The sequence below is a fragment of the Manihot esculenta genome, chromosome 7 (assembly GCF_001659605.2).
Source record: "Manihot esculenta cultivar AM560-2 chromosome 7, M.esculenta_v8, whole genome shotgun sequence".
NCBI lineage: Eukaryota > Viridiplantae > Streptophyta > Magnoliopsida > Malpighiales > Euphorbiaceae > Manihot > Manihot esculenta.
This window is the reverse complement of record NC_035167.2, coordinates 734236-795183: the sequence shown is the minus strand read 5'-3', so window position 1 is coordinate 795183 and position 60948 is coordinate 734236. Positions and strand designations below refer to the sequence as shown.

Sequence of the window (60948 nt, the reverse complement as noted above, 5' to 3'; positions counted from 1 at the left end):
GTGTACATGATATTTTACAGCTATTGTTTACATCAAAATGAAGAAACCCAATGCTGCCGTCCGGGATGCCAATGCTCCTCTTGAGGTTGTTGCTTTCATTATCTTATTTGCACAGCTGCTTGCATGAAATCAAATACAGGAGGAGGAGGAGGAGGAGGAGGAGGAGGAGGAGGAGGAGGAGGAGGAGGAGGAGGAGGAGGAGGAGGAGGAGATCGGGAAGAAGAAGATCGGGAAGAAGAAGGAGAAGAAGAAGAAGAAGAAGAAGGAGATCGGAAAAGAGAAGAAGAAGAAGAGAAGAAGAAGAAGGAGGAGATCGGGAAGGAGAGGAAGAAGAAGAAGAGGAGGAAGGGTATTTTAGTCTTTTTAATTAAAACTAATGGTGATTTAACTGAAAATCTAACGGGAAGGACTAATGGCATAATTTTTAAAAATTACAGTGACTAAATTGAAGATTTTTTAAAACAGAGGGACGAAAGGTTGTATTTCACTAAATTAGACTAAATTGAAGATTTTTTAAAATAGAGGGATGAAAGGTTGCATTTCACTAAATCAAAGGGACTAAATTGCAGTTTACCCTAAAATATTCGTGGAAAGCAATATCTACACTTAATACGCGTAACCAATTAAAAGTTGGCACATTATCTAAAAGATAGAATTACTATAATATTTTTATTAGTTTGTCTATTTTTCAAAATCACAATCTTATAAAATCAAGATGTTTACTCATTTATTAAAATAATTAGTCAACTTATTTTATTTTTAATTAGAGAAATTAAATAGTTTGAATGTTTAAAATTATAAAGACTAAATAATATTATATAATTAATATTTTTAAAAAATAAATAATATAAATATTCAAGATGATTATATAAATTTTTTTAATAGAATAATTAAAGAGTTTAATTTTATAAAATATAAAGATATATTAATTTAGTAATTTTGGATTATCTATCTAAAATAAAAGTAATCCTATATAAAATCAGAAAACCCACTATTTTTTTAGTTGTACTCATTAAAATATATTAATTTTTATTAATTTTATGTATATAAAATTAGCAATATGCACTAATCCTTCTCTAGAGTCTTCAATACCAAAACCTGTTGCTTTTGTTGAATATAAGACTATTTTTGCATCTAAAATGAATATTGTATAAGGAATATCTAGATACCATATACTGCTGTTTTTGTTGATTATTTTCAATGGTCTCCCACAATTAATATTATTTTCTATTAGAAAGTTTACATTCAACTAACCCACTTCATCAATATTAATATTCATATGTATATATGAAAAAAATAAACAATTTATAAATATATATATTCCTTTCTTTTTATAATTTTTATTTTTTAATTAATTTAAAAGTATTATCCATTTTTTTTAAACTATAATATTATATAAATTCACTATTATAATTCTGTTTAGTTTCATTTTATTTTTAAGAAATATTTTAAAATATCTCTTAATATTTAATAAAATTTAATATATTTAAAATAAATATAATTAAAAAATTAATAAAAATATTATATTTTTTAATATGTATAAAAAATAAAATAGACAAAAATTATAGAACGTAGAGAAGCTTTTACTTTAATTTCCCATGCCCTAACATCTTCTCTTATTGCTCTCTCCATTGTTAATAATAATAATAATAACTAATTGCCTTAATAATTTATGGAGGTTAAGGTTGCAAAAGAATGACTTAGTGGGCATAAACCAATTTCTCTTTTGTTAACAATGCACTAAGGTTTAGTAAAATCAAGTATATTTTTATTTATTTGCATTTTATTTATTTATTTATTTATAGTTTAATTATTTTTTTACAATAAATAACAAATAGCGGTTAAAATTGTAATTTTATTAAATATAAAATAAATTTTTGATTAAAATATATCATTACATATAATAAAAAAATAATTTTTTTAAACAGTTTTAAACTGTCTGCTAAATTGTTATTTTAATACTAATTTAGATATGTTCAGCAACATAATATCTCATTACAATAAGGATTAAAATCACTAAGTGTGACCTGACTTCAAGATTAGTGAATGCTGTTAATTAAGTAATGACAATTAATAATATTTTTCTATTAATTAAGCTATGCATCAATAGGTAATAATTATAAACAAAATTCAACTATGAGTGGAATATTAGGGTTTTGGCACCTGTCAATATCTAGGTTTAGCTTGTTGATATTAATATTAGAATATAAAATTAGTAATTTTTTTAACATTTTATGTGATAAGTGCATCAAGTGTGTAAATGGGTGTTTAAAAATTATAATCCCAAAATTAAATAAATTTTATTTATTCTCACTAATCCTTGGACTTGGAAGATGGCCTAAACTAAAATAATTGATAAGAACTTTCTATTCAAAAAGATTATCTTATAAGAGGTACTGCTTTTCATCACTGTAATCACTTTGCAGAATTGACACCCACAATATTATTCATAAAGGCTAAAGCTTTGAAGTTTACCCATTACTAATAATCCATTAATAATTGATGTTTTAACATTCAAAAAATAAAATTTACAGAGATTATATAAGTTTGGATATTCCTCTTTTTTATCCCTTTTCTTTTTATTTGTTAGTTCCGTCTAACCATTTTTTTTTTCTGCTACAGTATCACATATTTCTGTTACTCAGATTCGTATGTATGAATGTGTTAGAGTCTTTCTCCGCAGGACTGAGAATCACGTTACCGGACTGGACTTTCTTATACATACCCATTCGCGTGGCCCATCCAGCCTGCTTCACATTACTGGATTGGGTGGTGTAGCATGAGGCTAGTTCATTGAATAGAGTCTAATGGATTTTGAGCCTGTATTCTTTTTTAAGGCCTGACTTGTTCAAATGCATAAAATCTGGTGATGATCAATAATAAAAATATATTATTAATTAAATCTTGCAAATTTTCAAGCTTTTAATTGGTATAATTATTTAAGCATTAAATTAATTTTATATCTAAACTACAACCTACATCATCATACTGAAATAACATGATAATTATCTAAACGACACATCTCTGCAGACGTTGCACATAAATTCTTTGAAATTTTCTTACAGTTTATACACAATCCTCTCTGTTTATAAACACTCTCTTTGTAATAAAATAACAAAGAAGCTAGAAGGGCTAATTTAAGACACAGTGCAGGTGCTGTTATAAGCTTGGGTCCGATGTTTCTTATCATAAGAGCTGTCCAGGAACAACAGGCATTCTGCTTGGTGATGATATTTTGGGTTTATAAGATTCGGAATCACACGAAAATGAGAGCTCAATCTGACTCTGATCAGAATTGGCAACCCATTTCCAGAGTCTAACAAGTCCTGCATGTTTCTTCCTGCTCCATACATGGGTTTGTTTTTTGTTCCCACGTACAATTTGAACAATGTTGACCCATGGCTTTCAGCATATAGTTTTGATCCCTGCTAGGTTGATATCCCATTTCATATAAAAAAGAGTTTTAACACTAATTTTACAGTAAAGACTAAAAAAATGAGGAAAAAAAAAACGATAACGGTAAATATAAGAGTTGAGGAATATGAAAGAAAGATGAGAAAAGCTTACCCTTGACATAGCGAAAGGAAGGCGACCGAAGAACATTTCCATTAATGGAGGTTGGAGGTGAAGGCCAAAGAGCTTAGACTTGTTTTCAATGAGAAGATTCATTGAACAATTACAGGAAAGGATCTTAGTTGTAACACCTGTGCCATCTACTCCTTCCCCTAGTCCGAATTGCTGGATTCCTCCCATCTGTTTTACAATTTTCTCACTTTAAACTTAAATCTAAACTTTAAATTTAAAATAAAAATCAGTTTTTTTAATATACTGTCCATGAGAATTGTGGGCTTTTTGGGCATTAAACGACAACTCCATCTATTGTAAAACCACTGAAAATGTTGCACTATTTTCAGACCAGTTCGGGCCCATTAGTAGCTTGAAGGCTGACGTGAGCCTAAGACTTTAGCTGGATGACACTCGCATATAGTCCGTTTGGATTTGAACCAGAATTAGGGGCATAAACGAAACTAAATTTTGAAAAATTCAAACTTAATTTATTAAAAATTTTTTAAATTCGAACCGAATTTGAGTTCTCAATTTAAATTTGAGTCAAATATTCAGAAATTCAAATTTAAGTGTTTAAGTAACGACAACTCCATGAAAATTGTGGGCTTTTTAGGCATTAAACGACAACTCCATCTATTGTAAAACCACTGAAAATGTTGCACTATTTTCAGACCAGTTCGGGCCCATTAGTAGCTTGAAGGCTGCCGCGAGCCTAAGACTTTAGCTGGATGACACTCACATATGGACAAGAGTCTGTCTAGGTTTGCATCAGAATTAGAGGCGTAAATAAACCGAGTTGAATTTTAAAAAGTTTAAATTTAATTCGTTAAAATATTTTCGAATTCGAGTTGAATTCGAGTTTTACTCATTTCAAAATCAGTCGAGTATTCAGAAGTTCAAATTTGGCTCGTTTAGTAAATGAATTTAGACGAATCGAACTTTTATCGAGTTTGGTCTCGAATAGTTAAAATATTTTCGAGCTCGAGCCGAATTCGAGTTTTATTCATTTCAAATTCAGTCGAATATTCAGTAACTCAAACTTGGCTCATTTAGTAAACGAATTTAGACGAATCGAACTTTTATCGAGTTTGGTCTCGAATAGTTCACGGGTAATCCAATTTATTTACATGTATAATGAGTTTTAGTTTAAAATTACTAATTTTAAAATTAAAATAATTTTAGTTAAAGTAATATATCTACAAATTAGATGGTAAACTTATAAAGATGAGTTTTTAAATTTTAATAATCCAAATATATGCAAATTTAAGAGTGTAACTAAACTATATAAAGTTAACTTTTAAGAAATTTAGGTTTGGTTCATGAAAATATATATAAGGTTTGAGTTTATTTCTTTTATGATAATAATCTAGCTTATTTAACGAGATTATTTATGAGAGCGAGCTCACAGACTTAACGAACCGAATATTATGGAGTTCAAATTTGACTCGTTTACCAAACGAGCTACAAAATTAAGCTCCAATTTGACTAATTTAAAAATCGAGTAATTAACCAACGATTTAGTTTATTTACATTCCGACCATAACTAGAGCTCCAGAATGGTAGACTTTCTTTTATCTTGCTTTTTTAAGCATTTAACTAAAACCCTTAAAGAATACATCACACAACGGGAAAGGTGATGGGGCTCCAACCCAAATTTTTTTTCAACATTAATTTAATAAAATGCTTTTAAAAGAGCAAGCACTGGTTCAAGTTGATATCTATGAAGAGATAAAAGAGCAAGAGATCATGTACCTTGATAGACAATTTCGGTGACGGCGGCTTAGTAGCTATGTAGAAAACAAGCAAGGCAACTCCCAAACTCGCCAATAATCTCCAACATATTTGCAAAGAAACCCAAGCACAAGAAGAACTTCTTCTAAAAGAACAATATCTCCACCACCACCCGCCTTTTCTCCCATAATAATAATCTTCATCGTCATCTTCTTCTTCCTCCTCCACCCCATAACCACCTTTTCCATGCCCATCAACAATGATCAAACGGCTGACACCATTTTCATCTCCATTAATCTTCTTCTCATTCAAGAAAGAGTTGTTCGAACCATGAGATGAGGAGTAGCGTGAGAGAGTGAATCTTGAAACCTCAGGGTTTTTATTGAGTAGAACATTGGTGTCTGATCTTGATGGAGAGTGAAACGTGGATTCAAGATTGTGAGTTTTGAGCTCTGCACTGTTTGCAAGAGAAATAGTTGATGGGCTTTGCACGTAGTAAGCACATGGGTAAGAATGAAACAAGGTTTCTTGATCTTCACTGTCCATTTTTCTGTGGGTAGCCATTGATTTTGTTCTCTGAGAGAGAGAGAGGGATGGTGTTTCTGACAGAGATTTGCAAGGTTTTTAAACTGGAAACAGAGCAGAGATTGCTTTGCTTTGGCGTTGATGAAAAGGTTAGACAAAAAAAATGATGATGGGTTTGGATTTGGGATCATAGTAAATTAGGGAAAAGCAATGCAGCTTTTGGAAATGTGATGAATGTTTATAATCATAATGCTTGAAAGAAAATAATATCTTTTTTCTATGTTTTAGCATTTTGAGCCACTAAAATTTCTCCTCATTTCGATATTCTTTTGGAAGAAACTTGAACATAATAATATAATATAGAGATCTTATCAATTTGATAAAGCTTTTGGGAAAAGAAAATATGAAGCGAGAATTACGGGAGGGCCTATAATTTCATAGGCTCCTTTGTAGAATTTGCTTTGCACCGAATTGTCTGTGTTTGATATCGGAATGATGGCGAAGTAAGCACGCTTTCCCATTTCTTTTCTCTCCTTTGATTTTGTTTCCATATTTTTTTTGGGACAAGATCATTTCAATGCCAAAAGGCATTTTTAAATAAGATTATTGTTTTAGCACCCACTTGTTCGTATTTTGAAATTGAATCTAGATAAATATTTTTCAGAACAGACAATTGTTTTTTTTTTAAAAATAAACTAACATAAAGACAATTTTTATATAAATTCAATCCACTATAAATCTAAAATAGAAATAAATAGATCCTATTTAATTTTTATTGAAGAAATCTATTTAATTGTATGTTAAATACATGGCAGACTGAGATTAGATGAAGGATTTTAATGATTTATCACATCTCTTCCAAAAGGTTCAAAATTGCCATGGATTCCATTATTATACTTGGGGTCAACATGGCTGCCTAGTCATGGTTTTTGATGAGGAAAGAGAACAAGATGACTACTTGGTTGATAGAGGAAATTGAACACATGATTTTACTAGGGTTTAATTAATGCTTTATTGAGCAACATATAGGTAAATTATATGTTTATACTAATTGATCAAGAAAATTGATGTGCAAGATGAGAAAAATTCTTGGGAAAAAGAGAGAAAGGGGTTTAATTTAATTAAATTATATATCCCTTTCTTTTGAAGAGATGATAGATTGAATCACAAGTGTAGATCCATATGAAAATGGTAGTCATGATTGCAGGTGATGGTGAAAACATTGATAACAAATACAATGGGAGCAGCTTTATTTGCTTTTATAGAAAGACATTATGAATACCACATTCTCACTATTACCATCATTACAAAATATACATAATATCAACTTTCTTGCCCTACCCAAAGCTAGATCTCACTGCTGTAAAACACTCTGATAATGGTCATATACATGTAGTTAGGGTATGGGGTCCTATAAAGTTCTGAGCGAACGAGCCATGTTTGTCCAATGGACCGAGTTAGATCTCACTGCACTCGTTCATTAGGGTAGACCGAGCGAGCCATGCTTTGGTGCAATAGCAATAACTCTCTAACTTGAGTGGTCTAAGTCACTTGAGTGGTCCTATTGATCACAAGATCGAATCTTATCCCCTCTCTTTAGTGAGTTGCCCTTTGGAGTTTTAAAAATACTTGCAAAGTATGCCCAAAAAATATCAAGATGAACCATCAAACAATCTCTTGAAGCAAGAAAATTTGTAATCAGAGGGCTACGTACAAATCCAACCGTTACTAGATTCTTGGACTTTTATTTTTTTTAAGTAGATTTTTGAAAGAGTGCAATTAAAATATTTCAGAACTAGCAGCAGGGTAGACTGGGCCAACCTTCTGCCAACAACGCACTTTGGACTGAATCACTCATTAAAGCTACAGGAAATATATGTCACACTTAATTGGTTACTTATTTAACGAAGAACCACAACTCAGCAGACACCAAGACGCTTTGGCCGAGTGGTTAAGGCGTGTGCCTGCTAAGTACATGGGGTTTCCCCGCGAGAGTTCGAATCTCTCAGGCGTCGTTGCTTTTATTTTTTTTCCTTAAATCATTACTTCAATTTGAATTTATTTTATTTTTATTTATTTATTTTCTTATTTTCATTTTACTCTATAAAAACATAAAAAAATTAAATAATTGAATTATAATTAAAATAAAAAATCTCGAGAGTTTTTATATATCAATTCGTATCAAAACTAAATTGGTGTCTTCTTTTTCAATAGCGTGAATTTAATTTTTCCATTAGCATTATATTTTCAATAATTTTAGAAATTTCTCAGTTCTAGTTAGAATTTTATGTGATATTTGATTTCAGATTACAATAAAAGTTATGAATCAAAGAGAATAATTGATTTAAATTTATATAAAAAAAATTTTTCTTTTAATAAAGGGTAATTTAGTTTTTAATTTTTAATTCAATTACCAGTAATTGAATAATAAATGTAATTAATTTTTTATTAACTAATATATAAATTATGATTTATTAATCTCTTACTTATAATAAAAATATAAAGATTTATCAAATTGACTCTAAAGAGAGAAACTCTCCCATATACTCTTATTTATTGTCTCTTTAGAAAATTTTCTTTCTTTCTCCAATATTGAGAGTGAGTTTTTCTCATTACCTCCATGAGGATGTGCACAAATAAAGTAGTTATTTTATTTGGTTGATTTTATACTCAGAGCAATAATAATTTATAGAGTGTGAATTCATAGGAGATAATCTATAAAATAATTATAATAAATGATATCTATATAGTTTATTTCGATTTTTAATGTCTTAAAGTTATATGTATTTATTTTTTTTATTAAAGTAATTATAATAAATAATATCTACATCGATTATTTTGATTTTTAATGTTTTAAAATTATATATATATATATTTTTTTTCTTTATTAAAATAATTATGATAAATGATATCTGTATCGTTTATTTCGATTCCTAATATCTTAAAGTTTATATATATATATATATATATATATATATATATATATATATATAGATGAAAGAGAGCAATGTTTTATTATGAGTAACCATCAACTTCAGCTGTTTTTTTGTGCTTTCTTTACATTTCCTGAGTTGCTACTTGCACACAATTTAGTTGGCGGAATGGCAGTGCTACGAGGAAGATGTTTAGTATCACGTGCATAATTTTTGGGGATGCCGTGACACCATACTGGGGAAGATGTTGCCGTAAAGATTGGGTGGAGAGTTGCTCGAAGGGTCGTTGTGTGCGGGATTGTCATACCTGCACACCCTGGTCGGGGGCTGGAGCCGCTCCCTTGATGAGCCCAAGACAGGGCGAAACCAGTCAGCGTGGTAAAACTCCTCGATAGGCTGAACTTGGCAGGCTATAATCTCGTTAGGGCCTGTCCAAGTGCCGCACAGGCGCAGTGCTCAAGTGCGCCCTGTAACATTAGGCTTATAGCCTTTTTGGATGGACTAAGCAGCCTATGAATTTTACTTTCAAGCTTGAGCTTTTTTATGTGTGTGCTTATAATAAGCCAAGGTCTTTATTGCAATCAATTATATATTTTAACAAAATATTTATTTTTATATAATTTCATTTATAATTATTCTTAAACTAAAATAGTATTGTATTAAAAGTAATTACATATAGAAAATTGTGATTAGCTGTATCAATTCGACGCTTTGGCCGAGTGGTTAAGGCGTGTGCCTGCTAAGTACATGGGGTTTCCCCGCGAGAGTTCGAATCTCTCAGGCGTCGTTGCTTTTATTTTTTTTCCTTAAATCATTACTTCAATTTGAATTTATTTTATTTTTATTTATTTATTTTCTTATTTTCATTTTACTCTATAAAAACATAAAAAAATTAAATAATTGAATTATAATTAAAATAAAAAATCTCGAGAGTTTTTATATATCAATTCGTATCAAAACTAAATTGGTGTCTTCTTTTTCAATAGCGTGAATTTAATTTTTCCATTAGCATTATATTTTCAATAATTTTAGAAATTTCTCAGTTCTAGTTAGAATTTTATGTGATATTTGATTTCAGATTACAATAAAAGTTATGAATCAAAGAGAATAATTGATTTAAATTTATATAAAAAAAATTTTTCTTTTAATAAAGGGTAATTTAGTTTTTAATTTTTAATTCAATTACCAGTAATTGAATAATAAATGTAATTAATTTTTTATTAACTAATATATAAATTATGATTTATTAATCTCTTACTTATAATAAAAATATAAAGATTTATCAAATTGACTCTAAAGAGAGAAACTCTCCCATATACTCTTATTTATTGTCTCTTTAGAAAATTTTCTTTCTTTCTCCAATATTGAGAGTGAGTTTTTCTCATTACCTCCATGAGGATGTGCACAAATAAAGTAGTTATTTTATTTGGTTGATTTTATACTCAGAGCAATAATAATTTATAGAGTGTGAATTCATAGGAGATAATCTATAAAATAATTATAATAAATGATATCTATATAGTTTATTTCGATTTTTAATGTCTTAAAGTTATATGTATTTATTTTTTTTATTAAAGTAATTATAATAAATAATATCTACATCGATTATTTTGATTTTTAATGTTTTAAAATTATATATATATATATTTTTTTTCTTTATTAAAATAATTATGATAAATGATATCTGTATCGTTTATTTCGATTCCTAATATCTTAAAGTTTATATATATATATATATATATATATATATATATATATAGATGAAAGAGAGCAATGTTTTATTATGAGTAACCATCAACTTCAGCTGTTTTTTTGTGCTTTCTTTACATTTCCTGAGTTGCTACTTGCACACAATTTAGTTGGCGGAATGGCAGTGCTACGAGGAAGATGTTTAGTATCACGTGCATAATTTTTGGGGATGCCGTGACACCATACTGGGGAAGATGTTGCCGTAAAGATTGGGTGGAGAGTTGCTCGAAGGGTCGTTGTGTGCGGGATTGTCATACCTGCACACCCTGGTCGGGGGCTGGAGCCGCTCCCTTGATGAGCCCAAGACAGGGCGAAACCAGTCAGCGTGGTAAAACTCCTCGATAGGCTGAACTTGGCAGGCTATAATCTCGTTAGGGCCTGTCCAAGTGCCGCACAGGCGCAGTGCTCAAGTGCGCCCTGTAACATTAGGCTTATAGCCTTTTTGGATGGACTAAGCAGCCTATGAATTTTACTTTCAAGCTTGAGCTTTTTTATGTGTGTGCTTATAATAAGCCAAGGTCTTTATTGCAATCAATTATATATTTTAACAAAATATTTATTTTTATATAATTTCATTTATAATTATTCTTAAACTAAAATAGTATTGTATTAAAAGTAATTACATATAGAAAATTGTGATTAGCTGTATCAATTCGACGCTTTGGCCGAGTGGTTAAGGCGTGTGCCTGCTAAGTACATGGGGTTTCCCCGCGAGAGTTCGAATCTCTCAGGCGTCGATTGACAGTTTAATTTTTTTTTTCCTATTGTTGTTTAAACTCTTTTATTTTTGTTTAGTTTTTTTTATTATTATTATTATTTAATTACGACTTTTTATTGATAAATAATTAATAATTTTATTGTTATTATTAAATAGTTGATAATTTATTTTAACTAGTAATAATTTAATTATAAATTTTATCACTTTTTTTGTAATCTTATCACAATCGTAGTATATATTTGTAATAATTTTTCTATTCTAAAATACCAAAAAAAAAATTAATTTGATTCAATAATCGTTGCATGGTATATAGCAGAGCTATAAGCAATACATTTCAATATTCTTCTAATTTTCCATGAACTATACTATTTCTTCTCTTACAATTCATCATACTTTCTTCTTCAAACTCTCTATAAAAAATTTTCTTTCCTGGAAAACTCAATTTATTTCTATCTTCAATTATCAGAATATTCATATAGTTTTAAATTTATTTTATTTAAATTCAATATTTTATCTTATGAGGATTATTGTCAAAGTCATATATAAAAAGTTAAATAATGGTAAACAATTAAGGAGCATAACCCATAATTGAAATGCTTAATAAGATGCTAACTTGTAGTCTAATCAATTGACCATGACATTGATTGGTAAACTTAACTTATCAAACCTCATTATAGCTAAATCTCTTTTATTTTGACTTGCTTCTTCTATTATTAAATCTTAGAAAAAATAAAAAAAAAAAACCTCACCGACTTCTTGTAATGTAGTGTTAATTGGATCATTTCAAATTAATCATTACTTTTTAAAAAAAATTATCAGAGGAAAACTCCAAGAGAAGAAAAAAAAATAGAGCAAGAAATTTTATGTAGAGAGAGAGAAATTGCATGAAATTTCTTATTAACGAATTATGTTTACAAAGTATGAATTTTATATTGTCATCTTCCAACTAAGAACAACATGAACATCCTCATTATTTCCTTGTTTGTACATGAAATTTAACTAATCTTGTTTATTTCCTTGTCCACTTTCTCTTCTATACTATTCACATTTCTCTTCATAGGAACGATGATTATTGCACCAATCAGTTCCAAGAAAAAGTCTTGCCTCCATCTCACAAAGAAACTTAAAGAATCTCTCTACCACCCTACTTGTTTATAATCTCCACTTACAAATATTTATTGCAGACTCCAACAACAACAGATACAAATAGTATATGTATGTAGAACTGAAAAAGATAAACTTATATGGCTTGAAGAAAAAGAAAGGTTTCAGAGATCAAGAAGAAGAATGCAGTAGTGCTTGCAACTGAGTTGAAAAAAATAATGTATGCCCAAATAAAATTTCCTAGGACATTCTTGAGAAAGAGAGAGAGAGAGTTCAGAGGGTGGCCAGTTTATTCAACTTGGAAATCAAGGAAAGGAAAGGAAGAAATGTTTTCCATCAAACCCTCCAAATCCCATTCTCCCATTCTTAAGTTTTCTCCTTGCCAATGATTCTCAAACCCAAACATGTCCTCCACTTTTAGGCTTTGAAGTTGATGATGATCAGTGTTATTGAAGCAAGAATTATTATTGATCAAGTGGTTGTTGATGTTATTGTTGTGGTTGATATTGCTTTTCATGCTAATAATGCTGTGATTAGTTACAACATTATTAGTATTAGTATTGTTGTTATTATTATTTTCCTCTTCAAGACTTCTACTACTCTCCAGTGGAGGAAGACAAAGGTCTCTTTCTAACCCAACTTTGTTATGATGACTCTCTAAAATCCCATAATCACCATAAAATCCATCTCCTCCCATACCAACCTGAGTTAAGCATGTCGGCATGTCGAATAGGCCAGCTGCCGCCGTCCCCTCGAACCGGTTATTGTTAAGGATAGAGAAAGGATCAAATTGGTTGCCGTTGGCGTTGCCGGCGACCATGGCTTGGATGGATGCTGATGAAGAAGAAGATGAGTCGATACACATTGTCATAAGATCATGATCATGATGCATGGACATACCATTTCCTACGACATGATCTCTAGGCTCTGAAGAATCACTTTCATTTGGTGAAGTTGTGGAAGGATTGTTATTATTGTTATTACCAATAATCTTGAGTCTTTTCTTCAAGGCTGAGTTCCAAAAATTCTTTATTTCGTTGTCTGTCCTTCCAGGAAGACGAGCCGCAATTTGAGACCACCTGAAATATTATTCGAAATAAAATATGATTAGTATTATTATAATATATAATTTATAACAAAACACATAATAAACAGCCACTTGTATGAACTTCAAATGCATGGATTTGCATGGATATGCTTAGGGTTTAAGACCTAAACTTTTTCTCTCTTTTTTTCTCGAAGCAAAGACAATTCAAAAGAACTACAAGATACAAGGCGAGGACAACCACCTCTCAATTAGATTCTTGAAGAATATTTTAAGACCTAAACTTTTTCCTTTTCTATTGAACAAAAATTTAGTGCAGCATGATTATTTAGATTTGATTGTAGAATGTTAGAGAATAGCAGTGTGGAAAATGTTATCTAGCCATATTAATTAAATTAGGATAAGAAATTTCATTTTCTTTTCTGAAATTTGTGAAATGGAAAATTAATATTATAGCAAGTATGTGGAAGTTTCCTAAGTAAATTAAGAAAAAAGAAATCACAAATGGCTATTTTCCAAGGTTGACTGAGAAGTTTAACTTTTGCCTTAGCAAGAGATGTGGAAGATTTGGCTGGAAAGATGCATTTTTTTCTGAATTAAAATTATATTATATTTAAGCATATAGACAAATGAGAGGTTAAGTTCCAAGAAGTTGTCCCTCTTTGATCTTCCTGTATTCTTGACTTTCAAATTATTCTTAGTCTTCCTTATAAAAAAATAATAATAGAAAAAGATAAAAAGAGGAAGAAGAAGAAGAACAAGAGCGTATGAATCAATAGTTGTTCAATGTAAGAAATCTAGGAAACAAAATCCAAGGAATTAATAATATTGTAAGGATTTGTCTGAGACTATGTGTGTGGATTGAAAATGGAATGGATCAATCAATGCCCCCATAATATGCAACAAAACTAAGAGAGAAGGCTCAAGGACTCTCGGGGAAGAAAAGTTTTTTTTTTTTTTTTTTTTTTTCAAAAAAAGCCAATACCCATTTCAAGAATTTTCATTCTTGTCGACATTCTACATATCCATTCTTTCTTCTTCATCTTAATATCATTTTCTTGGGACAATAAGCCATACTTATCATTCCCTCTCCCTTTCTCTCTCTCAATTCAGGACTAGCATCTTCATCATAATAAAATAATAAAGCAACTATAAGTTTTGGAGTCTCATATTGTATTACATATCTAGGGTTTTTCATGTGAAAAATATTAAGAGGATTTGAGAAATGACCTGTTGCCAAGAATGGAGTGCAAATGGATGATAAGTTCTTCTTCTTGAGGAGAAAAAGCACCCCTTTTGAGGTCAGGTCTCAAATAATTAATCCAACGAAGACGACAACTTTTTCCACATCTCTGCAAGCCAGCATTTCTAGCAATATCACTCCAGCAACCTTGTCCATTAGTTAACATATACTTGATGAGCTTCTCATCTTCCTCAGGGGACCATAGCCCTTTTCTAAGCTTAGCCTTGTTATTGTTCACTCTCTCTTTCCCCATTAGATCAGGCTTTCTCATGGCTATTAGAATTGCTGGCTAGTTTTGGATTGGATCTAGTGGAGCCTTCGTTCTTTTTTTTTTTTAAGTTGCTTGATGGAGATAAGAGAAAGCTATATAGCTAAATGATATGTTTGAGAGAGAGAGAAGGAGGAGGAGGAGGAGGAGGCTTCATGTGGTGGTAAGAGTGATGATGATGGTGATGGTTGTGGGGTTTGCTTAGAATATGAAAATGGAGAGAGAGAGAATATTTGTGTTTGTTGTTGGTTCATGGGTAGAGTGGAAAACGGATTGGAGGGGGACCTCCTCCTGTGAGAGATTGAGAGAGAGAGAGAGAGAGAGGAGATGGTTGATCTTCTTGTCTTTGACTCTATCTTGTCTTTTTCGATGCATTTTTCTTCACTCATAAGGTAATCATCATGTGTATATCAGACACAAACAATTTTGCTTCCACTTCACATAAATGATAATTCCTCTCTCTCTCTCTCTCCTTTTTCTCTCTCTCTCTTCATAGCTTATACTATCTCCATTGAAAATATTGTTACTGTGAAACTGATATGGCTTGAGAAGGAGAGAAAGTGCAATAAGTACATTTAGTACTCTTTCTTCTCTTTCTGTATGGCAAAAAAGTTGCATATATTAGTTACATGCTTGTCTGTTACTACATTTGTTAATTAAAGACAAGTACCTTGATGCTTGAATAATATTCAAGCATGTCTCTTGAGCTAACAGCCTAGCTAGCATGCTTTACAACCAAATTATAGCTTCTCTTTTTTCCTCCTAAGAAATAAGGCCAAGGAATAGCAGAATCTGAAATTTTTTGCAACACCCTTTAATTCTTTTTACCAAAATAGGGCATGGGTAAAAAAAAATTGTAAAGATTAGTAGATAATGGTAACATCATGTCATGAAGATTTAGGACCTCTGCTTGTCTTCTAAGGCTATGTAAAACGTTGTTCATCATAAAATATTAAATAAATCAATTTCCTATAATATCTGTCAGTTTCTCTGAAAGTTGTCCTGAAAATTTTCTGTCTTATACATGCAGATACAGAGAATGTTTCTCGTTTCTTCTTTTTTATTTTGCTTTCTGGTTTTAAAAAATCCCACATTATTATATCTAAATATCTTATACTGCTTGCTTCCCAAAAAAAAAATTTTCAAAGTAATACTAATTATTAGGATTTATTTAATCAATTGATAAACCTGCAAGTAATTAAAGGTAATAGGTCCTGAATTCAATACCCTAATTTAGAAAAGTGTTTGAAAGGATCAATAGCTACTAAATCCCATCAATCCAAAGCAATGTTCTAGACATATAAATCAGCATTTCTTTTATTATAAAAAATTACTATTTAATCCTTGTAGTATATTAAAATTTATTAGTGATTCTCTTAATTTTAAAAAATACATTAAAACATTCTTAAAATTTTAAAATATATATTAATTAACCTCTCCAATAATTTTAACCATTAAATATCACATATAAGTCTAAAATGCTTTCAATACGAAAGGACTAAATAGTTGATATTTTTATAAAATTGAGAGACAAACTAACTAGTTTTTCCTTATCATGGAGACGAAATAATAAAATACATTACGGTTAAAACTAACAGAATGATTAATTAATTCTTTTAAAACTGCATGAACGTTTAATATATCTTTCAAAACCAATGGACTAATTAATAAGTTTTTTCATATTATAGGGACTATATAGTAAATATTCCTTTATTACCAGTAATTAAAGTTCTTGGCGGCAGGTTCAGAATTCTGGTAATGAAGTAATTAACAAGCTCAGAAATAGATAATTACAGCAATTAATTAACAAGAAAAATCAAGAATTATAGCTAGAAATCTATCTTTCATTTTCTTTATGTGCTGTCATAGTTATCTTTTCATTCCAATTCCTTTTCCCTACCTAACCTTCCACCTCCATTCCTTGTAACATTCCCAGGAAAAAAAAAAATAATGTATCATAGAAAATACTGTCAGAAAATTCCAAGTCATTTTCCAATCCAAATGAGCATTATAAGGTAGTCTGGTCAATTTTTGAAAAATATATATACAAGGGAATTAATTAATTAATTAATTAATGTACAGTTGTTCAAAGCTGATGTTGTTTTCTTGATTAAGACAGAAGCAGATTTCCAGGGAAAAAGTGAGATGAGAGTGGAAAACTCTCAAGTTACTCAAATGCTTCATCAAAAGCTTTAATTTTCTTACACATATCTCTCTCTCTCTCTCTCTCTCCTGTATCTCACAGACACAGCTGTCCTGAAAAAAATCTGTCTTATGAGGCTGTCCAAAGCAACGTAGGTTTGATCAACTTTGTTAAGAAGACAAGAAAGACCACGTAGCCCTAAAATAGTTGTTAAAAACTTTGTACCCAGAAATGCACATCCTTGTCTGCTCTTGAATATTGCTGAGAAAGAGAGAGAGAGAGAGGGCCAAGTGATAATAAATATTTTGTAGAGTATCTTTTATTATCAAATTATGACTTGAAAAGCAAAAAAGAAGTCATGAGAACCATGCAAGAGGATAAGCATGTCAATTCCTTTTCTTTTTCTTTTCTTTTCTTTTCTTTTCTTTTGCCCTTTTTGCTTCATATGTGGAACATTTTCTTCATCTTTAAAGAAGAGAAATAAGCAAAGCCAAAAGTGGTAAATACAAGCTAGGAAAGTTTCTTCCTTTTTTGTGGCATCCATCTATTCCCCAGTTAATTCAGCTTGGAGCAACTGAGATTTTTGGAGTTGGGCGAGGAGAATTTTTGTTAAAAAAATGTTATTTATTAATATTATATTATATATATATACACACGTACACACTTTGCTTGTATTTATCTTCATCTTTATGATGATCTTTAGTGGTGGGGAATTCCTAATCGAATTTAAGAAAAATAAAACTTTAAGGCATTGAATGAAAATTAAAAGTGAGATCAACTGGCAGTTGCATGTTATAAGACAGACACTTTATTATGTTAGGTTAGAAAAGAGAAATTATTTACAGAGCTTCTTCAATTATACACAAAGAAGGTATCATGTATTCATTATAATACAAGTCACTAAGAAAAATAAAATATGAAACCTATTGGATTAAAAAAAATGCTAAAATTAAAACTCTATCTATGAGTAGATATTCTCATAGATATATACAATATTGAGAGATTTGCTATTTAGTTTTTAGATATTGTTATTATATTATCAAGTCAATCCTGTATTTTTAGAAACTTATTAAAATGTTCTTATATTTTTTCTCTATTAACGAAATAACTTTTATCTATTCCTACTGTTAAAAATATAAAAAAATATTAAATTACTCCTTTTTTGAGAGATTATTTCGTTGATGAAAAGAGACGATAAGATCGTTTTAATAGATCTGAAAAAAATAAAATTATTTTAATAGATCTCAAAAAAGATGATAATATTTTAATAAATTTCTAAAAATATAGAAATTGACTTGTTAATAATAACAATACTCAAAAACTAAATAAGGAGTTTTAGTTGAAGATAAAATTAAATTTTAAAAATTTCCTTTTTCATCCGGAAAAGATTATTTCGTTGACGGAGAAAAAACATAAAACATTTAAATAAGTTTCTAAAATTGTAAAGACTAACTTATTAATAATGGCACAGAAAATAAATAGTAAATCTACCTATAATATTTGAACAAATTATGACCCCAAAATATTGAAGCAATAAAATGAAATCAAGAAAGTAAAGTCTGATCCTCGGTTGCCCTGAGCAAATTTTTTATTTGCGAAGAGATGCTTTCAGCTCTCCTATCATATGAGAATGGAGTGCAGAAGAAAACAGAACCCAGCATGAACTTCAGTAATTTTCCTTTCCAGAGCATTGATGGAAGTTGGTGGTTGTATCCCTATGAAGTGCAACATCTTTTAGAGGGTGCTAGTGTTAATAGGCTCTCGCAAGAACCTTTCCGTTTGCTTTGCCCTTGTCTTAATGGACACATTGAATGCCTTCAGCCCAAACTCTACCACAATGCCCCCAAGAATACTTGGATCAATCTGCAGTAAAATCAGAGAGAATTAGTTTTACTTCCCTTGTAAAATAAATAACAAGGTAATTGAATAACTAATAAGGTTGATAATTCGTACTTTCTGTTCTATGCTTAACTATCTTCCTTTATCGAAGTATTCCTGCAAGGGCTGCATGTGAAATTGCATTTGTTAACTGACAAAACAAAGCAGCAGGAAGTAGGCAACTACAACTTTTACTCAAAATTGCAAGGATCAGTCGCATATATTGGGTGAGAAAAAGATAATATGGGTTTGAACATAATTCAAGGTACAGCCAAGCATCTAACTAAAATCAAAATAGGGCTTTTCTTTGAAGCCTCCACGAAGTCAAGAATTTCAGACTCAATCTTGTCTAGTGCATTAGCCTTTTTGGCTGCAAGGTACAAAGCAGAGGCATAATTTCCAGACCCCCCAAACAAAGCAAGTGGCACCTAAATGTGAGAGAACCATCAAAGCAAGATTAAAACAAATGAAAATTGATTTCATTGTTTAGTGCCCCTCTGTATCTCAAGACACATTGCAAGTTTGAAACTTCATTTTATAGTTTTAAATTCATATGGCTTTTAAAAATATCATTTACTAACAATTTGATGGTTGCATTCCAGATATTTTTTCCAGTCAGGTTATCAACATAAAATTAATAATCTAGTGTCTTATAGCACCATAAAGTAAGACAAATATCAAAAAAAAAAAAAAAAAAAAAAAGAGAACAAATTGTTAACTGTTAACCAAAAGTTTCACAAACATGAAATGTCTCATATGACAACCTATAAATCAGAATACAAGTTATAGCTTGGATATTATCATGTAAAATGAATGATAAGCATCTTTTCTTTAGTCTTCCTAAGAATAAAGTTTGTTTGTCTTTGAAGAACAAACAGAAGTCACCTGAAAATGCAACATGAGATAGGCATGCTGTAAGAAGAAGCATCATTGCATGTCCAACAGAGGAAACAGAAGTTTTATGGCTCTATCTCCCAGAAAATTTTAATCCACTTAATACATATCATGGAGTTTCAAGATAAAATTGAGTTTCGATTCATCTAAAAAAAACGACATATTTGGTTCATCAATGCCTAATGAATGGTCATAAGCATAATTGCATGTGCACACAGAGACTTAAGCATACCAGAAAAATAAGATTACTTCACCTTGACCTTCTCCTCCTTTTGCCCCGATGCAGTAGCATAATTTTTTGAAGATTGTGAACAAACAAAACAGCCAACGGTTGGCTACTACTCTGCAACCAAGAAGAGAAAAGGTAGAAACAACTTGCTCTCGATCATTAACTATGCTTCTTACAGATCGTGCGGAAAATGCAAGAACTAAGACAAGATTCAAATTAATTATAGTTAAAGGATATTAAAGAACAGAGAGCAGCCACCATAGTAAGACCTGATAAAACAGTACAATGCTTTCACTTTCCAATTTCATGATTTCAAGAGTTATTGGGTTTTGCATGGCTACCTCAAATGTGAAAGCAGGGCAAAGAACAGAGCCCTGAACGGCCGATCGGGGAGAAGAGAGGAAATCGGATATCGTAATTCTGTTGAGAAGAGGGAGACTCGATCTGAGTCGCCCAGCCATGCCATGAGCTTTACAGTTCTTTTTTTCTATGTTTAAGCGAACTTCGACACAATGCGACTTTGCAAGCTGGTTGAAAGCGGAGAGTAGGCAGAGAAATTTTGAAGGTTATGGAGTCTCCTTTAGGAGATAAAGTCACTGCCCGCTGCGCTCTTTTTGCGTGATGTTGAGGTGCGAATGTGACGCGCGTAACTCAGGAGCTGATTTCTCACTTGCTAAGAAATTTAAATCTTGGTAAAATTAAGACAATCCATTGTTGATAGAAGGTAACTGAATCAACCGAATTTTAATATATTTTATATTATTAGTTGATAAAAATATATTGGTAATGATTTTTATTTATAAAAATAATAAAAATCACTCAATAAGAATCATTCCCCAACGCTTCAGCAATAAATGGAAGCTGGTCTCCACGTATGGAACTTCATCCAATTTCTGTCTTCAATGGAGAGATCATCTTCCTAATGAGGCGCATCGACAAAGATGCAAGTTTAGCTTCTGTTTGGCATTGAAATATATGGTAAAGCTTTGATATAGAGCGAAGGCGGAAAGAGTGATAAGGAATTAATTCCTCATTTACCTGCTTAGGTGAGTTAAAGATCATACTTGTTATAGAATTTTAGGCCTCTGGCTTGCAGAAGTTGGATAGAAACATACCTGTTTTGGTCCTGGTTTAAAGAGGAGATGATCAAAACTGCCCCCTATAAGGAGTGTTAGTCCGATTAATGAGCCTGAACTGTTTGACCTATCTAGTCCCAAATTTGACTGAGTTGATCTCAGTCTGTTCACAGTCCGAGTTGGACAGTGGCAGGCCTAGATACAAATACTATTTGCACAAACAATTTACAAGCATAAAGACTAATCATCATCACTACCTAAAGTTTTGCTACATGACCAGAAATTTGAAGGTATGAAAATGCGCAATACAAATTGGATAAAAATTACAAAAGGAATAAGCGGATAATGGTTTTCTGCATATTCTGCCCCATCCCTGCCGGGAAGCATAAGCATAAGCATACTGAAGAATGTAGTAGAATTATGAATCAATTTCTCTATTAATAACCTCAAAAATTCAAATGCACCAGGGTTGTTTTTGTTGTCAAACAAAATGCCAATTATCGACCTCATATTCAAAACAGGGTTAGAAGAAAGGATATGATCTCTGTTTCTTTTAACAAAGGCTGGCCAAACAGCATTCAAAGACTTCAGTTCTCATCAGTTCCTTGATTTGTTAATAAGTCTCTCCTTACACTGCAGTCGTGTTTCTTTCTCCTGTAATTTTTTTTTTCCAGAAAAAAGTGGTGGTGCATCATGCATGCCACTCTTTTCAACAGTCACAACTTCAAACATGAAATGAAAATCAACAGCTTCACATTATGTCTTATGATATTAATGTAATACATCACCTTTGTTTCATTGACCAAGAAAAACATACTCGTATTGGAATGCAGATTCCAGATGCATCGTTCCAGACAGCAATCCAGATGAAATACATATATGTAGATGCAGCGCATTTCACAGGTTAGACACAAAACTTATTTTCACACATCGAAAGTAAAACATCAATGAATAGTACCAAAGCATGAACAAAATCATAGAAAACTCTATAAAAAGTTGACGATTTAACAAGAGATTCTGAATTAAAAGCGCACATGCTACAGCAAAGCGAGAAAGCCTTCTTTTCAATCTATGGAAGTAGAAATTGAGAAAAATCCGAACCATTTTTTGCAAATGGCCTTGACAGAAAGATGAAAAGAAATGAATCACCTGCAGAATGATTGTCCCAAAAGACCAAGTCTCACTCTATCATAAATCTCAGAAAAAAGAAAAGTATTCAATTAGCAAAAAGCTAAATAAGTCTCCACTGCCTAGATTCCTTCCCCTCAATCAAACACGTAATCCCAAATTAGACACGTCTCCCGTCACCATGCAACAAATTTGTTTCCTTCCCTATTCTCTCTCCCTGCATTCCATTTTGTTTCTCCCCTTATGAATGTGCTTAGCTATGGACTGCAGTCCACTAACTGAACCTTGTAAATATAGAACACTTACTGTCAACAACAAAGAAGACTCTTTCTTCTTATTGTTCTTGAATGTTTATTATACTATTTATAACTCAAAAGCAAATTATAGACAAGTAATAAGATTTGTGTCAACGCCTAGACTGGTATAACACAAAGAAAGAATAGTTTTAACATGCAATTGAAATTTCACAAGAATAATTTAAAGAAAACTAATAGGTAACAATCTAATTAAACATGGTTCACACTCTATTTAGCTACTAATCATACAATAACATTGCCAAATAAAAGGAAACAAGAGGAGAGAACGAGAGAAAGCAAAGTCCTTGAGCATAACCCATAAAGCAGTCGGACAAAGAAATGTAAAAAAATAATCTGAATATATAATTTGACCTCTGACTTTTACACAAAAAACAGTTGGCACTCTTAACTTTTTTATTGTTAACTTTTGAAACTTAACCTTTATAAAATGTTTAACTATTTAAACTCTGCACGGATATGAGTTATATGTGCTCTAAATTTTTAGGAGATAAATACTTACACTTTATAAAATTCAAGAATTTAATAGTTATACTTTGTAAAGTTCAAGGGTTTAATAGGTACACTTCTATGAAGATTAGGCATTATTAATAGTTAATAACAAAAGGTCAAGATATCAACTAATTTCTTGTGTAAAATTCAATGGCAAAATTGTGTACTTGGCCAAAAACAATAATAATATTAATAGAGGTACATCAACCATTGAGACATATGTTACACTACTTGATGTTATCTGCCATTTGATTTGCAGATTAAAGAGGAAATAATCCCTGAAATACACATCTAAAGAATTACTTTTAACCTCTTCTTGACATGGCATAACAAGAATTAAAAGGAACTACCTTTTTTAGTTGCTAATCAAGAATATTCTCAACAAAAATTGTTGACCTCTTTAATTAGCCAGTAATTATGCCATTCTGCTGCTATGAATTATGAAATGAAAATAAGAACCTCCAATATAATCCATAAATAAGTTTAATAACCAAAATGATGTGAAAAAAGATGGAATAGGCAAGTCAATCACCAAGATACAAGTTTAGATACCTTAAAGCATGTAATATTTGATTCCAAAAGTAATAAGGAACTAACCAATCAACAAAATATTAGGAATGAGAAGATGCACTCAATTATATTATATAATGAAAGTAACTTTTAATGCTCTGGTTTCTCTTCAATACTTGAACAAAGAATTTAATCCAAGCCCTTCAACTTCTCCCAACACAAACAAAGAGTTGGACAGTAATAAGGACCAGTAAATTAAAAAAATGCATCATTTTCTTTGCAAGCACTTATATATGCTTGAACCATTTAATAGAACGTATGGGTAAGAAGTTCAAAAAAATTGAGACAAATAGGTAAAAGTTCACTTATTGTGCTTCAATTTCAAAATTAAGAGGCTTAAAATGAATATATTAGACAAAATTCATTTTGGTAGTTATGTTAATAAATGGCATGCCACCCCATAACTTCTAACAAAACTTTGATAGCATATTTCAAGAAGTGATTTTAATTTCCCCATTAGGTAAAATTCCTTTTTTTGGCTCCTTCAAATATTCTGTGTTGTGCTTATTAGATTACATTAATTGATCTCATCATATATTACAGGGAAATTTTGGATCTGGAAACAAGTTGGTCAAGTTTTGTTTTTTGTCAATTACCTTTCCAGAAATAATAGCAAATCAATTGCACAGACACGAGAAGCAGTGCTGCAATTTCGAGCTGCACTAAGCAAAAACATGTTGGAAATTGGCAAAAAAAAAATTGTTAATTTCAACTCCTGAAACCAATGTGGATGATTGAAACTGAAGTATCTTCACCTTCATCAAGTTAAGGACCAAATTACTGATAGATAGAAGAAGTAGCAAAAAATTCAATGTATGCTTTAGAAGATAAAATAATGAAGTCATCCCCTACCTGCATATATGCAATCCGCACGCCCCCCACATAAATTGATACGTATCATCCTTATACTTGAACCGCTTCATAGACTTTTCAATGCAAAGGTATATCCATTGAAGTAAGAAGCTCCAAGCTGAGACTTGAATGATTATGTCTCACATGAAAAGGGACAAAAGAAAATTGTCAATAAATGAAAACAATCCAAAGACCCAAACAATCTATCATAAGAAGAAGCGACTCAGGTTCAAATGCATCAAATACTGATTATAATTTGTGTTGGATTGCCCAATTAACCAAAATTCAATCAAAATCAACGAAGCCCCAAATCATAATTCTACATGCTCCAAATCCTTTATGGATCATTGGCATATTGTATACACATACAAACACAGAGGGCACATCCAATACAACTCTTCACCTACAAGTTATCAATGATTAATTGCCTTAGTGATACTGACGAATTATTAGCAAGTGTAGTGAGGGCAAAAGTCAGAAATAGCAGATGAATTATCATTGACACCAAGGAAGCAGTGATTACAGGTTTCAGCAATGAACTTGATAGAGCAAGGCAGAGAGAGATTGGAGAGTGAGTTTCACTTGAGGAGGTTACCGGAATCGAAGAATGGTTCCCTCCTCAGGTGAGCGTTGGAGTCGTCGGGCCGAACTCTGGATACGACGAATGTGGGCTCAAACAGTAGCACTTCCTGCTTTTGAATTTGGACTTAGATTCTGTTATGTTCTTTTTGTTTTGAAATTATTAAAAATAAATTTTAATTAATAGAGAACACTCCACTTATAATATAATCTTAATCGGTGATAAATGTATTTGAATAAATTTAAATGGATTAGTCTCATCATAAATATATTTAAATAAATTTAATTTAATTAATATTAATAAAAAAAATGATTGTTTTGAATTATTAAGATTACCCTACCCAATTCAATTCCACAATAATTCACCAAATAGCCACAATTATTGCATATATTTTTGAATTAATTACTAATATCTAATATTCTCTTTAACTTTATCCGCAATAATAACATTACAATTAAAAAAATTACAATTTACACCTTATGATATAGAAACTCATTACTTAACTCAATAATTTTGAAAATATATTAAAATATTTTTTTATATTTTTAAAAAATAACTAATTTAGTTTCTCAACAGTTTTGATTTCTTTTGGGTTCTGATGTTTTTGTGCAAGTGTACACAATGGCTTGCTGCAGGTCAATTTTCTGACAATTTAAATGATACGTTGATAGTGTTATCTCAAATCTACTTTTATTTTGATAGAATGATTATTGATAATGTCCTTGTCGCTTTTAAAATTATCCATTATATGCATCGAAAATAAGGTGTATAATGGTGAAGTTGCGTTAAAAATTGACATTCGTAAGATTTATGACTGGATAAACTGGACTTTTATAAAATACTATATTGCATATAGATTTCTCACAATAATAGGTGGATTTAATTATGCATTGTTTATCATTGTCTCGTATAATGTTTTGATTAATGGAATGAAAGCGGGACCAATTATTTCATAACGTGACTTGCAATAAGGTGTTCATTGTCCCGTATTTATTCATCTTGTGTACTGAAGGTCTTTCAACTTTACTTTTATGGGTTAAGGCCGTTAGTGATATTTATGGTTGTCGGGTGCATAGGAATGGTTCTAACAAATCACACTTATTTTTTGCTGATAATTCCTTCTTATTTTTTAAGGCTTCAAAACGTGAATGTAATTCGATTAATAATATTTTATCTGTTTATGAGCATGTTTCAAATCAAACAATTAATTTTTAAAAGTCGGATATTTATTTTAGTGTTAATGTTCCACCTTGTTTACAGGATTATACAATGGCAAAATTTTCCGTACCTACTCCTCTGGATCATAGTAAGTACTTTAGCCTTCTCTCTTTGATTGGTCGTAGTAAGAGACAAGTTTTTTTTTTCTTTTTTTAAAGAATAGAATTGTAACGACCCGAAAATCGGACCGCTACCGGCGCTAGGATCCGGATCGGCTTAAGGCCGCCGGGACCCGTAGCAAGCCTGACATCTAACCTGTAAACCTGTATAATCCCATACATGATCAACAACATACATAAAAATTTAAACTTTTCTTTCCATAAACATCAACCATACTCAACCTGTGCATGCACTGTATAAAACATAAATCATAAACATTGATCCCTCTGTGGGATCTCATCAGTGCCCCCAAATGGGTGACAAAACATATGTTGAGTTGGTTTGCATAAATGACATAAAATAACCAAGATCATGTATTAAAAGGGATAACAACATTCTATGGTCAAGCACACCTCTAATAATCCATAAACATCATTACATAACTATATTATACTATTACATTACATCATACTACGATTTGTCATGTCCACATTCTATCTATTACACAATAAGCTTTACTCTAACCGACCTCCTCTTCTATCCTGTACCTGCAAGCCTGGGGGTAAAAGGGAGAGGGGTGAGCTAAAAGCCCAGTGAGTTGAACTATAAAACATAATAACACTATGCTCCAATGAAATGCATCATAACACAGACAATTCACATAAGGGTTGGGTGAACTTGTCACCAATTAGTCCAAGCTAACTCTGTGCCAGGCCGTAGCATGGGGTCCTGGTCTTCCTGTCATACATACATTACTTACCATTATCCCAGGGCCTCCTCTGGGCTCCTGGTCTTCGAGTCCCATTACCGTGCCAGGCCGTAGAATGGGGTCCTGCTCTTTCCTTACTCTGTGCCAGGCCGTAGAATGGGGTCCTAGTCTTCCTGTCATGGACTAATTGGGTCATCCAACATTCACCCACATCAACAACAATCGATGCAATGCGGCATATTCGTGAACGCTAATGCAATCATCCTATTGCATAATCATGATGCATGAAAACATGATAAAACATTTAATTTAAAAGATTAAGTTTAGTTCCACTCACCTCTGGCAGACTCTGACAACACCGAAGCAGCTGAACTCACTGCTGGGGTCCTCGGTTCCTCGGGTCTGAACCTACACAGGTGGACTCAAATGAGGGACCAAACATACCTGAACATAACTATAAACTACTCTCCAAAAACCCCCTAAAACATCATGAAACAACCATAGAAAAACATGCAAAGGAGGCCTGGACAGGGCACTTTCGGCAGCAGGTTCGGCGGCCGAAAGTCCCTCCAGAGCCGAAAGTCAGGCAGGTTCGGCGGCACCTTCGGCGGCCGAAACTCCCAGACAGAGACGAAACTCATGCATGTTCGGCGGCACCTTCGGCGGCCGAAACTGCCAGACAGAGACGAAAGTCTCCTTTCTGGGGCAAGCTTCGGCAGCCGAAAGGCTGCCTCCCCAGCCATGTTCGGCGGCCGAAAGTCCTTCGGCTGCCGAACCTGGTTTCTGCCAAAGGGCAGAAACTTGGCTCCCTTTGCACATTTCGCCTCCAAACCTTTTCAACATGCATCAAACCTATTCTACAACACACAAACACAAACATACATGTTCCTAGGGGCTTCAAACCATCATAAACCCCATCTACAACACATCAAGCATCCACATTGTTCATGAACATACATTTATACCCATAGATCTACTTAAAACTTACTTTAAACATGCAATGAGCTTAAGATCGGCTCTTACCTCTTGAAGATCGAGAGAGAGACGACCTAAACTCGAAATTGGGAGAGCTTGAGTTCTTGAACCTCCAAGCTCCAAAACTTTGCTCAAATGCTCAAATCTTCAAAATAAAGTTAAAACAAATGAAAATCTTGAAAGATCTAGAGGAAAGACGCCAAAGATGGGTGAGGGGCGGCAGAGACTCACCTTGGCTGAAAATGGGGAAAAAGCTCGCCCGTTTTCGGCTAAGGGACCCTTTTATAGTGGCTGGCCAGACCACGTTCGGGGGCCGAATGTGCCTCCGCATGCATGCCATGTTCGGCGGCCGAACTTGGGGTTCGGCGGCCGAACCTGGACTTCCCTCACTTATGCTTTCGGGGGCCTAAAGCACACCCGCAACGCATGCATGTTCGGCGGCCGAACCTGAGTTTTCCTCCAATGCTATTTTCATGCAAAAACTCATTTTCTTTCATGCTTAAAACATAAAACACATTAAAACATTCCATAAAAACATGGTTTTACCCTACTAGAGGCTTCCGACATCCGAGATTCCACCGGACGGTAGGAATTCCGATACCGAAGTCTAGCCGGGTATTACAAGAATGTGGCAACATTTACATAATTAGAGAGGTTATTTTTTAAGTAAAGTTGGTAAAGAAGTCTTTTTGAAGTTTATAGCCTAATCTATTCCATAATACTGCATGAGTGTGTTTATGATCCCTAAAAGCATTTGTGATGAGTTGTATAAATAATGAATTCTTTTTGGTGGGGTATGAAACCTAATGGCACTAAACAAATACACTAGCTATCCTGGGATTATATGTGAAGCTCTAAGGATTCTAGAGGTATGGGTTTTCAAATTTTGCATGCTTTTAATTTAGGTTTATCAATTAAGCAATGTTGGTAGTTGTATGTGGACCGTCAATTTTTACTTTTTCGTATGTTCAAAGCCAAATATTATCCACATGAAAATTTTTTGCATGCTCGAATTGGTCATAATGCTAGTTATGTTTGAAAAAATTTGTTAGCTGCACAACCATTATTACGGGCTGAGTTATGTTAGAATATTAGGGATAGTTGGAATGTTTATGTTTGGAAGGATCCATGATTGCCCTATGATAATGGTTTCACGATTTTTTCTCTTATTTCCAATTGTCTTGACTTAACAGTTAATGATTTAATTGATCAGCAAGAGAGGTGCTAAAATTATTATGTATTGTGTAGCCTTTTCTTACCTTCAGATGTATAGAAAATTCAGTGTATCTTAGTTAGCATATTTAATATAGAGAATGCTTTGTTATATCATTTCAACCGAAATGGAATCTACTCAGTCAAATCAGGCTATAAGGTGACAATATCGATGCAAACCACCAACGTGCTCTTGAGTTATTCTGCTGATTGGTGTGGTTTATGGAGGCTTAATGTACCTCCTAAATTTAAAATTTTTTTGTAGTGTGCGATTCATAACTTACTGCCTACTTGAGAGCTTTTACGATACTGAGGAATATTTTTTAATAGTAGTTGTTGGTTGTATTAGGAGCATGAAGACTTATTGTATGTGCTAGTTATCTCTGCTTTTACATGATCGTGTTGGTCTGTTATGGGTTTTTCAATTGATACATTACCTATTTTTAACCTTCGAAAATTTTATTTTAGTTGTATCGTTGCATAGCCTACAAATGTTGCGGCTAGGAGATGCACTCTTTTATGAAATATTTGAAATGCACAGAACTTGCTTCTTTGGGAGGAGGTCTCTTCGACTCCCCAGCGTATACTTTATTCATCGCATATGTTTTTAAATGATTGGTTGTCAGCAAAGCCTAGTCATTTTTCTAGTCATATGACCAAAGGTCAAACATCCCATAATTGTCAATGGATTCTATGGCCATTTGATTCATTAAAGTGTAATATTGATACATTATTGAATGCAGATGATAAATTGAGTACATTTGGTGTGATAATTCGAGATGGTGATAGCCTTTTGGTGCTAGGATTCTCATGTACTCTCCAAGATATATGCTAACCTTTTATTGCTGAGATATTAGCTTTACGTGAAGTTTTATTGTGTTTACTTTGCATGCTTTTAGAATGTGCCCATAAATTGATTGTCAAGTGGTTGCAAATATTGTGAATTCCTCCAATTCTTATTTTAAATGTTGTGAAGTTCTATAATAGCGGATTATAAAACCTTTTTATAGTTTTAATTTTTGTATCCGTTAAATAAATAGGTAAACTAGTATATTAACTCATAGTTTGATTTAGTGGCATAGTTTTAAGCGAGTCTTACTACTTGAACGATCTTGCCCTAAGTTTATAATGAAATTTTATTTGCTAAGTTATTATTCTTTTTAAAAAAAAATTAACAAAATAATTTATAAATAAAATTTTAAAATATTTTAACATATTTTTAAAATTAAAAAATCAATTAATAAATTTTACATACTAAAAAAATAAATATTAAATCTCTCGATAAGAAGTTAAAAAAAAAATTGATTTTTATCCATTATTAGGTGGTGTTAAATTCTTATCAAAATGAGAAGAGTAAACCAATTGTTGCTTTCTTCATTTTCCTCTTATTAGAATGTAAAGTTTCATCATTGGTTTACAACTAATTGCCAGCTAAATGCTATAATCACATCAAAATCTTTTTTTAAAAAATGATGTTGCAATTGACAAGCTCTTTTTCTTCATGATTTATTTAATCATTTTTTCATTTTTCTAAATTATATATATTTACACACACAATAATTGCAATTTTTTTTTATCTTATAATCAGCATTTACATAAAAAATCAGTAAATATTTTTTTTAAAAAAAATTATATGTCCAATAAAAAAATAGAACTAATAATATGGTGAGGTAATCCAGTACTGAAGAGCGTGGCTTACACTTGCGGTCCGTAGATTTTGTAGACATCGACCATAGAGGTTCACACTTATTTACTGCATTCATAATGCGACACGTGGCATCAGTTGTTGCCTCAAATTTTATAAGCGGCTGGAATAGTAAAGTATTTGTATAAATTTTATTATTTTAGTAAAATAAGTAAATCTTTTTTAAAAATAAAACTGTTTGTTGTATTAATAAAATTTTATCAAATAAAATTAGATATTATCTCAAATAGAGATATAATTATATTTAATAAATTTTTTAATTAAAATATAAATAATTAGAGTAGTATTATAATAAATTTATTTATCAAAAATATCAATTTTAAAATCTAATAAAAATTTATAATCATTCAAAATTAAATCTTTACATAAAATAATTTGATAAAAATATTAGTCTAAGTATCTATCAAATTCCTGCATAAGATAATTTGGTAAAGATACTCTTCTTTCTTTCTTATCTTCGAGTATAAATCATTAAAATTTTCCAAACAAAACTACGGATCAGAGCTTCTACGAAATAAAATTTGAATAAGATTTCAAGACTGACGTCGTCGTTGCGATTTCAGAAATCCATAATAACTAGTAAACCTCCATTAAATATTATTTTTCGAAATAATTGAATTGATAAAATTTAAAAAAAAGCAAACCACAGAAATAAATACATAACTCTTCTACATTAACGAAATGTCTCCTTTTAATTCTTATCTATTGACTGTAAAGTAACTATTAAAATGTAAAAAATTATAAAAAAAATTTATATGAGAATTAAGAATTTTTATTTTTATAAAAAAATAAAATATATTAAATTGTATGTGAGAAATATTTTTAATATGAGAAATCATAAATGATAATCGAAATATTTCTAAAATTTTTAATAGAAATAATATTTATTTTTGATCAATACTCGATTGATATAAATTATCTTCTATACAAAGGGGAAAAAATTTATTGAGTGTAATATATTATATATGGAGATAAAAAAAACATTATGAATTTATTAAATATATTTATTTTGAGTTCAATATAGTAGGAATCGTGATGAAACCCAACACTCTCTCTTTCCCGTCAACATTGAACCCCTACTACTCCTAGAAAATGCTAGGAAACAACAAAGAAATTCACTGGTCTATAAGTCAACAACGACTCAAACAGATTATTTGATTATTCTAAATTATCATTTTCACATAATATTAAAAAAAATATTCGGTCAATGAATGTGAACAGATAAAAAAATAAATTTTTATAATATAATATTTACATTAAAATTTTTTATAATATTTAAAAATTATTTTTATTTGATAACAGTGTAATACTATAAAATATTATTTTAATATAAATTTTAAAAATTGATAAAAATTATATGTTTTTTTACTATCCCTTAAAAAAGATTATGAAGGGAGAAATTAACTTCAATTATGCCGATCGGGATGTGCTGGCTGATATTATGATGTAGAAATGTAATTTTAACTACGACTCCTTTTCACCTATTCATTCTGAGAAATTGAAGAGAAAGTAGAGTATTATTTTTTATTGTTATAGAAAAAATGATATCTACGATAAAATTAAGAATTAATGGTAAAAAAATAAGCATTTTAAATTTTATTTTAATTATATTTTATACTTTTTTTATTAATTATATTTTATTGTGTTATTAAAAAATTAGTGACACTTATCATATAAAAATCATATCATTATATCACATCAATAAAATTTAAAATTAATTATAAAAAAATTATACTTTATTTTTTTTTAATTTCATTCTATATTTTTATTTTTTCAATTAAATGCTATTATTTTAATATTTAATTAAATATATTTATATAATGAAAAACTTGTAAAATTATAAAATTATTTTTTTCAATATTAAATATATTTAAAAATTATTATTTATATTATTATTTAATTTTTATTAATAATTTTATAATAATAATTTATCTTAATTTTATTTTAACTAAAATTATTATTAATCATTTTTTTAATATATTTATTATTTAACTTTACTTTTAAAACTATCATTAAGATAATAATTTTATTAAATACATTAGTCATTAAATATTAAAAATAATTTAAAATAATATTTAATATAATTTAATTTGAAAATATTAAAAATAATAAAATATTTTTTAAATTATTTTAAAAATAATTTTTAAAAATTAAATTTTAATTGATAAAAAATATAAAATATAATTATAATAAAATTAAAATTACAAATTTTTTTAACTATTAACTCTAAAATTAAAAAAAAAAAAGATAAAATTTCAGAGCACCAGTCCTCGAGAAGTCTACGGCTCCTCACCAACTACCAGTTGTATACAAACACATGCTTTTATTTTCTTTTTTAATTTCTCTATCTCACCATCATCTCTGCATTAGATAATATTTATTAATAGTCATAAAATCTATATTTTAGCCTTATTCCTCCAAACTCTAGAATTCTTCTCCCCCCCCCCCCCCCTCTCTCTCTCTCTTCTTCCTCTGTATTCCCAAATCTCCCCTTTCACTTTTCCAAGACTTTATCATAAACCCTTTAAATATCATCTTCATCTCTCCCATTCTCCGTCTGTAATCTCTGAAATCTCTTCTTGATTTTCAAGAACTGGTGTTTTTGGATTCTGGGTTTTGTTTAAAAGATGTTGCAGCTGTTTTTTACAGTAGCTTTCTCTGCAGTGCCCTTGACTCTGTACATTCCACCGGTGAGGAGCTTGAATCTGTTTGTGGAAACCATGGAAGATCTGTTCAGAGAATCTAGAGAATACACCAATAGAGTGTATCCACGTGCAAGGCAGTTTTGGTCTAGGTTTTTGGATCTCTTGCTTTGCAATTTGAGGTTAGATTAATACAGAGGATTCAATTTCTTCACTGTACATTCTCTCTTTTCTTCTTCTTCTTCTTCTATTTGGGTTAATTTTGATGGTTGATTTCTGGGAAATCTGTCTGAGGAGCTGTTTGGTTTTGTTGGCTGTGTAATTTTCTTGTTGGTGCGGGATTTATTTTCTGTAGGAAATCTGTGAGCTTTGTTTGGTGTGGGAGATTTTATTGTTTCAATAAAGAAATCCATGTGAAAATTGGGAGATTGCAGGAATCTTAGGTGATGAATGAACATGCTACAGAATTTTATAAGGATAAATTACCATGAACTCCTTGTTTTTTTCTTTAAGAAGAAAATGATTTTTAGATTTTTATTGTAAAATAACTCAATAAAACTGGGGAAAACGTTTTTTATTTCATAAAATTAAATTCTTTACTTTTTTCTTTCAAATGAAATATTAATTATAAATATTTTGAATATTTAAAATTACAAAATTAAATAGTGTAATTTTATTAAAATATGACATATTTTAGTTGTGAAATTTTAAATGAATTTTAATTTTTGATTTTTTGAGCTGAAATATTGGCCACAAAAGTAGTGCAATTTGGAAGCACATAATGGTATTATTGTCAGAAATTGCATCATTCTATCCACACTTTTGCAGAACCCATATCCAAAAGTTTCCGACTTTAGTAAAACTTCGAGCTAAAACGGCACACAATTTAAGGTTTTTTTTTTTTTCCCCTCTATCTCTCTACAAGTGTAAATTATAAACTGGAACATAATTCTCCCTTGAGAGAAAGTGAGACATGCCTATTTATATAACATAAATTTGGAACATAATTAAAAGAATAAATTACATTATAATATGAGGATTAAGGTATTTTATATCCTTTTGTTAGTAAAAAATTAAAATAAAACTATTTAGATTTCGTTACAAATTTTATAATATTTAGCTAAAATAAAATTTAAAAAATAAAAATATAGAAATTGAAATTTTTTATTAAATTTTTAATAATTAAAAAATGTCTTAAATATTAAAAAATTTATTTATAATAATAAAAATTTTAATACGAAAAAATATAAAAATATTTAAAAAATAATTAAAATATAAAATTTATTTTTTAAAATAATAGAATTTTCGCTTTTTATCACACTTTACAAGTAGTATATCTCGAAATTTTCTTTTTAAAAAAGTTATTGCGAACCTCCAAATCTGTCATAAAATTCAAAATTAATCGCTCCTCATCATTCACTTTTACTTATAAAGAATTCGATCTCGAGTTATTATCAGCAGGGTACTATTAAAATAAATCCGTCACATTAAACGTCTTAAAAATTTTTATATAATTCAGGAGATCAAGAACATAAATATTGTCATTAATTTTCTGACTAATCCGGAACAGACCAATTTTTTTTAGGTCAAGTTTTTTCTGTCCTCCACCACATTCCTTGCGCAAATACATCATAATTTGATCACCGATATTGAAGGACTTGAAATGCCTATATTTATCGGCTGCATCTTTATTCTTGTTATTTGCTTCCGTAAGGTATTGCTGTACTTGTTTGAAAATGTCTACATGTTAATTTGTCAAGTTGTTTACTGCAATACTGTTATGAAAACCTATAGTAAGGGCAATAAGGTCAACTGTATGTACTGAAATTTTTATGTACACAACAGCAAAATGTGACATCTTTGTAGAACTGCAAACAAAACTGTTGTAAGCAAATTCTGCTTAGGCAATAGCAAGATCCCAAACAGTTTTCTTATCACTGCAGATATAACGCAGAAGATTGCCAAGAATATGGTTCACTACTTCAGTTTGGCCATCAGTTTGAGGATGAACAACACTATTGTATTGAAGTTCAGTCCCAAAACGCTTCCATAAGATTACCCAAAAGTGAGCTAGAAGCTTCACATATCTGTTAGAAGTAATGGTCTTAGGAACGTCATGTAAACGAACAACTTTCTGAAAAAAACAGTTTTGCAATATGAGAAATATCATTAGTTTTCTTGCAAAGAATGAAATGCGCCATTTTGGAGAACATGTCAATCACAATAAAAATAGAATGAAATCCACGTTGAGTATGTAGAAGACCAAGAATAAAATACATTGTCAAATCTTCTCAAGGGTATTCTGGAATAGGTAATAGAGTATATAAACCCATATTCTGAGCATGACCCTTCTGATTTTGACCAATTGGGCACCTCTGTACTATTTGACCAATATCCTTTTTCAATTGTGCTTCTCTAAATCAGCAATGGTCTTCTCTAAATCTACCCCTGTACTATTTCATTCTTTGCAATAGTCTTACAAAGAATGAAATGCGCCATTTTGGAGAACATGTCAATGACAATAAAAATAGAATGAAATCTACGTTGAGTATGTGGAAGACCAAGAATAAAATCCATAGTCAAATCCTCCTAAGGGTATTCTGGAATAGGTAATAGAGTATATAAACTCATATTTTGAGCATGATCCTTCTGATTTTGACAAGCTGGGCACCTCTGTACTATTTGACCAATATCCTTTTTCAATTGTGTTTCTCTAAATCAACAATAGTCTTATCACGCTTCAAGTGATCACTCAAACCTCTGAAATCAATTTTTTCCATAGAGAAGAACAAGAAATGCATAATCTGTTCTCTTTAAAAAGAAATTCACCATGTATCAAAAATCCATCAATAGGCTGATGAGCTTGGACCTTCTTCCATATATTAGCAAAATCATCATTTGCAACATACAAATCCTTCAGAAATTCAAAATCCACAACATCCTCCCTAACTATAATCAATAAAGCAGCCTTCCTACTCAAAGCGTCTGCTATCTTATTATATGGTCAGCCTTATGTTTTATGACATAATGAAAAACTCCAAAATAAATTGTCCGTCGAGCATACATCTTATTCATATGTTTTTTAGTCTTAAAGTGAATCAAAGATTGATATTCCGTGTGAATAACAAATTTTAGCTTTATCAGATATTGTTCTCAAGTTTTAAAGGCCAGAACACTGCATATAATTCCTGCTCATAAGTAGACAACTTCTTCTTAACATCATTCAATTTCTCACTAAAGAAGGCAATAGGCCTATTAGACTGCAATAACACACCGTCAATCCCAACTACACAAGCATCACATTCAACTTCAAACAGTTTATCAAAATCAGGTAGAGCAAGAATAGGGATAGAAGTAAGCTTATCGTTAATCTCCTCAAAGATTTTGTTGGCAGAGTCAGTCAAAGTAAATTTCTGCATTCTTTCTTTCTTCAAACAATCTGTGATAGGGCAATGATACTGCTGAAATTTTTGATAAATCGCCGATAAAAAGTAACAAGTCCATGAAAGCTGCGGACTTCTGAAATTTTTCGGGAATGGGCTAGTTCCGTATTGCTTCTACCTTCTTCTCATCAACATATATCTCTTCTGAACTAATAACAAATCTAAAAAACAGAACGTATTTCGTCATATAGATGCATTTTTTTTAAATTAATAGCCAGCTCTTTTTCTTGCAAGGCTATCATGATTTGACGAAGGTGCTATAAATGTTCTTCTTCGCTGGGACTAAAAATCAAGATGTCATCAAAATAAACAACTACAAATTTGTGTAAAAAATAACTTTGTGCATTCGTTAAACCAAACGGCATAACCAACCACACATACAAGCCTTCCTTAGTTTTTTTGTTGTCTTAAATTCGTCTCCCTCCTTAATTCAAACTTGGTAATAGCCACTTTTAAGGTCGATCTTAGAGAAGACTTTAGACCCTGATAACTGATCCAGTATGTCATTTAGGCAAGGAATAGGAAATCGATATTGAACTGTAATCCTAGTGATGGCTCTGCTATCCATACACATTGTCCATATTCCATCTTTCTTTAGAACCAATAAGGCAGGGACTTCGCAAAGGCCAATGCTCTTCCGAATATGCCCCTTCTTCAATAACTCTTCAATCTGTTCTTGAAGGATTTTGCTTTTCTTTGGGGTCATCTTGTAATGAGACAGATTTGTTAATTTGGATTTGAAATGAGATCAATTTGATATTGAATATCTCCCAAAGGTGGAAGTTTTGAAGGCTTCTCCATTACCCCAAGAAACTCCTCCAACAGCTCTTAAACGGGTGGTGGTAAAGATGGTGCATCCTCCACTTCTCGTTTTGTTCTCACCAATAAAGCCAGTGTGCCTCTAAACTTCTCAACTATGTCTGATAGCCTTTGCGCTCCCACAGAAAAAACAGCAACAGTTTTTTCTTCCACTCTAGAAAGTTTTGTAGAACTAGAGGGCAAAATAGTAATCTTCTTACTATTCCATATAAACATGTATGAATTCTCCTTCCCCTTATGCAAAGCATCAACATCAAACCGCCAAGGATGATCTAACAAAATTTGACAGCAATCCATATCCACAAACATCACAATTAACAGATTCAGTGTAAGATTTATCGATTGAAATAGGCACGTTGCATATTATATTGACTTCAATTGTCGGACTTTCCTTAATCCGCCCAACTTATGATGGTGAAGGGTGAGGCTATGTAGGCAATTGCAGTTTCTCCACAAATTGCTTCACTATTAGATTCTCACTACTGCAACTATCTATAATTAGCCGATAAATCGCTTCTCCCACTCAACACTTTGCTTGGAAAATCTTACTTCTTTGCGTCTCATCCTCCTGTTTTGTCGAGCATAAAATTTTCTTCACCATATAGGTGACCTCTCCATCTTCAGAACCAGCAATAGACTCACCATCTTCATCCACTTCCTCCTCAAAATAAACCACCTCCTCAACCACATTAACCTATCGACGATCCTTATTAACTCCTCTACATTCTAGACAATTATTCGATTGATGTCCAGGTTGCGTGCAGCAATAACATATGTCTCCGATTGATTTCTAATTAAGGATTGATTTTGCCTCTTTTGTCTACTGTATTGATGACTGCCTTTCCCTTACTGTCTCTCATTTCTTCCACAATATTCTGATTGCTAGAATTTACAGCCTTAGAAGGTTGTTCGCTGTAATTACCTCTATACTGCTGAGTTCCTGCGAGCCAAAAACTCTGTAATTAAAATTTTGATTAAACTGATGTCGATGCTACTATTCAACATATTCTTCTGCTCTTTTCGCCATCTCAATGACATCTACCAAAGTAAAAAATTGCAGCTACTCTCATTATATAGCAAATTTCGTGATTTAGTCCCCTCTGATAATGAGCAACCTGCTGGACTTCGTTCTCACAATTATCACACCTCGCCTGCAACTTTAAAAACTCTTCTATATATTCATCTACTCTTCGACTCCCTTGAATACAATTATGGTACTGGTTATATAAAAATTGGGCGTGATCACTAGGCAAGAATCATTTTTTAATCTTCTGCTTCATCAATAGCCATTTTGTATAGGTTCCAGCCTCCTGCGATAGCATTCATTTTAAACAGAATTTCATCATGCTACTGCACCACCCTTTAATTTATAGGCCACAGTTGGAACCTTTAGATCCTCTTCTACATTCATAACTTCAAAAAACTAATCAACCTTCGCTAATCAATCAAGGACAGCTTCTACATCTAACGAACCATAAAAGTTTTGAAGGTCTATCCTTATCTTGTAACCTTCATGATGATCCTGTTGGGGATTTGCAACCACAAGATTTAGAACTGGCTGTGGGCGTTCAACTACGGCGAGTTGATTGTTATCCCGTTGTAGGGCTAGTCTCCCTCAATTATGCCAATGATACCTCAATTGCAACGAGTTGCACCTCTTAGTTGTCAACCATAGATGAACTTTGCTTTGATACCAACTAAAATAGTATTGTTTAAGTTCTGTCAGAAATTTTAACCAATAATGTTTAGTTAAGATAAAATTCAGAAAACGAAAGACTAAAAACCAAATTTTTTTATTGAATTATCAAAAATTGAAAAGTGTCTCAAATATACAAAAAAAAATGTTATTTATAATAATAAAAACCCTAATGTTTATAATAACAAAAATTCTAATGTAAAAATTTATAAAATAAATTTAAAAAATAATTAAAATATAAAATAAACCCTTAACTTGACTCTCATTACATTTGTAAAAATTATGTGTATCAAATTTTTTTTTCTAAAACGTTATTGAAATAAATTATATTCCATTCAAATTTACCATAAAATTAAGGTTTAATTGCTTCGCATCAGGACAAATGAAAGCAATTGATGAGGATAGATATCTTTGCATCTCGGTTTGTATTTTTTTTTTTAAATTATTATTTTTTATTTTTTAATAATATTATATGCATGGTTGTGTCAAATTTATCTTATTGATTCCCTCATATGTTTATCTAAACAAAATCATATGCATCTGTATCTGGGTTGTAACATTTGGCATTTAGCTACTGTTGCTTCCTATCCAAATTGTTCAACATCCTCAACTCCCACATATTAAGAAAAACACAAGGCATTAAGACAAAAATAAGATCTTACCACCTAAGATTTCATACAATATTATTAAAAAGCACACCGATTAAGGTTTTCAATTTGGATCTATTTTTCTCCAAGGATTGATCGCTAATGACATATTGTTTTGTCATTTCATCGGAAGGAATTGTCGTTTCGACATGTGAATTTTGTCATGAAAAAACAAGAAAGAAAGATTACTTGCTTAAGCTTAACCGGTAAATGAATACTTAGTAAGGTAAATCAATACCTAACCAATGAATTTATACCAATATTTTATTATTTTTAACTAAATCGAATGATAATATTAATTATCTTTAATAAATATTACATTATATTATTTTATTTTATTAATATTATAAAATTAAATTTAAAAATTAGTATAATGAATTTTTATAATTTTCTATAAAAATAAAGAATGAGTTTTATTGCACTAAAATTACACACTTTTATTAATCCTTAATTTAAATCGTTAACATTGATTTTTATATGATTTATCATTTTAATAATTTATATTTTTTTATTTTAAAATTAAATATATTATGACCGCTGGGCTTCTCCATCCCATCATGAGGCCGAACCGATAGTAGCAGTCCACAACCAGGAGGCTTCTAAGCCCTCGAATAAGTAGGGCCCAACCCGTTCATCCTCCATACTGGACTTCTATTTAAGTCACTTGATCATACCGGCCCAGCCCAGTTCAGCCTTAAAGCCAGACCTTCCTGGGTTCCAATCCTTTTTCCTTAAACCCGGGCACAGGAAGAAATAATTGCAGGTCCAGTCATTTCGCAGCCCTGTCCACTCACGCGCCGAAGAGAATTAAATGCTTGCCTGACACAGGAATGGTCATGAGGTTATCCCTACGTACGTATCTACACCTAGGAATAGGTGGTCCTATAACGGAGAGACAATTTCGCGTGAAGGAGAAGAAAGAGTATAAAAGGGAGAAAATATTCTTTTCTCTAAAGCTAAGTTTTTCTCCAAACTTACAAAATTCTTGTAAAATCATACTTTCTGAATCTCCGATTATCATATATTATTATCAAATTATTTATATTTTAATTTTCTTTTAATTATGAAATTATTTATATGTTGTCTAATAATTTTATATTATCAAATTATCACTTTAATAATTTATAATTTTATTTTATAAATTAAATTAAAAATCAATAAAATATTATTTTTTTACCTTTTATTATTTAAAAAATATATATTATTAAATTATTACAGTTCAATTTTAATTTCAGTAATATTTATTTAAATATTTTTAGTCTCAATTTTAAATTTATATACTTATCTCATCTATTTTTGTCATGAAAAGCAACATAGAGAAATAAATGATAAGGCCATTAAACAAAAGAGATTAAAAAATTCATGATTTCTTCACTTATGATTTGGCTTAGTTATAAAATATATAGGTAAAGAATACAACAATTTATTTGCAGAAATGAATGATTAATTACAGTTTCTCTTATTGACAGCAAATGAATGAAAGAACTGAAAGAATGATTGAATTTTAGCTGGACATTGTGCAGGGCTTCAAGAACCAGAACACATCCAAAGCTCTTGTTTCTCTTCCATCCACAATGGAAAAGTTTCTGCCTTTGTCCTCAGTTTCCTCCTTTGCCACTTCCTTACTCTGCTTCACTTCTTGAAGAATTCCCCTCTCCTGTGCACAGTTCAAACCCATGGTGATGTACTTGAAAGCAAACTTTCATAGAAGCTGAAATGCAGAAATGGACATAGACAACTACTTGGTATTCTATGAAAGAAACAAGTGGACTTAACAGCCGCACTATGGCCATCTCTGCAGTATAGAAGTGAAGAAAAGCATTGGACCTATGAACTGAGTTGATATAGCTTGGATCTATGAACTAGTCACAGGAGAAAAGAAGGCTAGACTGGAAGACAACAGAATTATGCGGTAACAATTAGCTTGCCAACATCTAAAATAGCTCATATGATTACAAGAAAGCCGGCATTGATAGTTGGCGTTTGAATTCCTTGATACACATCAGAAGTAGTATAAATTACTTCAAACTGCTAAACATAACAGGGTTCTGTTCATGTTAGTCCAACAGAGTTTAGCAAATTCTATCACTAAACTAGATCTTCTAGCTTTAAATTCCTCGCCTATATCTATAATTCCCCACAAACAAAATGATCAAATACATTGTAAACACACAGAAGTATGAACTAGTTGCATCACATACCATAAGCCTGGATTTGGAGGCCTTTGAAGGAGTTGTTTTGGTGGGTGCACGAGTGGCAGAAAAGCATTGAGGAGAAGGAGGATTGGTCCGGATTTGCAACAAGCGCTCCTCTCCTTTTCGCTTTACATTTTCCATATTCAGCGGGGTTGGAATGTTTTCTGCATCTTCATTTAATCTGCACAATAATTTAATAATGTAAGTTAACACACACATACAGTTCCCTTGAGGAAAAGCCTTTTGAAATTTCATTGCTTAGTTTAACCTGCACAATTAAGGGATAACATCCCAGAAATATTCAACCATAAGTTTGTTCAAGATTTATAACACTATTATTGAAATTTGAAACCTTGTGGAAGAATCTGAAATTTTGCTTACTCCTATTCGGGTCCTTAATACAAGCAAATATCAGTGTTCTCTATGCATGTGCAAACACAAACTTAAACAGAAAAGCATGAAGGAACAGGGAAGTTTAACTTACTTCTTCCTCCTTTGCATCTCTTTGACACTTCCTTTCTCAATTGCTTCAGATTTCTCCTTCCCTGCTTCAAGCAATGGCTTCTTCTCTTTCTCCTTCACATCTACCTCTCTCAAAGCTTCCCTAGAATTCCCATTCACCACTAACACATCCTTTTTCTCCTTTAAGTTACTCTCCCTCTCATTCAACTTCTCATCACACTCTCTCTCCTTTGCTCTCATTGCTATCTTCTTCAATTCATTGCAGAACTCACTAATATGGCCTAGTATATCCTTCCCTGCAAACAAATTCCTGGCCGACAACGTGCTCTTTAGCCGTGGTGCCTCATTTGTTTGAAATGTATCCTCAACTGGTTTCTTCTTTTCAGAGCTTGACTTGGTAGCTGCTTTCAGGAGCTTAGCTTGATAATTCGGTGGGGTTGATAAATTTGGATTCTGGTTTTCACTATCTTCATTTAATTTGGATCTATCACTATATGCAAATGAACATTGACTTTGCACTCTTCTCTTCAATTTTGCATCTCTACATTCAAAGCAAAGAAACAAGAAATGAACTTTAGATGATTCTCAAAATCATCTTATTGATGAATTAATTGATTCTAATGGAATGCTGAAAATTGTTTCTGGGTTTCTTTGTTGGTACCTTAGATTCCCGTTGCCAAAGGGGCTCTTAGATTTGTCAGCTGAGCGTAAAAGCTACAACACATCAATTCAACAAAAAGAAATGAGACAATTACTCAAGAAATAAGACGAAAATACAAGACCCATGTTCTATATTGTTTCAGAATCCTAGAGTACCATGTTTATCAGTTTCCTTTTCTATTCTAAAATTTCCCCCTACTTTCCCACGTTTTCTCAGGGACCAAACATTCTTAAAGAAAAGAGAAAACATCAAAGAAGTTGAGAATAGAAACCTTTGAAGTTGGAGTTGTTCTAAAGAAATCCTTAGCTGTCTTTGGATGGTTACAATCTGCAAACACAAAAGGGTATAAATCACGTCACACAGTGCTGAAATCCACTACTAAAAGAAGAAAATTGAATTAAAAAGAAGTAAAAAGTACAAACCAGGTCTACAGAACCAGGCCTCATCATCCATGGAGTCATCTTCAGAGTTCAAGAAATCAACCCATTTAGGTGCATTTATATTCTCATACAAATTGTCTTCAACAAATATAGATTCTACCCTCTTCCAATCTATTTTTGCTGGTTCCATTGTAAAGAGAAGAACTTTGCGAGAAAATCAGAAGACCAAGAAATCAAAAGGGGATTTGTTGCAGAGAAAGAAGAAGCTGAAACTGAGGGCAAGATGACTACAGAGAGTTCATAACGGTTAGTGGAAAGAATCAGAGAGGAGAAGACTGAACGTTGGTGGGTCTAATTAGTAAAAGTTTTGTGACCGTTGGGGGATTTTAGTAATTAATTGATAATTAGTGTTAGTTTTGTAGTTTAGTCAGATTCGCTTGGCTTCTGGGTCGGTCAAGTGGGATCTTGGCTGCAAGAAATTGTTACATGCGGTAGCATGTATCTGATAATACTGACCCTGACATGCTGTGTGACGCGTGGCTTAAATAAAATAGATCTGAAGATCAAGATTATGGGTAACGTACAGAAGCTGATGGACGGATGGATCTTCGTCATCTCAATTTGCTAGATGTCCCCTACATAATTTGGACGATTATTGATTTATCTAAGTAATTTATTATTTAATTTTTATATTATAGAAAAGATTATTAATTGATTCATTTATTTTTAAAAAATATATTAAAATAACTATTATATTTTAAAAAATTTTCTAATTAATTTATTATTTAATTTTTTATATTTTAAAATATTCATTTATTCTAAAAAAAATATACCAAAATTGATGAACACCGGCTACCTATACCTAGAGTGAGGTCAAACTTAGAGAAGAGTATAAATCTAAAACTCATCTTTCCTCTCTCAACAGTCCAGTTCAATATTTTAAGTTTCAGTCTGGATATTCGGAGTAGGACAGATCAGTTACAAGCACAAATCCCACATAAAATAATTCAATCCTGTGATATGACGTGGGAAAAAATAGTTGGCTCATTCATTTCGCAGCTCTATTTACATATACGCTGGAATGAATTAAATGCCCGCCTGACATGGAGGGATCTGACGCGTTCATACGTACGGATTTAAGTGACAAAAATAGATGGTATTACTATAACAGAAAAGCGGTTAAATATCACTAGCAGACAAAAAAAAAAAAAGAAATAAAAGGGGAAATAACCTGATATTTTCCGATTAAGTTTACACACATATTATACACCCTATTTTCTGAATTTTAAAATATCAAAATCTATAAAATCTATATATTTATATCTTGAATTTGTGTAAACCTAATCTAAACAAAAATTTCCCACACATCATAAGGGGTCAATTTAGAGGTTGCCAAATGTTGTAGTACCTTTCTTTTAGGTTGGCTATAATGGTGGAAAATACGAAACTTTTGACATTATCTTCTTGGGTTTGTTTCATCATCATCCATGTGAAATCTGCCAACTACTGAAACTTGTTAAACTTAGAATTGCTCTCCCATCAAAATTCTAACTTGTGGATTGCCATCCAACAAGAATATTTAGGACACTTCATCTTATTACACTTTTATTCAATATGCTCAACCTTTTCCTTTTGACCATTGGGATATGTAAAAGCTCCATCCCTGTTGAAGAGACTTGATTCTGCTTATTTCTGCCAACTTCACAAGGCCTAATTTGCAAGCAAGGAATTGATATTTCCTAACCATACACGTGTCCGGGAGATGGAAAAGCTAGTCAAAAATAGAAGAAAAAGATGAGAATTGGGTATCTTATACAAGTTCGTTAAAGCAAAGATAATCTTATAATGTGATGATTCTTTATTTGGCATTCTCTCTTGCAAAAGCTTTACCTAACGGATATCTGTTCTCAGAAACTTTATATGATTTTTTATGTACAGAGTTCCTCAGGATCTGTGTCAATTTGTAAAGAAACGTTAATTTAGTGTAAAGAGAATCAACTCCTGTTAAGCAAAATTTCAACTTCTCATGAGATGTGTAGAGTTTCAATTTAACTTTATATTTAAAGAGATTATTATAGATATTCATTCCAAAACTAATTCAACTTCTGAATACTAATTTGAATTTATTTTTCCCATGAAATATCAAATTCAAGAACGTTTCAAGATTGCTGTCCTTCTGGCATTTCAACGAATGACATCTAACATTTCAAAGTTTCCCTTTGAAAACTGAAAATGAAAAGCATTTCAGAATTATAAAGTTTCCCTTTGAAAACTGAAAATGAAAAGCATTTCAGAATTCTATAATTCTTTCTTCGAGCTCTCTGATTAAATCAGAAACCATTTTTTCAAGCCAGGGAGTAATTCTGGCATAAATTCACAGAGAAACTACAAGATATAATCAGGCACTACTTGTTCAATTTTATGCGAGCATGCAAGGCAATGCCAGAATTTACCATAGCCGTTGTAGCAACAGCTTAACATAGCCAAGTTCCCTGCCACTAAATAACACCAAACTTCATAAACATTTAAATTATGGCATTCAATTGTGTATAAAAATTCCATCAATTCATAAATGGAAGTTCAAAAAGCAGCAGTGGCAATGGCCACAACACATTTAACCGGGTTTATGAAATAACCAAAAAATTCCATCCGAATGTAATAAAAATTGGGTCTGAGGAGCAACCTCCCCATTGAAATGAATTATTTGAAGAAAAATTTGCTTGCTAAATTCTCAGATCTAACGATTTTCATCGCCATCTAAAGCTAAATGGAATAATGTCAGTGCTGCTTAAGCACCACCAGATCCATACTTCTTTCCGAAGACAATTAACTGCAACTTGTCATAACCGGCAAGCACACCAGCACCAGCAATGGCACGGAGGATGTTTGCTCCTGCACCCTTGAAGAGTGACTTTGCACCCTCATTCTTCAAGATCTGAGAAAAGGCATCAAGAGAACTCTTGTACTTGACAGCTTCACCAGAGGTCATCATCATTCTTCTTCGGACAGTATCAATGGGGTAGGAGGCAAGACCAGCACCATTAGTGATGAGCCAACCAAGGGCAAAGCTAGCAAAGAAACTATCCTGTAATCATAAAGAGCAAGATGATATGTTATAAGACAGAGAACTTATAGCATCTGTTTAATAGTTTGCATTAACTTTTGTTTTAGAGATTCTCAAGTCTCAAAAGTAAACAAAAACCAAACCAAAAAATAACAGGTAATTCCAATTGACATGGCCAAAGTTATAAAATAATAGAGATGAAATACTGATAGGCAAGAACATAGTCATTTTGAATACCATATTCACACAACTTTAAGTTGATATTAAAATAAAAAAAAGGAATAATGGAAACTCACTAACCTGCAAATTTCCAGTCAACACCACAGGCTTCAGAGAGTCATACATTCCAAAATAGAGACCACGATACACAATGATTCCAACACAAGAAATGTTAAAACCACGGTAAAGCCCAGCAATACCATCAGATGCCATTGTCTTTCTGTAGACATCAACGAGTCCATTGAATTGCCTCTCTCCTCCCTTCTTTGCAGCCTTGGCATCATTGGCCAAACGGGTTCTAGCATAGTCTAGGGAGTAGACAAAGAGAAGGGAAGAGGCACCTGCAGCACCACCTGATGCCAAGTTACCAGCAAACCATTTCCAGTAACCATCTCTGTCTTTCTTAAAGTTGAAGAGCCTCTTGAAGTAATCTTTGAATGCAAAATTCAAAGCCTGACATAGACACAAGACACCAATGAATATAAAAAAGACAAAACAAATATCTTGACAGTGAATTGCAGAATGATAAAAGGATAAACTAACTAACCTGTGTAGGGAAATAGCGAATGACATTAGCAGTGTTTCCTCTCCACAATGCAACAATTCCTTCATCCTTCATCGTTCTCTTAAAACAATCACCAATGCCCTTGTAGGGTTCTGAGAGTCTGCCACTTTTAATCATCTCATCTTGGTTCTGAATCAATAGCTTAACACGCTCAATTGGAGCAGCCGCTGTCTTAGATACAGCAGCTGAGACTCCACCCATAAGGAAATCAATAGCAAAGCCAGCAAACCCTTTTTCGGAGGGAGCCTGCACACAAACAGAAGAAGCAGTTGATGGAACAAGAGATAGGTCAGTAGCAGCACCACAGCCCCGCACCATGGAATATTGAAAAGCAGCATTGGAGTAGTTTCCATATGAACGCCTTTGGTAGAGAGCAGGCCTCTTGATGGCCCCATCATAGCCATGGAAATCTTGGGAAAGACTTGAATGAAGGAGCTGACCAGCTACCTTCTGCATGACAGTTGGGTATTGAACTTGATCAACCATTGTGACTTTCCCTAAAATGGTGCAAGCACAGAAGGTCAAACACAAATTCCATTCAACAGAAACACAATTATGAAACCTATACACATATACATATATATATATACATATATATATACATATATATATATATATATAAACCACATCAAAAGATAAAGGGATGTAAAGAGTCAGTAAAGGTAAAACGTCAAAGCGGTAAACTTGCCGTTCTATGAAAAGAACTCGTGACCTATGACAAATTGAAAAAATTCAGGGGAAAAATACAAGTAATTACTGAACAGAGTTTACTTTCTATTTCCGTATCACGGTAACAAGCAACAGTACACTAATCTAATTAGTACAGTTCGTCAGACAGACTGACAAGTAAAATGTCCAATTCAAATGAAAATAGGTTGACAAAACCCAACATGAAATTACTCTAAGACAATAGAAAAGATGGTTCCCTTTGTTTGGATGTCTAGTTGTGAAGTGGAAATGGAGAGTAATTAAAGAGGAGAAATGGAGAGAAAAGGAAATAATAGAAATGTGATTTACTTTCTTTTGTTTGGTTAGATTATTAGGTTAAAGAGAAATACATTTTCTCTAATGTAAAAAATTACTATTATACATTCACAAGTTAATAAACAGAAGCTTTAAAACAATGAGGGCATTTAAGTATTTTAGTACGACTAACTTTCATTCCCTTTCTCCCAATTTCTTTGGACAAAATATATAAGGTGTTGAGAATATGATTTCTCCCCTTTATCTCCATTTCTCTCTTTTTCTACTCTTTAGTTGATGTCCAAACAAGAGAAAGAGAAAGCAGGGAAATCAAATTCTTTTTCTTTTCTCTTCTCTCCATTTCCCTCAATACAAACATAGCATAAGAAAAATAAGATACATATTAATCAAATGAACAACAGCAGAGATGTCAGTTAAGCATGTGATGTTAGATGTAATATCATCAACTTATTTTTAATTGTAGAAAAACAACAAATGGAGTAACCAACAAATAAGGGACCCAACCCTAACCCCCCAAAAAAAGAAAATGAAAGAGCAAAACGAACAATATTTAAAGCCCAATGATCGAGTGGATTAACGTAAATAAATAAACATTTGACACAAACCACCAAAAACTAAGAAATATAACGCCAAGCTGAAGGAAAACAAGAAACACAGTAAAAAAAGGCAAACAATGAGAAAAGTGTGCAACGAACTAATATAATATAAATCCAAAAGTCCATATGCTTGTTAAAAATTTTCAACTCGCTTTACAAACAAGCTTTCAAACGTTTCAAAAGATCTAAAAACAAAACCTTTAATATAAGGAAAATAAAAAAGTTTTTCTTTTTCAATGAGAAGTATATTTCGATCATAAGAAATAGCAAAACCCAGAATTAATTTTAAACTTTTGAGAAAAAGCAAGAACTTTAAATGGATCAAGCAGATTTAGGCCGCAGATATCCAAAAAAATAGAAAAAAGATAAATCAATAGTTTAACTATAAAACCAACTTACTGAATAGATCTAACACACAAAAAAAAGGGAAAAGAAGAAAAACAAGTGAACGATCAGATCGAGATGCAGCACCAAATCTGATCTATTATCACAGAGCTAACAGATCAAAACCAAATGCTAGCTTAGATCGTGTAAATTTCACCACTATACCTATCTAAACAACAGAAACCAAACTCCAAAAAAAATGGAAAAAGAGCGAAACAGATCCAAGGAGACAGCGAGAGAGGAAATAAGCAGATTTGAAAGGAATCAAAAGAAACAGTGAGTGTAGTTTCTTTCTCAGGGTTTAGGCTTACCTGATAGGTAGCTGCGGCTGCGAATCTGCGATCGGGTTGGAGGGTTTTTCTCTCCGCCGCTCGCAGAACTTTGAGAGAAGGAATCGGCGAAAGAAAAGAGAGAGATTTGTGGAGGACGCTTGAGTTTTGAAAAGAGCGCAAATGAGAGGGCTTTTATTGGCTGCGTGTGGTAGTGTGACTGTGATTTGGCAGACCCCGATGGGTTTTACTTCTGTGTGGCTACTTGACCTGCGGGATCACATATAGCCGCAGCTCTAACTCTAATCTGACCCCTAATTCTATTCAAAACGCTGGCGTTTTATTTTAGAGTCCTTTTCTTATGCCTTTGCTGATCAAAACGGTCTCTGATGGGGAAAAAAAAATTTTCATTTCCAAAATTATGAATTTCCTTTTAAAAAATAACTTTTTAGAATTTAAATTTCAAATTAGGAGTGGTATGCTTTTGCGTGCGTTTACTGCGGCCAATGGGTCAAATTGGGCTGCCTGTTTATAACGTAGAACTTAAAATTTAATAAAATTTTTTTTTTTTGAAATAGGGGTTGGGGGGAGTCGAACAAATTTAATAAAATTTATAATGTAATTTTTATTATTTTACTAATAAATAATTTAATGTTTAAAAATTTATTATATTAATAAAATAATTATTTTATTAAGATTTAACTATAATAATTTAATTTTTGCCATTTGAAATCTAATAGTAAGAGTTAATAGTTTCTAAAAATTTATTAAGCGCTAATACGATTGAAGATTGGATCAAATATTTAAATTATTAAATAATAATTGATATAAATATGTAGGTTTGTTTTATTAAATGTGATTTTATTTAATATGCAATTTCATTGTAATAAGATAAATAAATAATTAAAAAATACAATAATAAAATTAGTGTATCCACAAATTTAGTCTGATAATAGTACATGTATCTGAATAAATCTGAGAGATCTCATATTTTACCCTTCAATCATTAATATACATTTAAAAAAAATTGAATTAGATTATGAATTGATTTAAAAAAATATGAGAGTATATAAAATTTTTTCAAAAAGATAAAATACAATTAAAAAGCACAGTAATAATTTTTTATAGTATGAATCAGGAAAAATATTATAACTATGATATGTTATTATAATAAATATTAAATCATAAATATCGAAATGAAGAAAGATTTTGAGAAATCTTTATTTGATATCTTATTATAATGAAAATTTTGATAATTATAAAAATTCTTCATAATTTACAGCCAACTCATAGTCAAAGTCCAAAATCCATGGAAGCTTCATCCATGTCCCACTCGATGGCATGGCAGTTTTCAAACTTGTACTTTATTACTCCCTTGGTTCTCATTTGAGATTTTAATATAATATTTAATAAATAATTAAATTATTTAAATTATAACAATATTCTTTGTATGTCTATTTCTTGTCTTCTCATATCTGAAAGGTTTAATTTTCAAGAATTTACTTACTTCTAAAAAGTAAGGTAGGAGTTCGTTATTTCTCTTAAAATAAAAGAATTAATTTCTAATGACCGCTGGATTTCACCATTCCGGTCTGAGGTCTGATTCATGTTAACAGTCCATTATTTGAAAACTCTTAAACCTCCCGCATGAATCAGGTTCATCCAGCTCGGTCTGAAGACCAGACTACCTTTAAAGTCTCTAAATCGGGTCGGTCCAGTCCTTTTTGTTCAAAGATCAGATCTCTCTTAAATTTCAGTACTAATCTCATCTTTCAGTCCAGTCCGGAGGAGAAAAGATAGCCAGCCCATTTACCTAGTGGGTCCATCCGCATGCGTGCCAGGAAAAATTAAATAACCGTTACGCATGGAGTAGAGATTTGATATACTCGTATGTCCGTATCCGTATGCCAGAAACAGGTGGCCTAATAGCAGTGAGGCCGTTATACGTCACTGGTAGACAAAGAAAAAGAATAAAAGGAGAGGAGGACCCTCCTCTCAGACTAAGTTCACTCAAACCTTATAAAATCTTATTTTTCTTAACATCAGATCATCAATTTCTATAATTTTTTCAAAAATTAATATCATTATGGGCATTAATGGGTTTGGATTAAATGTGTAATTATGGGCTTGTGTTTCATGTCACGTGCTCTAATAGGCCTGCAAAAATTATGGCATGTTCAAAAAAAAAAAATATTTGCAGACCCCAGTGGGTTTTGCTTCTCTGTCGCCACTTGACCTGCGGGATCACATGTAACCGCACAACTTGTACTTGCTCCTAATTCTGTTAAAAACGCTGTCATCTAAGAGTCCTTATGCCTTCGCTGATCAAAAGGGTGATTGATGAAAAGGAAAAAAAAAAAAGAAAATTCTATAATTATGAATTTCCTATAAAAAAAATTTTAAATTAGAAGTGGTAAACTTTTGCGTGCGCTTACTCTCGCTAAGAGGTCAAATTGGGCTGCCTCCTTCCTTTCTTCTTCTTTTTTTTTTTTCTTTTTTTTTCTCTAAGGCTCACACTTTGTTTATTATTATTACGATGAAAACATATAAAAAACATGTTTAACGTATTTTTTCTAAAATTTTCCACACTTTGTTTATTATTATTACTATTATCATTATGAAAACATAAAAAAAAAACATGTTTAATGTATGAAAATTGAAATTAAAATATAAATCAATAAAAATATTATAACTATGATATTGATATGTAATCGAAATAAATATTAAATTAAAAGTATTAAAATTTATTTATGAAATTTATAAAAATTATAATTTGATATTTTGTTAGTGTGTATCGGTAAAAGTATTATAATTTTGATTTATAAATTAAAATGTTTAGTAATTTTTATCAGTAGTTATTATTTTATTTTTAAATAGAGATCGAAGGAGTAGAATTTGATATCTCTCATATTTATTTGGTGGTTATTTATTATAACCACTCAATTTTATTTTTTTCAGATAATTAATTTTATAATTTTGCTTACGAAATTAAAATTGAGAATCTTTGATAAATAAAAAACATATTTGACATGTTTGTGTGTTTATTTTTGCATGACAGTTTAGTTTTTTTTTTTTTTTTTTTGAAATGGGGGATGGGGAATTCGAACTTGAGATCTATCAGATTTAACCGGATGCACTTACCATCAGACTAAGCCTTGCTTTGCATGACAGTTTAAATTTATCACAATATATTCATTTTTAAGTTTTTATCTAATTAACATAAACATTTAAAATAATATTTTTTTCACTTTATTTCTCTCACCAAAATTATATATACACCTAATCAAATACTAAATTAAATTAATTAATCCATCCAAATATTTATTTTTATACATAAAATAATAAGTCTATTAAAAGTAAGAGTGATACAACTAAATTTTTAAATTAACTATTAGTATTATTATTATTAACGAGTGAATTTTTTTATTTTTAAAAATTTATTAAAATATTTATTTTTTCTCCATCAACAGTATTTTTATATATTTTCTATTAAAAATAGATAAAAACAAGTAAAAAAAATTTTAAAATTTAATTTTACTATCATTAAATCTACTTGAATATTGTCATTATTAATAAATAAAATTTATATTTTTAGAAATCTATTAAAATGTTATTATTTTTTTCTCTATTTATAAAATAGTTTTTTTTTTCTCTAACTCTTTATTAAAGAAGAAAAAAAAATGTGAAAGAGAAAAAAAAGAGTAATTTAATCTTTTATTCTATTTTTAATGGTAGAAATAAATAGAATTAAATAAAAAAATTATTTTATTAATAGAAAAAAATAAAAATATTTTAATAATTTTTTTAAAATTGAGAATTGATTTATTAATAATAATAATACCAAAAAATTAAATAATAAATTTCTCATCCTTAAATTTTATACGATAAACTCAAAATTTTCCAATTTAATTTATAAGTCTAACAAAGTTTTAGGATAATATAGTAATTTATTTTAAACTTCTTAAATCAAGTGACAAATTAAAAACATTTGAGACGGAGGTCTAAACTTTCCAAGTTAACTTTTTAAAATCAAAATATTAACGGTAATATTTACCGAAGTGAAAAATTTTGCAAACTCAAAAATATTTTTTCAAGAACAGATGCATGGTCAAAATATTTAATTTAAAATATATTAAAATAACCAATAAATAATTTAAATTAAAAATCGCAAACTATATAATTATCAAAAATTAAATTTTATCATACTTTTGAAAAATTTTATCATATAAAAAATTGAAAATAATAATAAAAGTACTAAGCATAAATTCATTTGTACTTAATATTAATAATTATAAAATTTTAATATTTTCATTAAATAACTATATATATGCATGTCATAAATTATTTATTGCACCATGTGCTTCAAAGACTATATTTATATATATTAAATTGTCATTGGGCTTGGGAATTGGGATGCTTCGCTTGAAGAGGAAAAATTAAATAAAAAAATAAAAAATAAAAAAAAAAACATTTCCAGCGGTGGTGGTTAGCTAAGAGAATAATAATATTTAGGAAATTTACTTTTTAGTTCTGAGATTTAACGTAATTAACACTTCTGTCCCTCTATTTTGGCGACCCAACACTTAAGTTCCTCACTTGCTTTTCCGTCCAAATTCGTAGTCCTTCCGTCCAAATTCGTAGTCCTTCCATCCATTTAAACCGTTTGGTCAAAGAGTCAAAGGTGAGATGTGATAATTTTTTTCAAAAACACCCTTCTTTCAATGTGAAATTCCAGAAGAAGAAGAAGAAGAAGAAGAAGAAGAAGAAGAAGAAGAAGAAGAAGAAGAAGAAGAAGGAGGAGGTTAATTTTGTCAATTCACGTGTCCCAAACGGCTATTTTGGACGGAAGAACTACAAAGTTGGACAGAAAAGAAAATGAGGGACTTAAGTGTTGGGTTGCCAAAATAGAGAGATAAAAATATTAATTACGTTAAATATCAGGAACTACAAAATAATTTTTCCATAATATTTTAAAGTTAGATGGATCCATTGCAAGACAGGCATAGTATAATAAATGTTTGGAAAAATTATTATTTTTTATTTTTGACATATCATTATTATTTTTATTTTTAAAATTTAATATATTAATTTTTAAATTTTAATTTTATAAAAATTAGAAATTTTTTTTATAAAAAATGCCATTTAGAAGTTTTTCTCTCAAAAGAATTGAAACAATAAAAAGTTATCTATCTTCAAATCCAATCAGCCAAAAGCCAACAATAATTCAAATTCAAAACCAAAAACATAGAATTAAACCTAACTTAATCTAGCTCTAATCTCCAACCTAGACGTAAATACTAAAACCCCTAACCGAGTAAACCTCATCTTCCTTCGACAATTAAAAATCTTCACTTCCCAATCTCCATGTTGACTGCCGCATCCAACCCTCATGCTTTGCGACGTGAGTTTCATCTTGTTGACGACTTCGGGTACTTCTCCATCTGGTCGAGATTGAGCATCTGACATCCAACCTTCACAATTAAAGTCATCTTCTTCCATCTTGTCAAGCCTGTAAGGTCGAGCCTTAAAAGCCTGCTCTCCATCTCGTCGAGCATCTCGGACTGATGTGAATAGTGAGCCGTCGACTTCCATCGTAAGTCTGCAGCGTTTCAAGCCTCTCCTTTTAGCCTTTCAAGCCTCAATTCCATGGATCGCAGGTGATAAGTCGCAAAAGAGTTAACGGAAAGAGTGGATTTTACTCTTAGATGGAGGAGGGCCAACTGACAGATTGCTTTTTATTTGGTTTTTATAATTTATTTGAATTTCCGTTAATCAGAAATTAAATAAAATTAAATTGATATTTTTTGATTTAATTTAACTTAATTATTTCAATTTGATTCGATCCAAATAAATAATAATTTTATTTTTTTTAATTTTTAATTTTAATTTGATTTGAAATTAAATCGAATCGATTAGAATAAATAACGAAGGGAATGAAAGATAAGTTAATCATTTAAGTAAAGTTTACGGGGGATAGTGAGGAAAATGTGCCTTGCACTTGTTCACCACATTGTTTATCATTAAAGATAAGTTTATATATATATATAGGTCAAGTTGCAAATATTTTGAAGGTCCTGCCCTTAATTATTTTCCTTAATTATATACTCTACAACTGCACTCACCTAACATGAAATTCCATAAGTACTTTTGTTTTATAGGCTAGACACATCCACCTCTCCATGGAAAAATCCTCCATTACTAAAGTTCTTGAGCTCTGCAAAGTCTCTCCACCGCCCAATTCATCTCCACCAACTACTCTCCCTCTAACTTTCTTTGACATCCCTTGGCTTTTTTTCTCTCCATGCCAACCTCTCTTCTTCTATGAATACTCTCACTCCACCTCTCACTTCATTTCCTCCACTCTTCCCAATCTCAAGCTCTCTCTCTCTCTAGCTCTCAAGCATTTCTTCCCTTTTCTTGGAAACCTTGTTGTTTCCTCAAATGATTCAAATATGCCCAAGATTGTTTACAATGAAGGTGACTGTGTTTCATTTTCTGTTGCAGAATCTAACGGTGATTTCAGGTGTTTTACTAGTAATCATGGAAGAGAAGTGCATGAGTTTTATCCTCTCGTGCCTGAGTTGGCTACTAGTGGTGGAGCTATTCCTTTACTTGCAGTGAAAGTTACAATTTTTCCTCATATGGGTATTTGCATTGGGCTTGCTTATCACCATGTGGCTGCTGATGGGAGGACATTCAACAACTTCATCAAGGCATGGTCTTCACTTTGTGCAAATTCTTGTTTCTTGATCAATTCCTTGCCATCTTTTGATAGGTCTGTGATAAAAGATTCACATGGACTTGAAGAGATTTTCTTGGAGGAACTATGGAAGATAAAATCTTCACAGGAAATGATTATTGGAACTGAAACCAATGTAGATTTGTCAAATATGGTTAGATCCACATTTGTAGTGAGTTCATTAGATATGGAGAGGATCAAGAAATGGGTTATTGGTCAATGCAAGAAAAAGTCTCAGCCACAGCCTATCCATCTATCACCATATGTATTAACCTGTTCTTTTATATGGGTTTGTTTAGTGAAAACCCAAACCCAAACGAGTCAACCCGAAAATCATCACTATTCCGATGATGAGCCAAATTACTTTGGATTTATTGCAGGTGGTTTGACCCGGTTCGACTATCCAGTACCCACATCATATTTTGGTAATTGTGTAGGATTTGGTAGATCAATAGCAACTAGGGGAGAATTGAAAGGAGAAGATGGAATCATTGTGGCTGCAAATGTGATTGGAAACATGATCAAGAAATTGGATAAAGAGATGTTGTTTGAAGCAGAAAGATGGATTTGGGATTGGAAGAAAATGTTTGAATTAGAGGTTCATGTTATGATTTTTGGATCACCTAAATTGGATTTTTATGAAACTGATTTTGGGTGGGGGAGGCCTAAGAAGATAGAGGAAATTTCAATTGATAGGAGCAGAGCTATTTCACTTACTGAAAGTAGAGATTTTAAGGGTGGAATTGAAGTTGGAATAGCTCTGCCTAAGAATCAAATGGAAGTTTTTAGCTCATTGTTTATTGAAGGTCTTCAAATTCTTCAATAATGGCATCTTCTTTACATCAGACATCTTACTATGTTTTGTATACAAAACAAAACTCAATTGTCTTGTGTTCTATACTCTCTCATAATTCCAATATCACAATATTCAATCATTCATCTTTAAAATAGTATTTTTGAGTGTAACAATTATTGCCCTCTAAATTTAGTATTCATGGTTAAATGGGTTTATCGCTCTAAATTTTGTTAAATAATTAATAAGATAATTAATAATTTCATGAGTCATATTATATTTTTTAAAAATATATTAAAAAATTTTTTTCTCCGTCAAAAAAAAAATTTTTTTATTCTCTTTTTTATTCATTAAAAATAGATAAAAATAAGAGAGAATATTTTTAAAATCTAATTTTATTCTCAGATAAACTCTCTTATTTAGTTTCTAAATTTTGGCATTAATAAGTCAGTTTTTATATTTTTAAAAATTTATTAAAATATTCTTATTTTTTTTCAAATTTATTAAAACGTATTTATTTTTTCTATCCGTCAATAAAATAATTTTTTTCTCCCTTAAAAAAAGAAAAAAAAGAAAATTTAATATTTTATTATATTTTTAGTGATAAAAATAGACGGTCGTTAATAATAACAATATTTTCAAAAATAAATAATAAATTTTCTTTAAATAAGCATTCAGTCTAATTCACTAATCATAATTAAATGAAATAATAATACGTAGAGATATGATGATCTCAATTCTTATTTATATTTTGATTCTCTCGAAACTAATTGTACTATGTGAAATCTTAAAATTTTTATTTTATATATTTATTAAATTTTTGTAATATTATTATTCACAAAAATTATAATTTTAATCACATTTTTTTATATGTATCAATAATATTTATTTTAAAAAAATATATATTAATTTCTTTATTAAAAAAAATAAATGAGATCCAATTAAGAATTTCCATATAATAAGACTCTTCAAAAAATAATTTTTATTCTATCATTAATTTAATGGTGCTGTACTCATACATGTAATTTAATAGTAATTGTATTTAATAGTAATTGTATTTAAATAAATTTAAAAAATTTTAAATTCTAATCTTCTAAGCTCATTTCATTTAAAAAAAAAAAAAAGTTGACGGTGGTATTACGCCTTAGAATTGGGGAGAACTAATGGGCTAAGGACAATAATTCCATGGTTCAAGAATGGTTCTGTCGAGTCCAAGTCCATTAAGAATTTATTTAAATATTTTTAAAAAATAATTTAAAAATATTATTTTATTAATTTATTTTTTACAACTAAATTATATATAAAAAAATTTTAAATTAATTTTTTATAATATTTTTCTTAAGGACATCAAGCCGTAAGGCTCAATGACCATTCTTTGCGAGACCGAGTAAAAGTCCAGAAACCGTAGGCAACAGTAGGTTAACGGCTACCTAATACTAATAGTTTAAACATTTAAAACAAGGAAAACACTGACATGTGACAGCTGCCCATTAACAGCCACCAGCCTCTTTCTTGCTGGACTTTGGACTGCGTGTCTTGATTTCCCATCCACCTGTCCACGTTCTTTGTGGAGCCCCACACGGAATCTTTCCCTTTATATATCTCTCCGGCCTGGCCCTATCTCTTCACTTCTGCTTTTTCGATAATCAAATATCTCTTGTTCTTGTTCACCTCTCTCTTTCTCTTCCGTTTCTTGACTGATATCTTTTCATTTGAAGATTGGCAATGGCGTCTACTTCATTCAAGTCCTTGGCTTTAGTTTTCTTGGTGGCAGTTTTTGCTGCCGTAGCTTCTGTTTCAGCTCAAGATTTAGGAGATTTGGCACCAGCACCAGCTCCTGCTATGGATAAAGGAGCTGCTTATTCTCTTGGGATGTCTGCAGCTGTCATCTGCTCTTCTCTCTTCTTTTCCATGCTTGCTCTCTTCAAGCACTAAAGATCTTCATTTCTGAGATTTTTTTAAAAAAAATATTATTATTTATTATATGTGTACACTTGGGGAGAGATTTTTTGATGGATTCAGCTGAGGTTTATTGTTATTTCATTCATTGGTACAGATTGGAATAAATGATTATTTATATACATTGGATTAATGTATAATGATTTGATTCTTAGTTTGGATTATAATATTTATAAAAGATTCATTTTTCCCATCTTTTTTCTTTTTGTTTGCTTCTCATTACCGTTTTTGGTGCAATCTTATTCATAAGATTAACCATATGATATTGTCAGAAGAAACTTCTCCATGGGATGATCTTCTTCTCTTCATTATAATATTCTATAAAATTATACTTGGATAATTCCTCGTTCTTTGGAATGGCTTAAAATTGATAGATCTATTGTTGGCACTCTGACAGATCCATTTGTTGTAAGATTGGACCATATTGCTTTTGTTTTATGGTTATCCTCTGCTTCATATCGTCAACATCTTTCTATCTCCGACAAGATTGGCAATATGACGAGTTTCTCATTCCCTCATTGTTCAATGAAAATTTTATTGGAAGGATTATTTTTGTTATATAAAATCGAGAAAAAGCATCTCTCTTGTTTATACTTAAAAATACAAATAATGTATTTTTCCCATATATGTAATATACTACGAAAGTTATTTAATTTCTCTGATATTTCGTTGAATTTAGATGATTGTGCATCTTATCACAGTGGGGATGTAGCTCAAATGGTAGAGCGCTCGCTTTGCATGCGAGAGGCACGGGGTTCGATCCCCCGCATCTCCATTGTCTTACTTTTGCACGACTTCAGAAACTGCATCTGCATTGCCAAGTCTCGACACAAAGAAAGGCCCATGTCAGTTTCCTGTTCAAGTTTTATTTCTCATTACTTTTTTAGATAACGGCTTGAATGAAGAAGAAGAGACAAATGGGTTTCTTGAAGAGAAATGATAGAAACGAAACTCATAAAAACTAGGCCCAAAGTTTTATACTTGAATGTAAAGGCTAAGGCACCAGAAGGAAGCCCAAAAGTGAGAGATTTTTCTTTTTTTAAAAAAAAAACAAATAAAAAATAAAAAAACATAGAGAGAGGGGATCGTCTTCTACATCAGTCTAACAGTAAAAGAGAGCTCTAGCCTGAGTTCTCTCCAACCATCCCCATTAAAACGGCACCGTTCAACCCCTCAGGACTCTCCCTCTCCTAGTGAAATAGCAAAATGGCTTTGACATACTATCTTTCTCAAGCTCTTCATTACAAGCCATCCAATGTTTTAATAATCATGTCATCTTCAAAGCTTGATGAGACAAAACCAAATATACCTCAAATTCAAACCACCAAGAAGAAGCGTTGCTTGAGGTGTAATACCCTTTACCTTGACAAAGATAACTCCCCAATCGCTTGCTCTTTCCATGGCCACACAACAGGTTTTGTTTTCTCTAATCTTATCTTTCTCACCACTCATTAATGGGTTTCTTTCTTCTAAA

At 31.3% G+C, this 60948-nt stretch overlaps 7 protein-coding genes and 4 non-coding genes across 12 annotated transcripts in view; 7 read left to right on the top strand and 4 right to left on the bottom strand.

Moving 5' to 3' along the window:
* Positions 1-2986: 2986 nt before the first annotated feature.
* On the bottom strand, positions 2987-6092 carry LOC110618847. The gene is made up of 3 exons (XM_021762109.2): positions 5320-6092; positions 3568-3753; positions 2987-3425 (listed from the first exon to the last, which is right to left on the bottom strand). The coding sequence occupies exons 1-3, from the start codon at positions 5860-5862 to the stop codon at positions 3138-3140; spliced, it is 1017 nt and encodes a 338-aa protein (XP_021617801.1). The 5' UTR covers positions 5863-6092; the 3' UTR covers positions 2987-3137.
* A 1664-nt stretch (positions 6093-7756) lies between these two features.
* TRNAS-GCU lies at positions 7757-7838 on the top strand. Its single transcript has one exon. It is a non-coding gene; the product is annotated as a tRNA-Ser (tRNA).
* A 1623-nt stretch (positions 7839-9461) lies between these two features.
* TRNAS-GCU lies at positions 9462-9543 on the top strand. The gene has a single exon. It is a non-coding gene; the product is annotated as a tRNA-Ser (tRNA).
* Positions 9544-11160: 1617 nt separating this feature from the next.
* TRNAS-GCU lies at positions 11161-11242 on the top strand. The gene has a single exon. It is a non-coding gene; the product is annotated as a tRNA-Ser (tRNA).
* Positions 11243-12090: 848 nt separating this feature from the next.
* On the bottom strand, positions 12091-15036 carry LOC110618846 (transcription factor MYB83). Its single transcript, XM_021762108.2, has 2 exons — positions 14603-15036; positions 12091-13406 (listed from the first exon to the last, which is right to left on the bottom strand). The coding sequence occupies exons 1-2, from the start codon at positions 14884-14886 to the stop codon at positions 12617-12619; spliced, it is 1074 nt and encodes a 357-aa protein (XP_021617800.1). The 5' UTR covers positions 14887-15036; the 3' UTR covers positions 12091-12616.
* Positions 15037-33423: 18387 nt separating this feature from the next.
* LOC110618849 lies at positions 33424-34036 on the top strand. The gene has a single exon (XM_021762111.2). It carries the CDS (start codon positions 33585-33587, stop codon positions 33789-33791), a length of 207 nt encoding a protein of 68 aa, XP_021617803.1. The 5' UTR covers positions 33424-33584; the 3' UTR covers positions 33792-34036.
* Positions 34037-41541: 7505 nt separating this feature from the next.
* On the bottom strand, positions 41542-44323 carry LOC110618845. Of its 2 annotated transcripts, none has more exons than XM_021762105.2 (6): positions 43945-44317; positions 43794-43849; positions 43523-43575; positions 42884-43402; positions 42406-42580; positions 41542-41861 (listed from the first exon to the last, which is right to left on the bottom strand). In XM_021762105.2, the coding sequence occupies exons 1-6, from the start codon at positions 44090-44092 to the stop codon at positions 41709-41711; spliced, it is 1104 nt and encodes a 367-aa protein (XP_021617797.1). In that variant the 5' UTR covers positions 44093-44317; the 3' UTR covers positions 41542-41708. The 2 variants fall into 2 exon arrangements, with proteins under 2 accessions (XP_021617797.1, XP_021617799.1); XM_021762107.2 differs by lacking the exon at positions 41542-41861 and adding an exon at positions 41881-42093 and having other exon boundaries at positions 43945-44323.
* Positions 44324-46445: 2122 nt separating this feature from the next.
* LOC110618844 (ADP,ATP carrier protein 1, mitochondrial) lies at positions 46446-50181 on the bottom strand. Its single transcript, XM_021762104.2, has 4 exons — positions 50026-50181; positions 47733-48247; positions 47267-47638; positions 46446-46987 (listed from the first exon to the last, which is right to left on the bottom strand). Exons 2-4 carry the CDS (start codon positions 48234-48236, stop codon positions 46691-46693), a joined length of 1173 nt encoding a protein of 390 aa, XP_021617796.1. The 5' UTR covers positions 48237-48247; positions 50026-50181; the 3' UTR covers positions 46446-46690.
* Positions 50182-55937: 5756 nt separating this feature from the next.
* Positions 55938-57733, top strand: LOC110618843 (anthocyanin 5-aromatic acyltransferase). The gene has a single exon (XM_021762103.2). It carries the CDS (start codon positions 56163-56165, stop codon positions 57546-57548), a length of 1386 nt encoding a protein of 461 aa, XP_021617795.1. The 5' UTR covers positions 55938-56162; the 3' UTR covers positions 57549-57733.
* Positions 57734-60176: 2443 nt separating this feature from the next.
* Positions 60177-60249, top strand: TRNAA-UGC. Its single transcript has one exon. It is a non-coding gene; the product is annotated as a tRNA-Ala (tRNA).
* Position 60250: 1 nt separating this feature from the next.
* LOC110618848 overlaps positions 60251-60948 on the top strand; it is a 1445-nt gene continuing 747 nt past the window's right edge. The window contains exon 1 of the mRNA XM_021762110.2: positions 60251-60888. Coding sequence (XP_021617802.1) covers positions 60681-60888 — 208 coding nt within the window. The 5' untranslated portion in view covers positions 60251-60680. The remainder of the gene's footprint in view (positions 60889-60948) is intronic.

Bases quoted from the DNA above. Each gene is read 5' to 3' on its own strand.
- LOC110618844 (XM_021762104.2), bottom strand. From the start codon at position 48,236: ATGGTTGATCAAGTTCAATACCCAACTGTCATGCAGAAGGTAGCTGGT. The intron at 47,639-47,732 runs GTTAGTTAGTTT...TGTCTATGTCAG, and splicing joins TTCGCTATTTCCCTACACAG to GCTTTGAATTTTGCATTCAA. The intron at 46,988-47,266 runs GTTAGTGAGTTT...TTATGATTACAG, and splicing joins TGTTGACTGGAAATTTGCAG to GATAGTTTCTTTGCTAGCTT.
- LOC110618846 (XM_021762108.2), bottom strand. From the start codon at position 14,886: ATGAGAAAGCCTGATCTAATGGGGAAAGAGAGAGTGAACAATAACAAG. The intron at 13,407-14,602 runs GTCATTTCTCAA...ATAATATTTCAG, and splicing joins CACTCCATTCTTGGCAACAG to GTGGTCTCAAATTGCGGCTC.
- LOC110618847 (XM_021762109.2), bottom strand. From the start codon at position 5,862: ATGGCTACCCACAGAAAAATGGACAGTGAAGATCAAGAAACCTTGTTT. The intron at 3,754-5,319 runs GTACATGATCTC...ATTGTAAAACAG, and splicing joins CACCGAAATTGTCTATCAAG to ATGGGAGGAATCCAGCAATT. The intron at 3,426-3,567 runs GTAAGCTTTTCT...TCAACCTAGCAG, and splicing joins TTCCTTTCGCTATGTCAAGG to GGATCAAAACTATATGCTGA.
- LOC110618843 (XM_021762103.2), top strand. From the start codon at position 56,163: ATGGAAAAATCCTCCATTACTAAAGTTCTTGAGCTCTGCAAAGTCTCT.
- LOC110618849 (XM_021762111.2), top strand. From the start codon at position 33,585: ATGTTGCAGCTGTTTTTTACAGTAGCTTTCTCTGCAGTGCCCTTGACT.
- LOC110618845 (XM_021762105.2), bottom strand. From the start codon at position 44,092: ATGGAACCAGCAAAAATAGATTGGAAGAGGGTAGAATCTATATTTGTT. The intron at 43,850-43,944 runs GTTTGTACTTTT...TTGTGTTTGCAG, and splicing joins GGCCTGGTTCTGTAGACCTG to ATTGTAACCATCCAAAGACA. The intron at 41,862-42,405 runs GTATGTGATGCA...AACTGTGCACAG, and splicing joins CCTCCAAATCCAGGCTTATG to GAGAGGGGAATTCTTCAAGA.